At 38.3% G+C, this 66406-nt stretch overlaps 3 protein-coding genes across 4 annotated transcripts; 2 read left to right on the top strand and 1 right to left on the bottom strand.

Annotated features, from left to right (window-relative positions):
- Positions 1 to 8143: 8143 nt before the first annotated feature.
- Positions 8144 to 18681, top strand: LOC139140006 (uncharacterized). 2 transcript variants are annotated; one of them, XM_070708996.1, is made up of 9 exons: positions 8144 to 8586; positions 11173 to 12190; positions 12939 to 13270; positions 13971 to 14294; positions 14450 to 14605; positions 15306 to 15461; positions 15769 to 17178; positions 17334 to 18054; positions 18271 to 18681. In XM_070708996.1, the coding sequence occupies exons 5-7, from the start codon at positions 14588 to 14590 to the stop codon at positions 16996 to 16998; spliced, it is 1404 nt and encodes a 467-aa protein (XP_070565097.1). In that variant the 5' UTR covers positions 8144 to 8586; positions 11173 to 12190; positions 12939 to 13270; positions 13971 to 14294; positions 14450 to 14587; the 3' UTR covers positions 16999 to 17178; positions 17334 to 18054; positions 18271 to 18681. The 2 variants fall into 2 exon arrangements, with proteins under 2 accessions (XP_070565097.1, XP_070565096.1); XM_070708995.1 differs by lacking the exons at positions 14450 to 14605; positions 15306 to 15461; positions 15769 to 17178; positions 17334 to 18054; positions 18271 to 18681 and having other exon boundaries at positions 8199 to 8586; positions 13971 to 14207.
- A 5410-nt stretch (positions 18682 to 24091) lies between these two features.
- LOC139140008 (protein XRP2-like) lies at positions 24092 to 43355 on the bottom strand. Its single transcript, XM_070708997.1, is given in 10 exon segments — positions 24092 to 24446; positions 27633 to 27732; positions 27963 to 28034; positions 28461 to 28589; positions 29375 to 29478; positions 30988 to 31160; positions 32480 to 32571; positions 36082 to 36093; positions 36095 to 36200; positions 43189 to 43355. Coding segments are annotated over 10 exon segments (1029 nt in total). The 5' UTR covers positions 43260 to 43355; the 3' UTR covers positions 24092 to 24276.
- Positions 43356 to 43589: 234 nt separating this feature from the next.
- LOC139140005 (SPRY domain-containing protein 3-like) lies at positions 43590 to 65789 on the top strand. The gene is made up of 9 exons (XM_070708994.1): positions 43590 to 43642; positions 54375 to 54612; positions 57530 to 57654; positions 58289 to 58439; positions 60027 to 60209; positions 60633 to 60840; positions 61455 to 61569; positions 64057 to 64216; positions 65081 to 65789. Exons 4-9 carry the CDS (start codon positions 58350 to 58352, stop codon positions 65213 to 65215), a joined length of 891 nt encoding a protein of 296 aa, XP_070565095.1. The 5' UTR covers positions 43590 to 43642; positions 54375 to 54612; positions 57530 to 57654; positions 58289 to 58349; the 3' UTR covers positions 65216 to 65789.
- Positions 65790 to 66406: the final 617 nt, after the last annotated feature.

Raw genomic sequence — 66406 nt, 5'->3', positions numbered from 1 at the left:
TGAAATATTCCTTGAGGAAAGTTAGAGCAAAAGTTTAAGTCTTTCACTTTCGAGGTGCATATTACCTTAATTCATAGATTTTTCACGGTCACCTGTGTTCTATTCCGTCTGTGTGTACATATACGTATGTACACACGTCTATGGGGCGCATAGGCGCAGAGCGGAATAGGTCACAGGTGACTGTGTATTTTTCTCCGCAAATACCATGGAGCTAGAAACGTTTCTAGCTCCATGCAAATACCAAGACTCTCGCCCTCAATTTAGCTTTAAAAACTTAAAATAAGAAAGGCAAAGGTTACCTCTTATCAAACGCTAAATAACGTCACGATGCATGTTGGAATCACTGACGAAATCAATTATGAAGCAAGGGTAGGAATGGCGGGACCTATAGATACTGTAACTATTGCAGGACATGTGTAGTATTAGGTTACGATTGTTCAAAACGTGCCTGCTTTATTTGTGTTTAATACAAATACAATTACGATTACAGTGTTTCTTTCTGGAGTCGACAAAGTCATAGATTTAGGAGTTTACCTTACGCACGATCTAAGTATATACTCGCATAAATCCCATACCAGCAAACGCCCTCAAACTATTATGTTTCTCTAAAGGATAGCCCAACTACTATTCATTACGATTGTGAGACCCCATGTGGGATACGCCTGTAAAGTCCCCTCCCCGCACGAAAACTCTGTAAGTAACCGATTGAGCGTATTCCACGAAAGTTTTGTTATTTTTTGTGTTAGATTAGTGGCATTGACTACTCAACAATGTCGGTATTCTGTGATCCATGTTTTAGTTTTTGGATGTTTACTTATTTTTAAATGTATACTTTACTTTATGACTGTCCATATTTTCTTCACAGTACCCATTTTAATACCGTGTAACTTCCAAGTAAAACCATTCCAAGTCTTTTTCACAACGCACTAGGAAGTTTTGTGAGTTAGAATAACTTTTACATTTCAATAGCTTGTATTAAAAAAATTTGTTGTTGATTTTCTGGGCTTTCAAAGCACTGTCAGAAAATAGCTGATGATTTCACCATCTTTTTTCTTTCATAACATGATTAGACACCTGTTAGGTGGAAGTATATTGATAGTGAACACCTAGCTGTGGAAACGCAGCTATCTGTTGGCGGGGTAGCGGGGATCGCTATGCGGGTCAAAGGTCAACCCCGCCACGGATAGGGGTTGACCTTTGACCCGCATAGCGATCCCCGCTACCCCGCCAACAGATAGCTGCGTTTCCGCAGCTAGTGAACACCACTCACGAAACGGTTTTGATCTGCTGTTGTTGATTTACGAATAACATTTCACATATCAATATAAAACTTTGCCAATGTACATCATTTGGAACATTAGATTACATGAAATTTGAATAAACATCAATTATGAACACATCTAATGAAAACACAGCGATCAATAGTGGTAATTTTGCGTGTCACTGAACGCTGCACAATTCTCTCGTTCCTGACCACTAGAGGGCGCTTCTGATTTGACCCCACATCAAAAAATTTTCAGAAGTAGTCAAACTAATAATGTGCCAAATTTCATTCTTTTAACCAAAGGGCACAATTCTGACAAAAATCTTTGGTTAGCAGCCTCACTATGAACATAGACTGGTACGCATAGCAAGACAGTAACATTATTACAATCAGGGCACTTTGGAGTTGAATTGACTTCATACATATGGTTTCAAAATCACAAGAGAAGAATACTCAATTTGCGTATTATGAAAGAAGTTTTGCAAACAAACGTTTATACGTCCCCATGAAATAATCTTATGCCCAAAAATCGCTCTTAAGGGAGCGTTCAGTTTTTACGGCTGGGGGGGGGGGGGCCGGCAAAATCTTGTCGCCGGTGTTCAAAAAAATATAGACCCCCCCTGCATTTTTCGTGAAAAAAAGATGACCCCCCTTTGTCAGACGAAAAAAATTGATGACCCCCCCCCCCCTGCTTAAAAATAACTAAAACCCATACGTCAAATTTACCCGCATGGTTTGGATTTGAACTCCGGTATGCCGCGCACTTTATTCGTGTAGCAGAGATGCCAGTGCACAAACTTCTCAGCCACATCCATTGAAACGTCTGTTAAATTAGGACGACTGTAAGGCAATTTTTAACTTCATTTCAATAGACAACTCATGTCCATGGACATTATATAAAGTAAACCTTATTGGAGTGGTTCGCCAAAGGCAGCCCTCCGGTTAAGAGGGTCATGGGCCATTACGTAAAGTCAACTTTATTCTAGTGGGCCACTGGTACCATCGGTAAAGAGGGTCGATCATGGCTATTGCATAAAGTAGACTTTACTGGACAGGGCTGCTGAAGGCGCACGGCCATTAAGATTGCCGTGGGGTATTACATAAAGTCAATTTATTGGAGTGGGCCGCCGCAGGCGGCCCGCCGGTAAAGAGGGTGACATGGCCATTGCATGAAGTAAACCTAATTGGAGTGGGCCGCCAAAGGCGTCTGCCTGTTAAGAGGGTCATGGGTAATACATAATGTATATTTATTGTAGTGGGCCGCCGAAGGCGGCCCGCCGGTAAAGAGGGTCGATCATGGCAATGGCATAAAGTGAACTTTATTGTTGGTATTATGTTTATGAAAATGTGGTGACCCCCCCTTTCTTACCAGTGAAAAAGTGGTGACCCCCCTTTGCGGATTCCAAAATTTTGATGACCCCCCCCCTGGATTTGCCGGCCCCCCCTGCCGTAAAAACTGAACGGTACCTAATGGCCGTGGACGTGTTATGTTCACATCTGTGGCCATATTCTGTTTGATTGATAGTGGGCCAATGTGTGAAATTAACTCTATGGTTTAACCAGTCACAGTCCCTCTACATAGGACGTGGACAGTTGATTTTTAGGGCTTTCCGAACACTGTCAGATATTCAAGTAGGTGTATGAATAAAGCATTAAACACCTGCCCTCATAGTGACAAAGAGACATGGCCCCTATTTGTACATCATCATCATCAGCTTGTTTCAAGGAGAACCATTTCAGGTTTTGTTTACAGTCCGCCATCCCTTCTTTAAAATCCACTCTCTCCAGCTGTGCCCTTACCTGGTGCTAGCTAGGCCTAGCAGTAAAAATGGTCAATCTGGGGTGTCCATCATAAATCATGAATTTTGCGGGTTGCACAAGAATTGTTGGTGAAAATGCCATTGTGAATTCCCCTTATCAAGTTACTCGAATGCATGTGAAAGTGGCGGAAATTTGATTTTGTTGGGTCTATAAGATCTCTGAATGCAAAAATTTACAAAAAGCAGTCTTACAGCCTGTCAATCTCATTTCTTTTCAAGTTTTGTCCAAGAATAAAATAGTGGATAAAAGTTGGTACTATTCCTCTTCCTGGATAAGCTATGCAAATATAGTCTTCCATGAGAAATTTTCTCTGAAGAAGTAACTTTGCAGACTCAAAACTTGTGCAAATAATGTTTACTTATAATGCAAGTCATTCTTTTACATCGGGTCATTTGGATTGCACATAATTACCATAATCCATTGCTGTAAAATCAAAAAGAAGAATTAAAAGTTTTCTTTTCTTATGGTGGCATTGTCTTTTTGTAACATTTTATTTACATCTTATTTGGATGCCAACAGTTATTTGACCCTGGAATTAAATTCAGATTGTGAAAAATTCAGAAAAAAGTGGATGGTTTCAATCTGTTGTGTCTCAACCATTCCAAAACTTTGAGCTCACATGCTCTGAAGGTGTGATCTCTCTGATTGAAATTTTCATGGGATTCTACTAGCAGCATAGCACATGCCTCTTCACTCAGCCACTCTACACTGCAATCCCTACGCTTAATGTCTCCATAACTCCTAAGCTCAGATTACAGGAAGTGCTAGAGACAAATGTTGGATCTTCTGAACGTAAAATTCTATCTGGCCACCGAAATGCAAAAATTCCCCAAAAGTGTTACTCGTTTACTTTTTTCACTTTCTGTGGGTTCCACATGTACCAGGGATGTAGAAAATAGCTGGCAGCTGGCAAATATAACCAGCTGTTAGCTAAAATTTGCCGGCTGTGAAAATTTAGTTTTAGTAAAATATCAGGACATTTTGCACAAATTTTATATTCACATATTAGACTACTTGTAACCGCCTGTACTTTTATTTTTGCCATCTGTAACCATAATTTTCAATATCCCTGCGTATTTGCAAGGTCAAATATGGACTGTGGTGTAAAAATAATGTTCAACATGTTCTGGAAAGGAAATGCCACTTTACAAAATTTGAATGAAAGTCAAGCAATTGTCACACAACTGACAGACTAGGCTATAACTAAAACTTGGCTTCTTGTACCAGTATGAACACAAAGCTAGAGTGGACGGAAGAGGAAAGAGTAATATATACAAATACAATATCAGAGCAAGGGTTTGGCATGGATGATATTAAGTGTAGCACAGTATGTAGAATATCTAAACTGTGTATCCCTAAAATCAGCATATGATGCTCATTTGATTGTGTACCTGCTCTTTCCATTCCTTGGACATATCACTCAACATTATTTCAATAACGATTCATGTGTCATTGTAAATCTCTCTGTTATCAAATGCCCAAGCTTTGCAGTGAAGCAGCCTACTCAATGTACAGAGATTAAATGACAAATATAAAACATTTATTCTTGCAGCTAAACTACTGTAAAACACTTTGAATTAGCTGCATGCTTTTTTTAGCGATTTTGGATTTTCATTGCAATCTGTTTGTCAAAGAAAGAAGTCAGGAATCCAATAATTGGACTGTATTCAGCATAGCTGATTAAGAGAAGGCTGGAAACACTGGAGGAATTAAGCAAAAGATAGTCAGATTGTCTCCGCTGAATATCATAGAAGAAACACAATTGATAATTTGACAAGGAAGAAATTGCGGAAGTCACGTTTGATATCATGAAAGAGATGAATGAATTCGTCAAGTTTTTGTCACGTATTGATATCTGTTGACACGATAGAAAGTAGTTTTTTATAAACGCGGAATGGAAGAAAGTTTCACGTAAAGACGGGCACATTACTTGTATACTCGATGCAACTGCAGAACAAAAAATGAAAATTCATAAAAATTAATGTGATTTGTCTTCCGACACGTAATAACTTGAAAGATAAAGACTGCTTTATGAACATGCGATTTCATGTATCTCCAGCTTGCAATATCATTAGCGACCCTTGAAAAATTTGAACAGAATTAAACGTATGGGGTTCTACACTAAATAGTACGCAATGAGACGGTTATCTGTCAGATTGGCTGACTGGTCTGTCGGTGCATCAAAATGCTACAACGACCAGTGTATAAGAAACGTTATTCCCGAAGGCACAGTCGTGGACATTCTATGTACCTTTGGAAAAGAATGAAGCGTTTTTATTCTATGTTCAAATTGTAATAATGCTGTCAAAGTGTCGTTGTTCGGTACTTACTGCACTAATGTATTGTTTCTCTGATGGCGGTACAGTCTCTGGGTATGAATAACCCTAGGGTTTTCTATAATTGAATGCTTTCTGTATTTTAATGAATTTGCCTCGGGATTGCAGTGCCAATGGTATGTTCATTTGCAATAATAATGTTACTAGTACACCATTCCAAGTTCTTCAACGAAATTTGTGCATATTTACTGTCAGATTACAAAATAGTAACTACGGTCTGTCAGTCAGATCATAAACGCTGATGTGGTTCTCCATTCAAAGTTACAAACAACCTTATAAAAAGTTGACGTATTTTTCAAATGCTGTTGTACGTACCGTAAGCTTATGCTTGATTTTTCCCTTTCCATCTCAGTCTGTGTTCTTGTCTGATAACGTTATCTTGCTTGTCTTTTTCACCAAATCTGTCATTTGTTACATGGATATTGTTATTTCTCTTACACTGGTGCACACTTCCTGAAATAAAGATGATGATGATGATGAAGATGAAGGTGATGATGATGATGATGATGATGATGATGATGATGATGATGATGATGAAGATGTGACGATGATGATGATGATGATGATGATGATGATGATGATGATGATTATTACTATTATTATTATTATTATTATTATTATTATTATTATTATTATTATTATTATTATTATTATTATTATTATTATTATTATTGAGAGAGAGAGAGAGAGAGAAAGAGAGAGAGTGCATGAATATATGTAACAGAGACACATACACACAAAGCGGAAGCTAATAAAGGCTATACACACATATGCAATATCCACCATGTATATCATATTTCAAACATAAATCTACTTGATTAGAGTATGGGGATTGAAAGTGAAAACACCCAAAAGTGTCATGTCACTATACATGGTTGCCATAGCGCCAATCGTTATCAATATTTTCACACACAGAATCAGTGATATCTGTGCTTTATATATGTTTGACAATTGATCAGATGTAAGTTTATTCCACTCGAACTTGCTTAGGTGTAGAAGAAATGACTTTAAATTTCATCCAAATTATCGGTGTGTTATACAATTGAGTCAAAGGAGCTAACAATGGAAAGAGATTTGAATAATCTGTTAGATTAATTAGTTTGCCTGATCGTCTTTTATCTAGCACATTGTCGGCATTTTAGAACCCCTATGATAGTCAACCGTTGTTGTAATTTCTCACGCCCACACCCTAACAGTCAGCATTAGGCAAATAAACGAAGATCGTTTCTGCTTACCACGTGCGTCATTTCAGAACCCCCGCGTCATGTCTTTTTTTTTGTTGCGTACTCATCAGTACAGGCTACCCTTGATATCCCTGTTTGCATGTCCAAAAATGCTAAAAAGAAAACAGAAGTATTATGCAGCCAGTGATAAAAGACAATAACTGTTGCATCAATATTGCCAAACCAGAATTGTTAGGAATAAAAAAACAGAAAGGGAAAAAGAAAATCGCCGCATCACTTTTGCCGAATGTCAAGGATCGTTTAAGGATAAAATCAGAAAACAGGTTTATGCAAGTTTTGTTTTCTGTTCCACCAAGAGTGGTTTATCTGTTCACTTTTCACTGAGTAAAAAGTTGGAAGCCCCCATGGTACTCTGGAATTTCAAGGCCGAACCCCTCCACCTTGAACACAGGGTTTTTTCACGTTGCCCCACCTATGTCGTTACATGTAATTGTGCTGGCTCCCTTAGCGCGTTGACAGGACCAGGAAGTATATACAGTAATTCTACGTAACAGCTGATAGAACGTGCGTTTAGCACTAGCGGCAAAACAGGAAGTCAATAGTACACTAATATTCTAACGGCCACAGGTTGAGCCAGGGAGGAGAACCAGGAAGTATTTATGTAAAATAATGCATCACACATACAGCTTTGTATATAGTTATGGGAGGGGGGTATTATAATGTAGGCGATCATAAAATCCGTGGCTTGTAATTCCACTGTGCCATAATAAAACATGTGAATGGCGTTGAAATAAACGAGTGGTTCGTTACTTAATTCATAGTGTTTGAAGCTTTGGATATACAGTTGCAAGTTAGGAATTTATCGACTTTTGATCCGATAAGGATTTCTGTGTCGGTGTCATTAGGAAGCAAGTTTATATACCCTCGGTGTGTTAAAAATTCAGGTAACATCATAATCGTTGGACAGTACATGGGCGATATTTAAAATGAAACCTCCAGTGCTTTTTGAATAACCTCTGCGTGACGTAATGGCGGAAAAGTGAGAGTCACGGACTTCGCAGAAATGATACAGATAGATTATTCCCCAGAAGCCCAGTTTACACTAAGTCTAAGCGTTTTGTTCCTTTACTTGCCAACAGATAGAAAATGTTGCAATAAAATGGAAATATTCTTTAATTTTGATTCCTGTCGGACTTGTACCAAGTTCATTTGAATTAATTTTAGGTGACACTGAACGAGCATTATTTCCACTATACTAGTAATGTTTCTGGTATTCTGTTCAGTCATGTGCAGACACGAAGTTTTCCTGCTAGCTACATAAGATACAATATGAGTCACTCTGTTTATATTGTTTATTTGGCCAAACGACATACCCCAATTACGCTTCAGGGCCCAAACATCTAGGATCACATGATCCTTCCATTTATACCCGATATTTCTGTGTCCAATCAGATTGGGTTTAACCCGGGGGGCGTAACCCAGTACACAACAACGGTTTCATTTTGAAACATGAGTCACGGGGACTTTTGCGATTCGACGTCATTCGACGTCATTCCCTGGGCTGTACTCTGATACAAGGACAAGTTTTGTAGCATTGTTACGGCAGATTGCGATCAGCTGGGCTATATTTTCACTGTTGTCACGGCTATAGGTCAGTGTGAAGCTTCGGATCGATTACCCCGATCGATAAAATGGATTCTACTTTTGCAACAGACACCGTTCAGTTCTTAACATAATCCCTTCATCATAACATATCGAACAAAAATTGATATTTTTATTCTATCAAACCGTGGAATACCGTCCTCCGACAGCCAGCGTTTAGAGAAGAGAGGGAAAACGAGATTAATTGTATCGCTCGCAAGTAGTGTTAAGAAGTTAGCCAAGGAGACTCGTATGTCAGTCGATACAAACCGTCGAAGAAGGACAAAAACTGGTGAAAATGGGTCGAAAAATGGGTCTATCGAAGTTACTGCGAAGCTGTGTAAGTATTTTATGAGATCATATCAAGTATTTCTGGTGCTGCTCTGTATATGATAAACTTCTTTGCGTTTATATTTACACCCAAACCTAAGTTGCGGTAAGGAGTCACTACGTTGTCTATGTATACAAAACCATTTCATGGAAAAATGATCTGTCGATTGCTGAGCCAGGGTCCCGTGACTTAGTACAGGGGGAAATGACGACCAGCATTGATGGATTCAATTGATGGATTCAAACCAAACATCTTCTTTGCAGGTCACAAAGTAAACGAAACAAACGAAAGAGAACTTTCATACACTGCGGTGATTAGCCGCTGACGAGACGCTTTTTCAGAGCAGGAATTTTCTACTGTGGTAGGATGGGGATGTGTATCGAAACGCGATATATGGAGTGTTTTACTCGAAACTGTATCGAGAGGGAATCTCGAAATGAACAAAACAATGTTGGTCGGGGTTGAACCACTTCGGAAATGTTGAAGCTTATCACAGTTTCCCTGCGTAATATAAAGAATAACCTGTTCGTTGTACCATTCCCAGTTTGCACTGTTTTTTCTGCGACCAAATGATGGCAGTAGGGCGTATAGGTTTTCCCCCATCAAGAACTATCGGATTGCCTGGAAGTCAAAACAGCTCGGCATTGTGATAACCGCAAATATTAGAAAAAAATTACGGTGTCTGTAATTTTCCAAAAATAGCTTCGCAATTGTACAATTTCCTGGAACGAACCCTCAGCATCGCACTGCATTCTGGGCGAGCTGTATACAAATTCCATTGCTGTACACGTATGCGCTATGGCAGTCGGACGGGGGGGGGGGGGGGGGGGGAGGTTTGAAGCTTTTAGGGAAATATTGTCGGTAGTGAAAGGGAAAAATAATTTGATCTCATAACAGAAGGCTGCAATTTTTCCTACTACTGTTTTTTGGGTGATACTTCATCACTGTCCTTTATCATGTGACCGTTTCATTTATTTAATGCATGGAAGGCATCCTTAACAAAAATGGAGTGAATGCGGAGGAACTCGGGGAGAAGGGTGTAAGATTGTTGCACAAAATGTAACTGAATAAACGAAGGGAATAAACTGAATAAAGTTCGGTATACCCTATCGCGTTGATAGTTTAGTGATCGCATACGGGGTTATGTGGACAACCACGGACGCGAACCAGGAACTTCCGCATGCGCCAGATAAGTATATAAATTCAGAGGTTTAGTGGCAAAAGAAATAAAACGGTTCCTTCAATTAGGCTTGAACGATTGATCCAATTCCTGATCCGCAGCGTAGCATGGCCAAACGCCACTCGATTGTGAGATAGACTAAGGGGCTCTCGAAAACTTCAGGGGAGAAGGGTGGGATGTCTGAAAATGTTTAGAAATTATGGACTAAAATTAGATATGAAATTGGCCATCTGCACATAGTTTTTTCACAAAGACTTAGAAAAATTTACAAAAATATACTATGCCTAGGAGCGCATTTTTTATACGTATACTAGAAGTGAAGATCGCGAAAGTGGTGTTCAAGAACCAACACTTGTCTTTGGATGAGAGGTCACTGAATCTGTATCCAAAGTAGGCGAAATTTATGAAGTGTGTTCACAGTACAAACTTTGTAAACACGATGAGTAGAAAGGTTAAGCAGGAGCGCCATCCCACTACTGAATCATGCTAAGTGCAATACAACTTCACCCATAAAAGGGAGCAAGGAGAGGGGAAAAGTCCTGACGAATGGAATGTAATATAGAGATTCAGTCAAATAGAGGCCAACTAGGATAAGGGGATTCGAAAAATAAGGAAAATACGAGTCCAAATTCTTTGATCGATTGTTCGGCTTAAGATACACCACTCTTTCTTCTCTCTCTCTCTCTCTCTCTCTCTCTCTCTCTCTCTCCTCTCTCTCTCTCTCTCTCTCTCTCTCTCTCTCTCTCTCTCTCTCTCTCTCATATATGACAAAAGCATTTAAATATGTTGCCGAATCAATTTTTAATGACTGAAATTCCGATACTGTGTCAAAGAAACGCTTAATAGCCAAGGCCATTCTATCTATAAGGCACTAGACACCATTCTCATTCTACGACATAGACACATTATACATCATGATAGGATGACGTGCACAGAATTTTTATAGCATGCAGGCAATTAACAAAATTTTGAATGAAACTGAGAGGTATTAACCTGGAAAAGTTCTTCAGTTTGAGATCGAAGGAAGTCGCAAAGGAAGCGTTAAGAGACGTTCTGCCGATCACGATTGCATCGTCAGTAGCATTTCTAACGACCGACCCGTGTCTGATCGCGCTAAATCAAATCCAAACTGAGCTCGCATATTCTCAGGTCATCATATCCACATTAAGTTAGTTTACGAGGATTCGAACATGGGGTGATAATATCCAAGGTTAGGTCAACTAGTAAAAGGGGATTCAAAGACGGGTTGATAATAGCTGGCTTGATTCGACGATAAGATATAGTAGGCTATCTGAAGTTAGGTTGTTAGATTCCACTGTTTAGTTGCACAGATTCGGAGGCTGGTTACGCCGGGTGATTTCGAAGTTTCAAATTTGTGATTTCGATACCAATACTTTCGCTTTTATGTATTTCAGATTCCAAAAACCGTAAAATCCAAACCAGATGGCACACAGACTGATTACAGGGAACTGAGCGAGAACAAGGATGCAGCGCACACATACCAGACATTATATCATTCCCATGATACATCGAGTATCAGCAGTGATTATATGAGTATTGGAGACTTAACTTTTGGGAGAAGAGAAGAAGACTTTAAGGATGACATATATGTCGAATCTACGTATCCTGAAAGGGATACTCTTTCTAGTCCGATCTTTTCCCGGGAAAAGAGTTCAGACAGCGGAATTCACTTATGCGAAGATAGAAAACAGTCACAAAGAAACAGAACTGTTTCATTCGATCGTTTCAGTGAGGACCTATACTCGTGCACAGAGAGTGATAGTATTCAGTATATCGATCAAAACTATTCACCATTTCGGGAGAATGTCAGCGATGCCGAAAAGGTAAAACTAAAACACAAGTCAAAGTGTTCTTGTCATGTTGGGCTAGTTTCAGATGTCGAAGTTTTGCAAAACAACACGAACTTCAACAATGTCGGCACTCCTTGCTCGAACGGCTTCAGTTGTACGAACGTCCCTGCTTATATCCCCGCAGAGAATGTCAGAATTGCCAAGGAAAATAGACAGCTCAAGACAACAATTGACCTTGCTGGAGAAGGAAAGTTTAAAGAACGCAGTCACAGTGATTCTGTCTCGCGTCCCTTTTACAACTACCTTCCACACATGTACAAGGTTTGGAATAGTTTCGACCATTTAGGTGGGCAGTTGTTCTTGCCGCCGACTGGTTTAACGCTTTCTGTTCCTGAATACGCATTTCAACCTGAGAAATCACAGGAAATAGTTTTAGCAGTAAGCGGTGAAAAGGACGATGTACCACTTCTCGCACCAACGGAGCAATTAGCAACGTGGATAGTTTGTGTAGGTCCCCACGGTTTACAATTCCAGCAACCTGTCTTCCTACGACTACCACACTGCCATACCGGTCGCCATGGTGTTACCAAGGTTACTGTGTACTGTAGCGAGACTGGGTTTGGTAAGTCTGCGCATGTACCCATGCCCACGCATTGCTCCATGGTTGTGACGTTCACCATAGATATCAGCATTGATAGTTCATATAGATACATGTAAAGGGAGGCTATCTTCGGAACTCTGCTCGAAGGTTGCCAGTGACTCCTACGACCGATGTAAACACTGTATCTAGGGTACGTTGGCGATTGATGAAAGTGAAAATATATACTTGTGTTATGAATATCGCAAAATTTAAATCTTGTAGCTATGTTGACATGATGCATCTAGATATCATGCATAAAATGCATTTTTGTAAACGAGAAAGTCGCACGTACACGCCCTGTTCCAACGACAGCCTCCCTTTAAGCAAACGTCTGCGTTAATTCACACTTGATAGTTACAATTAAACTAAACAACACCACCATCTACAATGTTGCCAACGATGAAATTTAAAGAAGCTATTAATACCGGACGATATGGACTGGTCCAAATCTCGCGGCTTACCCGTCTTCGTTGGGCCGATATACTCAAATGACATCTAAGTTGTACATTAGATCAAAAGTTTACAAACAATGATATTCTGGCGCAAAGCTTGATTTTATCACATCCTATCACGAGTCACGTATCAAACACTAAGAATGTGTGAGGGCTGCCTTCCACTCTCTGTCCCTGTGTGTTCTAGTGTCTTTCATCGTGTGGTCCTCTTTTATATATAAAAGCTATAAAAGGTAGTTATGTTTCTTTCCCTATTTTCCCTTATTTCCGAAACTAAGGCGAGCCGAAATCTTGGAAGAAGATGCCTTTGGTGTCTGAAAATTTACTCTGTGTGATAAAACCCGCGTACACCTTGCTGCTTATGAAGCACTTTACCTGGTATACAGTTACTATGGAAACAACAACTAGTCCAGACAACTCGGAGGATGAAGAATCAACAGAGGAGGCAGAGGATGACCACAGTAGTGGTTATGATGAGAAAGAAGATGCCACTGACGGCGATCAACTGTCCGGTGACACTGGTAGGAACAAGGACGATCTTGGTGAAGAAAACACCATAAAGGTGCGAGTGACGGTGGGAATACTGTTGATGGGTACAGTGGATTCAAAGGTGATGTCACATTTACAGACTATTTAGTAAACATTAGAGGCTATATTTTGTCTCCGCATTATTTAGGTGCAAACTTTACAAAATAATAACCTCAACGTCTTACATGTACATCTTACTAGTATCCATGTCTGTTTTGAGTGCGAGGCACAGTGCCCCGGCACAGTGTTACTGTTTTTTGCGTTACCTCACTAATATATTCCAACTGTGTAGACGTTTTGTTTCATTTTCAAATTTTATAACACACTTCATTTTGCGTGCGAGTAATAGGGATTTCAGTCAGGATGCGCACCGGGGACAGATATTCGGACGTTCAAACTTTAAAATACTACCTTGGGGGCAGTCATTTTAACGCTCTTTAATCTTATGCAGAAAAAAAGTCTTACTCTTTTAAATATCGCAAAATTGCATTATCGCCAGTCGAGTTAAAATAGGGATGGCGGTAATTTTGAATTTCAACCATCTGTAAATGTTAGGTAATCACTTTCTTTAGGAAGCCAAACTAAGCAAGGTGACCCTAGCTGCAATATCGTAGTCCTTCTTGTTGAACAATTACTATGGAAATCAAGTATTGATCTGTCATAGTGCACTGTTATTATTTGCCGATACCTATTTTATGTTTGCCCGTACATATTCTAGATAGATTGGTAGCATCATGAGCTAAATTTTCATAACTTTTCATAACATCATGTTCCCGCCGCAGGAAGCAACAAATGTCTTCGTTCATCGAAAGACTTTTACAGTGAAACTGAACAAGACGATGATCCGTATTATCCATATCCTTATCTCTCGTCGTCAACAAGTGGAATAAGCTCATCAAGTTCAGTGATCTACGGATACGCAGACATAACGCAAAGGAACGACAAGCGCAAATCCGAAAAGTACGAGAAGTGCGCTTTGATGATGGCATTAAACCGAGTAGCTTTGTTGTAACGCATTCACCTACTGCTCTCCGCTCCTATCATCGGCAAAGGAAATAACAGTGAGATTGTACCTGCTACCCAGTGATGCCCAGGACTCTGACGAAGTAAGCAGAGCACGATACTCTATCATCTCTGGAAATATTCGGTCTTTATATGGGAAATCTAGGAACATTCCAGGCTAAAACTCTCATTGCACGAAATGTACAAATTCACTTTTCGTTCACTGACATGTACAGTTCAAACTTCTACTATTTTCCAGCTCATATCCGCAGTGGAAAAGAAAGTTCGACAGCCCGGATCCCGATGCGATGGACCCCGACAGATCATTATAAAAAAGAGTGGCGGTCCGGTCAAGATAAGGCTTGGTAGTTTTGAACCTGTGGAGAAGTGGAAGGTCATGGGAAGTGATGAGAAGGTAACAGCAACTAACGTTATAACGTTGTAACCTATGTGTACTTTCGGTATGGTGAATATCGTTTGATCACTTCTTACACGAAGTGGGCATTGGTTTTGAGAATTTATCGTCCAAAATGTTTCGGAACGTATTGTAAGTATATGTACAACGAAATTCAAAAAGTGGCCATACATTTCATGGACCTCTGTGATCTTGTATGCTATGTTAGAATATAACGTCATCATTTTGAATGGACCCCAGATCATACTCACTGAATTCATTCTGATTTGCCTCGAGAAGACATGATTGAGCAAAATTTGCATTTATTGTAGAAAAATAATGCATTTTGAATGCATTTATTGTAGAAAAATAATACATTTTGAACAACATACAAAAACATAACGAAACGTAAGATAACCAAGAAGGCCCGACGATTCTGCATGAAAGCACAAAGTTGGCGCTTATTGGTATTTTATATTTGCTCAATAAACGTATTTTTCAGAGTTGAAAAGCAGCATGCAGCATGATAATCAGGAAGTATCGACGATGTTCCTGTCTAGTAACAAAATGCACTGAATGACAGTAAAGGATATATGTAGAGACGCTGCTAATTGAATTTCAGGCGATACACAAAATGCATACCGTAATTATTTAATATCTAGGTTAGGGTAGTTTTGTTGCATTCTGAACACATCTAATGCTTATTGTGTTGTCATGCCAGGTTGTTGATCCAGAGGTTCTGTGGGCTGATGGAAACTCCAGCGTACCGAACTGTTGTTTTGTCATCTTGAAAACAGACCAGACGGTTGAAGATATCTGGGCAACAATAGAAGTGAATCAGGAAAATAGCAATCCAATCGAATTGTCTGTCACAATGGTATGTTTCACCGATCGCTCAGACACTCATTTCAGACTTTTACTTCTTTAAACAGTTTAGCGACACAATGCGGATTATCTAAAGTGTGGCCGTACTTGTTGTTTGACATTGACAATGACATAGTAGGCCTACTGTTCCAAAATCCCGAACACTGTAGTCATCTTTGCCTACTTACAAGTTATACTGTGACCTCGATAAATATAATATCGACAAAGGAGAACATACTCAGTTGTGCTAGCAATAATGACAATTATTTATCAGAGTATACAGAGGAGTTCGAAATAGATAATTTTATTTTCCTTTTTAGCACTTGCAGGAAAGTTGCGATAAAATGCTGGTGCCGATGCCAACAGTTGTACCAGATGTTGCCAAGTACATTTGTCATGATCAGCTGATGCGGGAAAGTGTAAATGTACTCTCCACTCAATCGTCTTCCCTACAAACCTCCTGGAACCAAATGTTGGAGAATGAAGGCGCCAGTCTGGCTTTGAGGGGCTGTACTGCAGTCTTACCACGTCAGGCAGAATTTGAAACACCAGCAAGATACTGCAGTGATGAACTGACGTACGGTGCTCTAACCGCTGTTCAAATGCTCCTGGATGTACCGCATGCAATGTCAAATGACTGGCAGCAAGTTGCAGCGGAACTGGACTTGAAACCTAGTCAAATGGACTGGATTCGACATCACACTCAACAAAACAACGGCAGCCCGACGAAAATCGTCATACAGCTTTGGAAAGAAGATGGGCGATCACTTCAAGACCTTGCCACGTTGTTAAGAAAGAAGAGTAGAGATGATGCTGCTACCATTATTGAAGATGATCTCAAGAAGCAGGCTGATCCGCAGAGACGGAGACGAGAAAGGACACCACGTGATTTATTAGCAGCAACTGAAGACTCAAGGCTTTTAAGATCGCACTTTCGTCAAAGTCAAAGAGAAACTTTCGAAGATGCGGAGGAAGAAATATACCAGTTACCATGGCATCCGCCAATGAACTCTCAGCTCTCCCTGCAGTGCGTTCAGGAAAACCGGGGTTTGCTTAGCGACAACATTTACGGATGGTTTAACATTCAACAAGGATTCGACGTTTCCAAAAACAGACGTGGAAAGATGATTGTTTTCCCAGGCAGTGACAACGATTCACGGTCTACTCAACAACGATCACCAAACGGTCAAGTAGGAAGCCAGTGGCAAGAGGTACAGGGTCTTCAGGGAGCCATACCAAAACGAAGAAATATAAACGCCACACACACATCACAGCAAGCGTATCCCGGGTCTGAAATCAGAAGTGGCCAATGTGTGGAAAAGCAAGAAGGGAGTTCGCTTCAGAATGTTTGTGGAGAGGAAAATTCACAAGTTGCATGGCAAAGCTTACGCAACCCGGAGCAACCAGAGTTTTCTTGGAGTAAACAAACAAGACGGCAAACAACTTTCCATAAGCAACGCGGACGAAAGTCAACAATGTCAGGCAGCCAATTTCAGTTACACAGCCTTCACTTGACTAACGGTCGGAGTACGAACGAAATTTGTGAATAGCGATGGAGATCTTCGATCAAAAATTTTCTTCGCTTGTTACCAAGACACCGCACTCAACCTTTAACTTTAAAACTTGAAATAAGAAAGGCAAAGGTATAACTCTTATCAAAGGCTAAGTGACGTCACAACACATGTTGGAAACGCTGACAAAAAATCAATTATGAATCAAGGATAGGAATGGCGCGACCTATAGATACTGTAACCACAGTCACTTGTGATCGGTCTATTCCGCTCGGCGTCTATGCCCCCATAGACGTGTGTACATATGTACACACGTCTAGACGTGTGTACATATGTACACACGTCTATGGGGCATAGACTTTGCTGTAACATAGACTTTGCTGTAACTATTGCATGTATAGTCAATTGAGTTATTATTGTTCAAAACGTATCTTCTTTGTGTTACATATACAATTATGATAGTGCTTTTTTCTGGGGTTGACAAATTCAGAGTTTTAGGTGTTTACCTTACGCACGATCTAAAGTATATACTCGCATAAATCCCATACCAGTAAAGGCCTCTGGAGGATATCCAAAGTGTTTCTCCGTACTACTACTGTACTCGTTACGATTTTGGAGACATCATCCGGAATACCGCCAACAAAATCCACTCCCCACATCATAACTCTACATGTAAGTGACCGATGGAGTGTGTTTCACGAACGTCCTTTTTTCATGATTGTGTTTGATTAGGGGCATTGACTATTTAAATAAGTATCCCATGATCCATATTTTACTTGCCAAGCCTTGGACATCGTAGATTTGTTTATAGATGTTTTCCTTATTTTTCAAATGTATACTCTCCTTTCATAGCTGTCCGTACGTCCGTATATTCTCCATAGTTACTAGTTTGCTGTACTCCAACGTTTTAAAACATTTTTTAAACCAAATGCTTCCAAATATTAAAACACATTTCAGGTCTTTTTTACAATACAGTATGAAATATTTTAAAATTTTGTAAGTTAGAATAACTTGAACATGACATTTCAATAGTTTGTATGATGAGTTCATTCTCATATTCTGTATGCCCTAAACGGTCAATTTATTTTCATCCGTGTAAAACACGATTGGAACTAATTTGGGATAATTGGATCTTCATATTTTTCAAATTTCTCAAAAATGTTAGGTGCCCTATTGTTTAATGTTGCAATATTACAAATTACTTATTAAACAAATGTGTAACGTAAAAGAAAAGCAGATGAGGTTACATTTGTAGATGAAATTGACATTTCTTCACCATCCAATTATCCCAAATTAGTTCCAATCGTGTAGCTAATGCGATAGGTTTTAAAGTTGGGAAAGAAAGTCATTCTTCCCCCGGCAAGAAATACATACATAAAAGCCAACGATTGCTAAAAAAAACTTGATCTGCTCGTTCCAAATACTTTGTAAACACTGCACAGTCACCATCGATGGCATTGGACGAAATCATTATAGTAAAAGGGTTAAACGGACATTCTAATTGGCATTGTTTTTTTTTTTCTATTGCTCTAAGTGTACACCCAGCTCCTTTGCTTTTACAATATTTCAAATTATTTGAAACAAGTTACTTGGTTTCAAGTTTGTAATTTAAACAGAAATAGTTGGCGTACAGAACACAGAAATGTTGTTCCTTGGTTCTTGTTAGGAGATGTTTTGGTACTTAAAAATCATCAAACATTGAGAAACAAGCAACTTTGTTCTGCTAAAATCCTTCCTTCCTTAATTTTTGTGCAAAGCATACATGCACATGGTGCAGGTAGCCGCGAAAACCGACAAACGGTTTTGTGGCTTCATGGTTGGCATGTTAACACTAAAGTATCACGAATCTACTGTCCGTTATCTGCCAAAATAGTGATTCATTATTCAATGCGGACGCTTCCCGCTAGAGGGCGCTCACTACCTTGTAAAGTTTAGTTAACTGGCACGGCAATATCTTTGTGGGAAATATGCTATATTCTTTCGTTTGAGTTTGAATATCACATTTAAAGTTACAGATATAAGCTTACTTTTTCCTAACTTCTATTTACGAAGGGAAAGTCAAGTCTCTCCGCAAATTTTTGACAGTATTTAAATTGTCCTCTCGACCACAGTAAACGAAGACGATTTTTTTTAACTTCATGTAGGCCTACCACACGCTGATATAGGAATAGCAAGACACTAATATCATTTCAACCAATCACTTACTTACTTACTTACCTACTTACTAACTTACTTACTCATTACTTACTTGTATTAGGAGTATCAACCTGTGAGTGATAAATTTTATAACATGTAGTTTTAAAATCACAAGAGAAGAATACTGAATTCGTGTACCTGGTGGGAGGATTTGCAAGAAAAGTTTTGAAGCTTTTTAGTGCCCACGAAATGATCTTACGCATAAAAATCGCCCCTATGACCGCGGACGTGTTGCGTTCATTTCTGTTGTCGTTCAGATTGTTTGCTGGATAGTGGGCCAACGGATGAAATTGGCACTATGGTTTTGGCCCGTTAGGGTCGTTCTAGCTAAGTCTGGGCATGTAAGTATCAAAACATATACATCGCGCTAATCGTAGGCTGTTGCGTAGATCGTGGGTTGAACGCCTTGGCAAGCCAGTAACTCAGCTGACCAGAAAAGCCTACAGGCGACTAGGGGCCAGTCTAGGTCCTTCCACATATTAAAGACCGTGGACCAGTTGACTTTTTTCCTGGCTTTCCGAACACTGTCCGATATTCAAGTACCTATGTCAATGAAGTATTTCACACTTTCCCTGATAGTGCAAAGAGACAGAGCCCCATTTTGTACATCATCATCAGCTTGTTTCAATGAGAGCCATTCCAGTTTTGTTTACTGTCCGCTATCCCTACTTCAGGGTCCATTCCCAGTACTTGTGTCTTTACCTGGTGCTAACTTGACTTAGCAGCAAAAACAGTCAATCTGAAGGGCCCATCATAAATCAAGGATTTTGCGGGCTGCACAAGAATTGTTGGTCAAAATGCCATTGTGAATCCCTCTTATCAAGTTAAATAAATGGCAGAATTCGATTTCATTGGCTCTTTAAGATCTGTGAATGCAAATATTTACAAAAAGCTTTCTCACAGCCTGTCTGTTTCATTTCTTTCAAGTTTTGTCCAACAATGACACTGTGCAAAAAAGTTGGCTTCCCCCCCCCCCCCCCCATCCAGGAAAGCTATCCAACAAATATAGCCCCCCGTAAGAAATTTTTCTCTGAAGAAGTAACTTTGCAGACTCAAAACTTGTGCAAATAATGTTTTACTTATAATGCAAGTCATTCTTTTACATCGGGTCATTTGGATTGCACATAATTACCATAATCCATTACTGTAAAATCAAAAGGAGAATTAAGTTTTCTTTTCTTATGGTGGCATTGTCTTTTTGAAACATTTTATTTACATCTTCTGTGAATGCTAACAGTTCATATTTGACCCTGGAATTAAATGCGGATTGTGAAAAATTCAGAAAAAAGTGGATGGTTTCAATCTGTTGTGTCTCAACCATTTCAAACTTTGAGCTCACATGCTCTGAAGGTGTGATCTCTCTGATTGAAATTTTCATGGTATTCTACAAGCAGCATAACACATGCCTCTTCACTCAGCTGTTCTACACTGCACTCCCTACGCTCAGATTACAGGGAGCTCCAGAGACAAATGTTTGATCTTCAAAACGTAAAATTCTATTGAGATACCTCGATGCAAAAATTCTCCATAAGTGTCTTTTGTTTTCTTTTTTTCAATTTTTGTAGGTTCCACACGTACTTGCAAGGTCAAATATGGACAGAGGTGTCAAATAACGCTAAAAACATGTTCTGGAAAGGAAATGCCACTTTACAAAATTTGAATAAAAGTCAAGCAGTTGTCACAACTGACAGACTAGGCTATCACTAAAACTTGGCTTCTAGTATTACCATGAACACAAAGCTGGAGTTGATGGAAGAGAAAAGAGCAATATATACAAATACAATATCAGAGCAAGGGTTTGGCATGGATGATATTAAGTGTAGCACAGTATGTAGAATATCTAAACTGTGTATCCCTAAAATCAGCATATGATGCTCATTTGATTGTGTACCTGCTCTTTCCATTCCTTGGACATATCACTCAACATTATTTCAATAACGATTCATGTGTCATTGTAAATCTCTCTGTTATCAAATGCCCAAGCTTTGCAGTGAAGCAGCCTACTCAATGTACAGAGATTAAATCACAAATATAAAACATTTATTTCTGCAGCTAAACTATGTACCCTAAACATATGTGCCACTTTGGAGTGATGTACTTTGGGATGGAAATGAATATTCAAATTTGGTACCTTTTCTGTCACACCAAAAAACTCTGTAAACCCTACTGTTCTTGACCCTGAAGGATACCAACGGTGGCCACCATAGGTTAAAGGTCAAGGCAAACGCTAAATACAGCTCTGTTTTGTCAACTTGTGCTCTCCACTGCTTGGAAAGAGATTGAATACATATCAGTGACCTGATATTTCATTCAGCTAAAAGAAACATTGAAATACAGACATTAGAACATGGTTTGAAATCAATGAAGTATTAATTTGAAAGCACTGACATAAAATTATCAAAAGAACACTTTTACAAATATCAAATTGATAAACCACTGTTCAAGCATGATCAAATATTACATTAAGAAGACTGAGTGAATCAATTTTCTGAAGTTGTGAATTTGTATTCAAATGCTTACTTGCTTCTGTGGTCGATTTCTTTAAGTAGAAGATAAAGAACAAAAGTTATCAATATATATAGTCTTGGAAATTCCACACTTTCAGCTGTTTTATTATAATTTGCTATTTTCATATTAAAGGAATCTCCACCATAGTGACAAAGAAACCTTTACTTCTGCAGAGAGCTAGCATGTAAGTATCAACAATTAAAAATTGCTACGTTGAAAAGTGTAGATCCATTACATGGTAATAAGAAGTAAAATTTAAAATTACAATCATATCACAGTAAGTACCTGACAGTAAAAATGTAAAATTGAAGACAAATATTAATTGAAAGATGCGTTCATTCATGTTGACAATAAATATGGAGGGAATGTCTTTTTTGAAGTTGGGTTTCATTGGACGGCTAATATACAGTTATTCTTGGACAAGAATCTAAAAGTTAATGTGATGCTATGAGTAAATGACTATAATATATTCTTGAAAGATCACAGAAGTACCTGTCATTGGTTTAACACATCAAAGCCAACCTGTTCATAACATTTGTTGTAGCATTACAAAACAATTATTTTGATTTCCAATAATGTGAGTGCATTCATAGCCTAGTATCAATGTCTGACAACTCTGGAAATGTTAAAACCAACTGAGTTTGGGGTAGATAATTTCTGCAAAAAATTTAAAAGTGCACCTTCTTGAAGAAGATGGGGGCTCTACTCTGTGTTGACATGGCAACAGCATTGTACTCTTAGGAAAAACCCTTCCTGGCATTATTAAACTAACACTTTAGGTTGACTGCCCTCTGGAGGCCAAATTCATTTGATACATTTGTCATATTTGTTCATGCTCTACATGGAAAATTTGATCAGAATAATTTCTCATGGTTTACTTAACCTAAAGCATACTATATCATTGGTTAGTTTACATAATTTATAATTCTTTGATGGTTTTTGATATAGGTGGAAGTTTTCCCTATTAAAATACAACAGTTTTACAACTTCATAGTTTATTGGAAAGCTGGTCTGGTCATGATTCAAAAGGTGACTGCGTACAGTGGAATGATATTCCCTTTACAACACTGACTGAACTTGTGATTTCTCATTTCATACAGGGAATATTGGTATATTTCATACACATAATACAGAACATACAATAACTGGTCTGTAACCGTAATGTTGTATGGATACAAGTTGAAGTTCTACACTGCAGTTGCTAGGCAACAGCACCTGCAAACACACTGCCACAGAGTTTGTACAAGAGCCGAGTATGTATTCATTCAGGCATCTATCCAGGCAAGGAAGAGGGTAAAATTCAGATAAAGATGCATTAATTACAGGGCAAAAGCTTGCACTTCATAAAACAGTTCTAGTATTATGTATATGGAAGGAAAGAAGATGTGCAACCAAACAGTCTGACAAGGTGTATTTGAAAACCTTTTGTTCACATAAAATTACTGAGATGCAGGTTTCAGAAGGAACATCTTTCAAATGACAATATTCATAGAACTATTGGCAAGGGTCTTTCCAAGTGATACAACACAAAGAAGATCCCATTGCAGGAGAACTTACATTGGAACAGATATTGGACATACCAGTTGTGTAGCAAAATCTACCAACATTCTCTCAGTCTTTGTCACCCTCTGTAGAATTATTTCAAGTTATTTCAACCTACAGAATAATTTTAAACCATAATAAGTTTTGTACTGAAGACCTGATGATGTTGATTAAGTAGTGCACGCTGTAAGTGTGATATTAATTGTGTTTTCACCCCTCTAAGTATGTACATGGAAAGTGCCTACAGCTGAAAACAATGGGGGAAAAACACTGTTCATTAATAATGTTGGTCTCTTTCTCTTCTGTCATATTACCACAGCAGTCTTGGACTGATTTACCTTATCAAAGTTTTTCTTCTCTTTTTAAAATAGTAATCTTATAATGTGCACAGATTTCAAGTTTATAACAGCCTACACTTTGCAGCTGAATTAAAATACATGAGAATACTTGGTGTATTTTGGAAAGTTGTCTGGTAACTTACTCCTTATAAAAATACAAAACAAACACATCAGTTTACAAGATTGGACGTCATAGGATTTTTGTTAGGGAAAAGGAAGAACATATGTAAAGAAAACTGGAATCTGTGCAGAGCATGAGTAATAATAATGTAGTGTATCTAGCCCCCATTGTCCCATGATTGAGTAGTAACATTTGAACAATCAGTGATCACATTATACATAGCTGCTGCATTTCATAGTATTCCTGGCTCATGTACACACAGCAAATTAGTATTTCTCTACTCATTTTAAGTATATCTTGCGCTGGGAATCTTGAAAGATGGAAGTTTTCCACAAGCTGCACACAGAAAATGGCAAGGTACTACATGATGTTGTCACTAAGTTGATAAGACAAGGCAACAGTCTTTGAAGGAATTGTCATGGGAGTTTGCCCTGACTAGAGAACACTTGGTCCATACGGCAGGGCAATTTTAACATTATCTTAGGGGGTATGTTTGTATCTGATCATCATGGAAAGCACCCCAAGCGAGCACTGATTACTACTGCCAGGAGATGTAACCCAGTGTTCTCCAGGTGTACCAGGGTGGTTCTTGATTTGAGAATGGGATATGTTCTACATTGACATCTGCATGTCAGCATAGCTGTAGAAATCATCAATGTTCTTCTGGGCACTCTCAGCATCACGCGATATGAAGTAAGTGGAGTCGCCCATGACAGATTGAAGGACAGATGAACACTTTTCAATAACTTTATCACCGTTGTACTGTAAACCTATCACAGGGCCTGTAAATAACAAAACATATATGTGTTGCCGATCATATTTCCATTGTATGCAGATGTGTGTTAATTACAGTCTGTTCCATTTTCCATTGTTCATTGCATTATTTGCAATTTTATTGATATTTCCATTGCACCCCATGTATAGTGTATATAAATGCTAATTTTTCATCACAATTTCCTCCTGTCTTCTTCTTTTCACCTTTGTAACCCCCTATGCCCCTTTGCAACGACAGTTTAGGGGTTATCTGCAGAGCATCTTGGAGTGGAAATACTGCTCTGAATTACAAAAATGCTTCTCTTGTAGACAAAAATTATTACTATCATACTCAATTTGTTTGTTTTCGCAGGCAGGCAAAATTTGTAGGGATCAAGATGAGGCCATAATTCAAAGAACCAGCTGCTTGAAGCTACCAGTCACAAGATCAAATGAGTGAGATATTCCATTTGATATCAACAGTTCTGACAATCATCTTATATCAAAACAAAACATTAAAACTTGATGAAATTAAATTTTTGATCCCGAAATTCATATACCTCAAAACAATCTTTGGAATAAACCACTTAAAAAACAAGTCATCGTTGATGACACAGTCCCCACTTGTTAATGGGTACTTTGATTACAGGTCCTCAGAGAGGATAGAGTCCTCTTCATTAAATCTGTGATAAAAATACTTTTGAAAAAATTCGCTGGATACATGTCTGAGTTATCGTTCAGGACATAAAAAAATCGTAATAAAATGGCCACACGGCGACCATATTGGATTGTATCACAAAACAAATTAACGTGCATATGTATGACATTAATCAATCTCCTAGCTTGTACCAACTTTTAATAAATTTGGTTGATACATGTCTGAGTTATGGTTCCAGACATGAAAAAAACGTAACAAAATGGCCACACCGCAGCCATATTGGATCGTATCACAAAACAAATTGATGTGCATGTGTATGACCAAGGTCAATGTCCTTGTACCAACTTTGAATAAAGTCGGTTGAGATATGGCAGAGTTATGGCCCTGTACATGAAAAAATCATGACAAAATGGACGCACGGCGGCCATATTGGATCGTATCATAAAACAAATTGATGTGCATAGCTATGATATTGGTCAATGTCCTTGTACCAAATTTGAATAAAATCGGTTGAAACATGCCTGAGTAATGGCTCTGTGTACATGAAAAAATCGTAATGAAATGGCCGCTTGGCGGCCATATTGGATCATATCACAAAACAAATTGATGTGCATATGTATGACATAGGTCAATGTCCTTGTACCAACTTTGAATAAAATCGGTTGAGATATGCCTGAGTTATGGCTCTGTACATGAAAAAAATCGTAACAAAATGGCCGCACGGCGGCTATATTGGATTGTATCACAAAACAAATTGACGTGCATATCAATGACATTGGTCAATGTCCTTGTACCAACTTTGAATAAAATCGGTTGAAACATGCCTGAGTAATGGCTCTGTACATGAAAAAAATCGTAATAAAATGGCCGCCTGGCGGCCATATTGGATCGTATCACAAAACAAATTGACGTGCATATGTATGACATAGGTCAATGTCCTTGCACCAACTTTGAATAAAATCAGTTGAAACATGCCTGAGTTACGGCTCTGTACATGAAAAAATCATAATAAAATGGCCGCCTGGCAGCCATATTGGATCGTATCACAAAACAAATCAACGTGCATCTGTATGACATATGAAGTAATCCTTGTACCAAGTTTGAATGAAATCGCTCCAGGCATCTCTGAGATATCTGCGTGAACGGACGGACGGACGCACGCACGGACGCACACACGGACGCACGGACACACGCACGGACATGACCAAACCTATAAGTCCCCCCGGACGGTGTCCGTGGGGACTAACAATCATCGTTGATGACACAGTCCCCACTTGTTAATGGGTACTTTGATTACAAGTCCTCAGAGAGGATAGAGTCCTCTTCATTAATTAGGTCTGTGATAAAAATACTTTGATACAGATGGCGCTCAATGGCCAAGAATGAGTTCCATGGTGATGAAAACATAAAACCAATGTAGGCCACCATCCTAAAGGTCATTAAATGACTCAACTAGGAATTAATCAACAGGATGTTGCAAAACATTTTTGCATCCTATCATAACACTGATAGATTATCACTGGTACCATATTTTATAAAGTTTGATGCAGTGCTTCTGGACATTCACCCTAAAAACAAAAGTTCATCATGTAAATGCAAATTGGCAATTAATTTATTGGATCGTATCACAAAACAAATCGACGTGCATATGTATGACATAGGTCAATATCCTTGTACCAACTTTGAATAAAATCGGTTGAGATATGCCTGAGTTATGGCTTCGTACATAAAAAAATCGTAACAAAATGGCCGCACGGCAGCCATATTGGATCGTATCACAAAACCAATTGACGTGCATATCTATGACATTGGTCAATGTCCTTGTACCAACTTTGAATAAAATCGGTTGAAACATGCCTGAGTTAGGTCTCTGTACATGAAAAAATCGTAATAAAATGGCCGCCTGGCAGCCATATTGGATCGTATCAGAAAACAAATCGACATGCATATGTATGACATAGGTCGATGTCCTTGTACCAACTTTGTATAAAATCAGTTGAGATATGCCCGAGTTATGGCTTTGTACATGAAAAAATCGTAACAAAATGGCTGCCTGGCGGCCATATTGGATCGTATCACAAAACAAATCAGCATGCATATGTATGACATAGGTCAATGTCCTTGTACCAACTTTGAATAAAATCGGTTGAAACATGTCTGAGTTATGGCTCTGTACATGAAAAAATCGTAATAACATGGCCGCCTGGCGGCCATATTGGATCGTATCACAAATCAAATCGACGTGCATATGTATGACATATGAAGTAATCCTTGTACCAAGTTTGAATGAAATCGCTCCAGGCATCTCTGAGATATCTGCGTGAACGGACGGACGCACGGACGGACGGACGGACGCACGCACGGACATGACCAAACCTATAAGTCCCCCCGGACGGTGTCCGTGGGGACTAAAAATTGAGAAAATAACCATCACCATAAAATTACTGATATTATATACATCCCAGACAAACATTAGACAAAACGCTAATGGTCTGGGAAAAAACATGAACAGTGGGCTTTTTAACTATATTATTTTTATTTAACTGTCAAAACTCACCACTTTGAACAAGTTGTGAATACCTAGGGTCACCCAGTATAACATTGGCTTCTTCAGGTCTCATAGTTACTTCCTTGGTCTGTACCAGAATACATGAACCCTGTGAACAATCCAAACATTAAGTCAACTGTTTTTTTCTCTCATAATGTCAAAAGAAAAAAAAAATCTTATACATGCATAAAACTGATAGCCAATTCTAGTAGGTTTGGTGATAATTCATTGAGTGTGCCAGTCACAAGTGTAGTATATCACCCTCATTAGCAGTCAACATGGAGGTATTGCCTTCTGAATAGGTCAATATGTGTTGCATATTAGTATAAGCTGTCTTACCTCTTCTCTGAGTTTATCTGTGAACATTTGTACTTTATCTTCAGCTTCCTTGGAACAAATGACCAGACAACACTGTGGCGGAAAAATGAAGATTACATCTCAAATGATGATAATTATAGTAATTTGAGGCTTCTCAAAATATCCTGATTCCGAGTATTGGGTTCTGTAAATCTGTACATTTGACCCAGCTGTCCAGTATTTTCCGCACAGTTTGCCCATTGCCCGAAAAATACCCCGGCATTTTCATTGCAAAACAAGTTAAAAAGTTTGTCGGTAGGTTTTTGATGAATTTGATTTGAAGGAGAGGCTTCCTTGCCCTTTGTAATAATTTACACAAAATGCAGTAATGAGTATTATTTGGGCAAGCAAATCAAATGATGATTACTTATTAACAACGGAGATTGTACATCGGTGTCAAAATCATGCAATAAATGCTGGTAGAGACTGGACACAAATGTTTATCAAATTATGACTTTTAGGGTGGTACTAAATACTCACTTCATCTGAACCTATCCTCCTAGAACCTGTTGTGAGAGGTACAACACTTTTCTCTGAGTCTGTTGATAAGTCCATCTGAGCAAACTGTTCAGTTGTTGGTTTTGGCACAAGGTCTTCCAACTTCAAATCCTTTCAAAAGCAATGAAAGAAAAGGTATTGCGCAATTGTTATCCAAGAGTTTGGAATCGTAGATTAAAAATCATTTAGTCATACAGAAATGGTTTCTCAGAAATAACAAACATCTTTGATCAAATAATTGTCACAGAGAAAATTGCCACAAATTGTGTTGGCAATCAGCAATTCAGTATCACTCATAAGATTTCTTCTCTTTCATCATATAATCACCTAAACTGATCTGCCTTTCAGAGTTTACAACAGCTAACTAATGTAGACCAACACATGGGAACATAAGGTCAATAGGGGCTACAAAAAATTCTGTGATAAGGAAATTTATGATGCATTTTGCAACTCCTTTTTCTTTAACTCAGTGAATGAATAAGTTTTGCCTTATACTGGTACATGTATTATGTAAAACACTTTCAAAAGTGGGCAAAGGGTCTTTTTCTTCAACAGCTTCCCCCAAATAGAGATTTTTGTTGTCTGATGAAGAGGTGTCACTGTCAGAAAGAGCTCTTTGCTAGTCTATGCATGTATACTGTGACAGTCCTGATTTCGGCAGTTAACTCATCTGTGAACGGCATGTACCACATGTATGTTATGTGAGGACTTTGGACTGCAAGAGGTTCATATCCCAGCAGCTTCATTAGAAACTTTCAAGTACCTAGCATCCTTTTTATGGGAGTCAGACAGGGCAATGCTGACTGTAGTATAAACCTATTCATGGTTACTCCAGAGTAACTGTGACATATTGTACAAATGTAAAACTATGCAGTATTGACTTAGAAATTACTTACAGCTGGTAAAAGTGACCAATTTGTTTCACCGGGCACTGGCGTGAAATCATGTATACTACTCCAGTTGTTGTTGTACACACTGAGATCTGACTTCTTGAAATGTTCTGGTGAAAGTAAACAAAGAATTAGCCTGTTGGTATGCAGACTTTTTCATTGGTATTCTGATTGTCAGGAAAGAGAATAGTTCACAGAGACCTTTTATCCAACTTAAGATGTGGCAAACAGTGGAAGTAATTTGATTTTTGATTCATAAAAACAATCAAGGTGTACATGTATGCTGAGAGATCCAATTATATATAGGTCGTGTATCTTACCCTATCCCTGACCGAACTCAATGAAATCAAGTACCACCCACAACTGACACAGCAGGCTTCTCAAACATGCAAAATGAAAGCTAGCCTAACGTAAATAATTACCAAATTCATTTACAAGATAACAAGTTTTTGTTATCATCCACTCTATGGGTCATGTGAGTGATCTTTTTGTCCAAATATGCTGTCAAAGAACTCAACATATAATATGATTGGTTGCAACTAGAATTTGTTGGAGGGAATTCAACAATGGTGCCTTATGTCACAGTCAGTGTTGGAGATGGTCATGTACCCATATATGACTGAATATTTCAGTCTGAAACAAGATGGTGAAAACTTCATTCACTTTACAGGCTTCAAAATAGAGCTACACGAGCAATAGACCAGAAAAGTGTTGAAAATTTTTTGTTGTTGAAGGGGCTATTCTAGACACATTTTCCATTAACCTGTTCATGCTGTATTGTTATACTCTGGAATGAAAAAGGACACATGGAGTGCTACAGACTCAGTACAAACATACCCACATGTACAATTGTGTCTGATAATGCACATTTCTGTGTGCGTTTGTGCAAGTGGGTTTGTTTGTAATATGGTTCATTCAAATTAGGGGTTTCACATATTCTCTGTAAACAGGTCTGCAATCACCATCTATAACAATTGTGTTATATTGGTCAAACCATTGTGGCGAAAAGGTTGGAGGTACACTGCTCATCTTTCATCTGCTCATGCTGCAAGTTTTGATTACTGAAGATCTTTTCTCATACACACTTAAAACCATGAAATATCATGAATGATGTACAAATATTACAGGAAATTCTAATTTTACTCTAAGTGATACTTTTGTCTTTGTACAAATGTATATCAAAGACAAATCACAACATTTTTGAAAGTAAGAAATTATGTAGAAATGATGAGAAATGGAAAGCTGTCTAATGCAATTTGTTTAAATCAGGGTACTTATCTTAGGTTTGGATCAATATACTTCTCCAATAATTTCAAAATGACTGAATATACATGTCAGTATGAATATGAAAAAGAATGACAATTCTGTTTTAGTTGGAAGTTTGTCTAAAAGGAGCCTTTTAAAACACTGTAACTTGATAGCCAAAAAGCTGTTGTGTGCTCTCACAAGTACCAGTATATCCTTAACACAGAAAAAAATAAAACGGCTTGAAGGCTTTTGTGACGTTTCTGCATTGAACAGATTTTGCCCTTTGTGAACACCGATGTCAACTGTGACCTTATTCTGAAGGAGACAAGACCTCAATAAAGTAGACAAGGCCTCAATAAATGTAAATTTACCTTTCAATTCTGGATAATAGTACTGAAAGCATCCAAATTTCATACCAGTCGATGATTCGATGATTGGCTGCGTCTGACAGCATAGGAACACGTCCATCTTTTTGCAATCCCTCGTCCTGAACTGTTGGCATGCTACTACGCACTTGCAGTCTTTGCAGTCCCGGAAATAAACACTACAGTAAAATGCCAATATGTACACAATGGTTACATTTGAACATCAATGCCACAGTAGATCATCAGTATGATAATGTATCTGACATAGCAAACGACTTGATCGTTGATGTAATAAATTATTTATAAAGCCAAGATTAAATTACCTTGTTTTCTAACAAAAGTAATTTCATACATATGTGTGTGTGTGTATGTGTGTCCATATATTATGCTTCTTCATTTACATTTATAGTGAAAATTTTAACTAAATAGACAATATTATTGTCTCCATCGTCATACCATAAAAAGACCTATCATTGAAATTTTAATGTACATGCACGTTTTCCAGCACAAATAGCAGTCACTTAAGACTGATGTTTAGCAATGTCAAATATTGGCTAGGCATGTTTTAACATTTGGAATATTCACTCTGTTCTATACCCTAATTTTGGAAAAATAATGGTAAATTTTTGCCATTTCAAATCACAAAGGATGTTCTACAATTTATACATGATGTCAAATGATTTCAATTCAACAAAATCACCAGATATACTGTAGCATTGCATATTAATTTACACACACACACACACACCCTAACACACAGCTTCACCATGTCTACTGCGGTATGATAAAACTGCCATTAAAATTTGATATTTTCCTAATCAAAGGTACCGGTATATATAGTAAAGTCTCATGTTTGATCTAAGGAAGATTGATCTAACCGCAGCACATGGAAGGAACTACTAATGCTCCACGCAGATATTGAATAGAACATGATGCAGTACCTATTCATACCTTGCTCGTTTATTTTTGCCGAAAGCTGATTTTATTTAATGGTTTTTATCTCCAGGATATATGCAGATAGAGTTGGAAAACCAGCTTCATTACCACAACATGAAGTCCCAACATGCCACAATGGCAGTAATAATTTGTTCCACATATTATGACAAACATCTCATGAAAAAAAATATTAGAAGACAGGCACTTTTTCCTCTAGTTGAATAATTTGATATATCACAATTGATTGCAGTGTGTACACAGTAATAATTGATTCCTTGCCATCAAAGACTCAGGAGCAAATTTTACAAATGCAATTTTGAGATACAATTTCTGAACATAAATATCTAAATTATTTATGATTATTTCTTTTTGAAGTTTGATTCTTTCTAACCTTCTTGAAAATGAATTAGAAATTTCATAGCCCAGTTTCGATTTCAATTTTTAATGACATGTATATAAGCTTGACCTGCTATTGGTATGACTCCATAACAAGCTTTGGGGTCACCAAGAATGGGTTTGCTTCTAATCACACACCTAGAAATATATTTAAGAAATGACATACCTTCCTTTAATTGGAGCAATAAATATCCTACAATTTATACAGTCATCCACTGTGATTGTTGCTGAATGGTCATAAATGTAGATGTTACAATCCTGTGGGATAACAATGTGTACATGCATTTGTTGAACTAGAAGTGTCCACTTCAACTGATGCACTAAGTCAATGTATGCTCACAATATTTGAAATGATACAATTTGTCCACAGTAAAAGAGTTAAGTCTTCTAGAAATTCATACACTATTGACATAAGAGATTTATACAAACTGAAATAATATTTTCTCGAGATACGACTGTTGAAGCGATTATTAAACTTCATTCTGGTTTGAAAGTGCATTGTGAATTTATGTAATTATTTTCATTCACATAATCTAGTTTTGTTTCCAATATTCTTTAGAAGTTGTTGTCAATTTTGGATAAACTTCACAAACAGATTTTTCTATTGAACTGATACGCCTTCCATTTTTGTTGGTCAATATTTTACTGAATGAACTGGAAGTCATGGTATCTACTACTGCATTATTAATTATCAAGATTTATGAAAAGATATGTTTGATTATCCTTGTATTCATCTACAGGTTTCAATTTGGAAATTATGTCTGTACACATGACATTCATGACCATATTATTTATACAAAGATTTACAACAGTGAGTCCAGTAAAAAGGGGGGGGGGGGGGGTCGTCGTAACTGCCCTCAAAGGTTGCATGTATATGGGAACCATACAACCAATGTTAACATTGTATCACAGATGTATGTACACTGGTGATTGATGAAAGTTAAACATGTTTGTCATAACGTATATTGTAACATTAAATGTTGCACCCTTATTGACGCAATGCATCCAGATATCACGCATGAAATAAATTGTTTGTAAATAAAAAATTCAAACAGGTACAGTGCCGACAAGTCCCTCCCTTTAAATAATGAGAGAATTATAAAAGTCATAGACTGGCTATGCTTGTTTGAAACTCAAAACAGAAAAATAAAGCTTAAAGCTGAAAAAGCTATGCATTTTATTCAATTCTGCTATCTCTTTCAGTTGCCTCTGATTCTACTTTACAAAGCACTTTATTCAATTCTCCTATCAGTTGTCACTAGTTCTACTTTGAAATGACCTTTTCTATAATATCGGGGTATGTAAACATTCAATAGATGTAAATTCATATTGACCTTAAATACAAAGGAAAACTAATTTGTTCAATATCTATTGTAGATGACACATTATCTTTCACAATACATGTACATGTACATGGACATCTATCACACCGTTGTCATAGCACTGAGCTTATTGACGCTTTGCTTATCAATATCAGAGGATGTTGCTCTACTGTTTTGTACTGATGCTGTGCTAGCTTAATGCAAGTGCTAGACTCATACAAATGTATAGTTTTCCTATGAACAATACACATTTTTTAGTTGGATTTATTTGGCAATATGGTAAAAAAATTTTGCAAAGTGCAGACAATTTTAGTGTTGAACTGTACAGTTGGATGATTGGCAAGCTTTTAATTCAATATGAAATGCCAAAATAAACATCTTGCCAAAGAGTCTCTGTTTTTTATGAAATTCTAGTAGACACACATGTAATTGGACATGTTAACGTATCAGCAGTATGATCAAGCCATGATCATGAACTTCCTGCTCAGGGCACACACAAAGATGACTTTTGATATATTAAACTGATCCTTTGCTATGTATTGTCTTAAATTGATTGCTGAGATAATTTACCTTGAATGGAAATTTGAAAAAACCTCCACGAGTGGTTCAAAGACAAATGAGAAAAAAAACACTGCTCATTCTTTATATTTGGAAATGCTGCCTAAGGATAAAATTATCCATTCTTTTGATTTGCTGTATGGATGTGTGTATCCTGGCATTGTAACAATGAACATCTAGTAACTGCTTGAATTTGTTTTTCCCTGAACTTGCATGTGAATCAGGTAAAATGAAAATTTTGATTTTCACTTCAAACTTAGCTTGCATGTAAATCAAGTATAACGAAATTCAAAACACATCAAAAAGTAAAATGCACTCCATTTCCCTGTATACAGGTCCACACTCCCCATTGAGAAACACTGGGTTGGACTAAACCATGGTGGTTAAAGGGTGAAGTGTCCACATACATGGAGTTCACTGTTTTCACATATTATTTTCATTGTTTTATAAATATATGTATCACCACTCATATATTAACATTTGACATACTGAGACTGAAAAAGATACAGATTTACAGAAACAACTTGTAGTTTCTGTGAACCACATTTCCTTTTTATCATTAAATTCTATGAAAATTTTCCAAAGTACATACAGTAGCTTTGAGACAGAAAAGCAAGGGAAGCGTATGATTACATCGGCTTATTTTCATATCAACACAGTCAGTATACCACTGCAATGTTTCTACTACTGTAACAGTAAAACACAGTTGTCTAACTTGATGAGATTGAATCCTATAGTGCCATGCATGAATTTAATGCAGAGAAAATCTGGTCACAAATTTTTACCTCATTACAAGAAAAGAACTTACATCCTTACAATGATTAAAGTAAAATGCAAATTAATGCTGTTAACCTCTTTATCTGGTGGCAAATTTCAATTCACTGTTATCACCATGTTTGTATTCGCTGACGCAGGAATGTATAAAGAGGTATTTAGCAGGCATTGAAAGGTATCCATTGTATTGTACATGACGTACACAAGTGTAAAAGGAAATTTATGTATGCTGCCACTTTATAGCTGTAATATTGCAATGTGACATGATTGATCACATCCATAATCTATAATACATATGTACGCCTTGTTATTAAAGTAAATCAAACCATATAAAAATGCATGCTGACATTGCTAAAGCTATATCTATTCCATATATTGTCTTTAAAATTTCAATTTTTGTGTTTCCATTTAGTGAACACATCCAGTTTGTTCAGTTACTCTCTGGGGATTTTCGCATTCCATTGACTCGTCATGATTTATCGGACCAAAATAAAATTTTTAATCAAAGGCAAACTGCCGTGGCTTATTTTATGGACATTTGATTTACACAATTTAATGTCAATGTGATAATGAAATACATGTTCTGGTCATATGAGTCAAATTTTGATGAAATATCAGTGTACAAAGAACACTTTCATCTCCCAGTACATGTACATGCTGATGGAATTGCCACCTCATTAGAATTTCTGGTTTGCATTTCTTCTTGAAGGCAAATCACACACGTCTAATGTGGCCTTTCTATAAACATGAGTGCATTGCAAACAACAAAATCCTCACTGCCAATATAAAAACCCACCGAAAGCTAGTTCGGCTAAGCTGTGATTAATTAACGTAAACCTCTTTCAATTTTCCCTAGCCGTGAGTACTTTAACTGCAGATATTCAAATTCTAAGGAATGTCTGTCTGAAAGCTTTTTTTGTCCATGAGAAACTGAAATCACCTCAAATGGCACATTTATGAATCGAGGACAATACTCAATGTATCAAGTAAGGAATGCATTATCTGCGTGGTATATTAAGCGAACATTCCACAGTAAGGTAAAATACAGGTGTTGTGTTACCTGTACATTGTAAAAGATGGCAGATTGACCTTGGAGAAGAGAGTATCTACTCACCTCGCAATTATTGAAGAATGAACTGTTGTCCGTTAATTGTACCAGGTACTCTGCCGACCGTTTCACCTTTCAGGTTTTCAATGGTGAAATCCTTAGGGTCTGGTCTGTCTTTGCGTTCCCTATCCAGTGTAGAAAATGGATGGAAGAGGCAGTTAAAGAGACTGGAGTTGTCGGAACTGCTGTGATACTCAACTGCGTTACTCATAGAGACGTTTTTAATTACATGCGCTATCCAACCGTAACATCAAGTCAGTGAAGCCATGAATTGCATAATGTCAGACACAATAGCCCAATGACGAGTGATCATCTTTATCGTTCTACTGGGACAATGGACTCGTAAGGTGTAAATTTCCCATCGGCGGGTACGTTTTCCTCGTGACAGCAGCGTCAGACACACACGTCATCCGACAACTAACACTTTCAGTTTACTGCTTTCGCGAAATGCCTAGTCAGAACACTCAGTAGCAACATTTCAGATGGAGCAAATCTCAAGTCAATTCTCCTGCATGATAGGTACACAATGTGACATGAACACACAACCTGGTTTGGTCAGAGTAGCTCCTTGTCAATGCATGTTTACATTTGTTGACAAGTTGTTGAACACATGCACGGTTAATAATACCGAGATGCCCCGGGAGATTTAGTCAGCTTGGCATTCCACTGTGACACAACAATACCTCTTGACAGTGCGGTGAATAAATTAACCTGTTGATTCGCTAGCAACAGTTCCAAGGAGTTAAAACTATAAAATACAGATCTATTCAAGTATATATCTAGCTCCTATTTGACTGTTCCCTTAGGTCTCCTTATGTGTGACACACAACATTCTATCTCCCTTGCCTTCTGCTTGGAACAACCAAGTGAAGAGTTGTCGATGATGGGTAATTCTTCTATGTACAAATTTCTTTCATGCTCCAAAGAGTCACACCTATGAGTATGGCCTACTTGAGGTGGAAATTAATTCACAGGTATACAATGATGGCTGTTGTCAGACAGAATCATCCACCGATGGGTTGCTCCTATGTTCCAGACGAGTTACCATCCATGAATGTAAACACTCACCACTCTCTCACTGCCAATGGCTTACTGCTAGGGAACACAGACCCCTCAGCTTTTTGGAAAATTTTACTTGATTTGGATCTAATACAGGGGCACCCTTGGCTTACAGACTATTTGTGTGATTGCCACTGCACTCCAGTACATTGACTCATTTGTTGTTTCATGATGGCTGTGTCATATGCCAAATTTATGAAGCAAAGACTAAGCATATTTTAATTTCTAGAATTTGTAAAATTACAGGTTTAATATTTTAGAATGCATGAACAATCAATGGGGATAACCTTCCATGGCATAGCTGCAAACCTTTATTCAATCATTCCCACGTTCATTACCAAAAACTTAGATGGTACAAGGGGCATTTCAGCCATATTCACTCAGACCACATCAGAAGCACCATGCAATATTCATAATACATTTCATTTTTGTGTGGCTACCACTGAAAATATGTGATAGGCTATGACAAGTACAATGTACAGATGACCGAATTCTTTCAAGCTCCGCTGACTGTACAAATTCCTTCACAAATCTGTGTTGCATGCATTTCAGTATATCTTCTAACTGACATAACTTTTCTTGAATTTTTCCTTCTTATTGTGCGAGAGTATATCACAAAGATATCGATAGGAATTGCCTTATCTAGTCACCTCCCTGAAGTTGTTATGAATATGATCCGCGACACGTGTACTATACTTGTACCAGGTATTGTGGTATACTGTACAGGTAGACAACCTGAAGTAAACTGGTTGGCAGTAAATTGGCAAATGTCCAACTTCATCATCATAAAGGAGTACAAATTGCAGCATAGAGTGGGCCAGTATTGGAAAAGGATATTAGGTGTACATGCTTTACTTCTGGGGAATTCAAGTCAATAATGAGTGCAGAGTTTGAACTGCAGAATGAAAATGCTACAGGACAGCAGGACAGTCACAATCTTTTGGGTTAACAGCTGTTTTATTTTCTGAAAGTACTGTTATTTTGTTGCGTAATATAGATGGCAAATTGGGAGACTTCATGGTTAAAAGGAAATAGGGAGGAGTACATGTAGATGAAATAGAAAGCGGGTGGGGTGGCTCAAAAAGAATCTACAGAAATGGATCATCCATTTCTCTAGATTCTTTTCCAGTTACCCAGGATGTACATGCAGCTGATGCTTAGAGGGTCAGATGATTGGCATGTACAATAGAATGCTATTGGAAAGGCAGTTATTATGAAGAGATTGAGTGGTCTGCACAACATGAACTTTCAACCAACTTTGAAAATATTTTAACTCAGAGGAATCATTGTGGAGAACACACTTGTAATTTACATGCTAAATTTTAGATAGACTAGATAATTTTGCCTTGACTTTTGTCAGTTTATCCATATCTAATACCTTGCTATTGAGATATTTGAAGTAACATGTTGGAGTTGCATAGTGCTGCAAGTGATTGTAGGTTTGTTGCTGAAATTACCTAAGTATACAACATGACATGGCATAACACACTCAAAATTGGTAGCTGTTGATAAGCATTTTGGACATAGTTTGTCTGTTTTGCACTTGGATGTGTTTGTTGCAGCAGCTGAAATCAGGTCAATTGATATTATCTTACATTTACAAACATCACTACTACCAAGTATGTTTGCCTCATATGTGTATTACTGGCACCCATCAATGTGTACACAACATTCTGGTAAGAATTGAAGGGCGCCCTCACACAGATTTCTTGAGACTGGAATGGAAGGTACATGTTGATTGAAGCTAAGCTCAGGGGTGGGAAAACTTCAACTTTTGTGTTGCAGCAATGCTAAGTGAAAATGACTGCTACATTTACGACACACTGCACAAAATGTATACACAATTAAAGCTTTCATTTCCTTTTTAAGTTATGCCCTCGAATAAGTTTCATTGTTAATTCCTGCCGAGCGCCCTTGTCCGTTATTCTCCCAAGTCAGTAGAAAACCGCCCCATAATATGTGCCTGCAAAAGATTGGCTCTCCTGCATGTTATCCTGCCAGGCATTTTGGCTGAAATCGCCCATTTTCAGGGTAGTTTAGCCGTACTTATACGTGTTAGACTTCGATAATTTCTACATGCCCGTAGACAGGGGAAGGAGCTCAAGGGTTGCTGCAGAAAAAAATTGAGGTCACCGGCTTTGTTTGCCCCTGGGAGTGCGTCATTTTATTGCCGTTTCATGTTTATTTTTTCGGAAATAAACTCCTTCAGTATTACGTACGTCCGCTAGGCACAAACATCACCTCACTCGTCTGTTAGTCAGAGACCCTGAGGGTCGTGCTAGGGTGCAGAAGCACCGTCAAACCTGTCCTGTTTCCCCAGGGTAGGGTCATTGAATACGTACCTCCAACGACTTGGCAGTGTAGCACAAAAACTACGTTTTTGCCGTTGTATTAACGACATGGCTGAGCCATTGAAGCACAGCTTTACGTAGTTTTGCCAGCTCAGTTGGGAGTTGGCTTACGAGTGTTACCGTTCATTACTGACTTAATCGAGTGGTCCTCAGTCAGGTACGGGTTTGTACCGACATGGCTTGGGCTGCAGCTAACCAGTGATAACCAGTCACTACCCCCAAGTCTTCAGTTCACTTTTGCGATGCACGGGTGCAACGCAATATGCTTCCATTGTTCTAGCCATCGACGTGTCCACATGCTGGCAGCCATATTGTACTGCTAGCTGGTTTGCATAACAAAAGCAGTCCCTGCAAATGCAGGCGGTATCCCCGTACATGTAGCATATTGACCTCATGTCACCTTTTGAATTCTCTGTACGCAAACAGCGTACGTAGTTACCAATGCGTCGGCAAGAGGATACGTTTGCCTGCAAACCAGAGCCAATACTTCGGACGATGGAATAAATAAAAATCCAAAGCTACGTCCATTGAATGGCATGGCCAAGGCGGTGAAGGACGTTGCCTGGCTTGAACTTGCAGAGCTGAAGCCCAGCTTAGTACGTCGGACACCAGTTTGTAATGGTATTTCCGAGTCGTTCATATCCGTTCCATGGGAGGAACAAGTCGAGCCGTCCCGTCAAAAATACGTTCTCATTTTCAGTCACGCACAACTGAATAAGTGACTTTCGTCTCGCACCATCGGCATATCTGCCAAGTCGTTTGCAAGAGGTAGCCTTCTAGATTAGCATTGCCGAGTTGGTCAAGTTCGGCAGCAATCTCTATAGTGCCAGGCAGCCAAGTACGTCCAACTCCGCCAGAAAACGTCACCATGCTATCCTGCCAAGTCCGCTAAAAAGCGGTAAAAAAAAACCAGCCCCCCTCGGGTGTGGGGGACTGGCGGACAGGTTTCTGCACCTTTCCCTGTCTATCGACTCCCTGCGAACCCATTTCGAGGGAAAAGGCGTTCCTTGTCAGAAAACCTGTCCTCGGATGACCCCTAAACGCACAGGGGTTTGCTACACGTAGTTCCGTCGACTAGGCAGGAAAGGGGGTACCAAAAAGTAGCCCGATTTCCACCGCCTTAGGAGAATAACGGCCGTGGCTGCTCAGCTTCTAGCTACACCGAATTTCAAGCGGATTTTCACCGACTTGGCAGGAAAAGGGTTAATCTAATCCGGAGATAAAAATATGTTCCCCTTACTTCTTTGCACAGTGGTAGAGGTAAGAACATATCTATCTTTTCATAACCAGTGCAATACCCTATGTAATTTTATGACATTGAAAACAAACTCACTGGAAGATATTATAGGTGTGTGCAAGTAAACACTGAATAGTTCTTTGAAAAACGACAAATATATTCACAATACAATGACACTATAAAAATTGGTAACAAAACACAAAAGATTGCAATCAGGAAGTAATTGCAGTTGCAACATAGACGCAGCTTCAAATTGGAAAGAAGAAACTAGTCATTCCTTGGAACAAATCGTCCATTTCACAGGCCTTATCAAAGGTAGCATGGTAACTTTCTGTCATTCAATGGAACTGTCAAGCTTCTGTGTGTCCCCCCTAAAAAATTTCTTTTTTGTAACTGGTCAAAACATATCAGTACACTGTCACCGGGTCAATCAGGACATTACAAAATTGCAATAAAAGGACAGCAACCTGTTGAACATTAATACTATTGGTGCTGCCCAGCTTCTAAAATGATGTTGAAATCCCAATTTTCAACTTGAGTTAAAAAAGCTTTTTGTGTACTGTCCAATGTTATTCACTTTCAACAATAATATTGCATAAAATTGTATGGGCTACGTTTGCAAAGCTACAATACACTTAAAGGAGGAGAATAATAAAAATGTTTTCTATTGTTTCATAGAACAAACACTATGAATGTTTCAACAAAAGTTACAGTTGTTATCTCTTAAAGAGATAACAACTGTAACTTTTGTTACACTAAGAGTCTTTGATGATTTGTGAGAAGTGCAAGAACCATCAACGGCAATAAAGTATACCAACTTTCTAATGAGATTCTCAACATTTTTCCATGATCTCACTTGTGCAAAAAACTAAAGGTAGCATGACATCAACATACAAGCATATTTGTCGCTGACCAAAAAAGACAAGTCCTAATGACATGTTCATGATATTCCCTCAGATAAGTGGGTTGTACAGAGGGTTGCCAGACACTTCGCACCAAAACCACTTTGCACCATACCATTTTGTCCCATACCATTTCGTACCAAAACCACTTCGAACCATTAAAGCCTTTACCAAAACCTCTTTGCTCTAGGATTTTGGTCGCCATAAAACCATTTCGCTCCAAAAACAAAGCCGCTTCGCCCCAAAGTATCATCAACCAGTAAAGCTGAAAATAATCAACCACTGCCATCAAAGTTTTCATCACCTATCTATCATCCAAGGACAGTCCGACTAAAGTCTTGAAAGTGTACATGTTTTGAGAAGATGACATCACACAATTCTGCACAAGACACCGGAGTTTAGCATTCAGTAGTTTTTTTTTCTAATTCTACCGTTTACGGTTTTATTCCAGAATAAATGGTCCATGGTAGCCAAAATGTCCTGATACAGTAATGCTTCCAAGTGGCAGGTAAAAACAACGCTGTGATACATCTTGGCATCGTTGTTTTAGGACGAGTTGGTTGTATTATAAAGGTACTATATACTGAGGGCATAGTGGTTTTAATTAGCTGTGGAAATGCAGCTATAGATCTGTTGGCGGGGTAGTGTGCGTCTATGCGGGTCATCAAAAGGTCACGCCCGTGGCAGGCTTGACCTTTTGATGACCCTACCCCGCCAACAGATAGCTGCGTTTCCACAGCTAGGTTTTAGTATGAGGTGGCATTTGGGGCGACCTGGCATGGGATGAGGTAGTACTTGGGGCACGGTTACCCTACCCCAGTAACCATACTTGGGAAGATGTGGTTTTGGTATGATATGGTTTTGGGACGAAGTTGTGTGGAGCAACATCGTTTTGGTGTGAAGTGTCTGGACCCGTGCAGAAGTATCTAATGCGATGCACAACCAGAAAAAAAACATTAAATAAATAACCACATTGTTGGCACCATGGTGCATACTCTCGTTGCCCTCAGCACGTGTTTTTGCCTAGCCTGGTAAGGATAATAGTACCAACAACACTTGTTTACTGCACTATGAGTGCGATTCCGTCCGTCGAGATTATTCTGACAACGGGTGCAACTCTGCGACAACCATGTTTGAGATGTCACACGAGAAATAATACACCTGTATAATTACACTTTTAATTTACGACACAGTTACTCCAGCCGTACATGCAGTTACACCGTGTTTTGTGTACCCACGGTGGACGTGGAATAATTTGAAGCGAGATCTACCGGGGTCCATGGTTTACCGTAACGATGGAGGTAGCACACTGGCTTTCAATGACCGCGCGTAGTAATTAATAACTGTGTGAATCCATTGTCGTGCGATCAGATTCATGCTTATAATATCTATCTATTAGCATCAAAACAACTGTGCCACGACATATGTTAACCTATCTGACCGGTGGAATGTCAGATAGGGTCAGCCTTGGCTTTCGCTGACTTACAGTGTGGTTTGACATGTTTGAGCCTATTTCAACGAACGCTAATATATAGGGCGAAATATATTTCCAAGTTGACCTTACCAGCTATAAACTTTCGGTGCTTCATCTTGCTGCCCTGACTCGTCTCCCGGTTTTGGCCAAAGACAACCCATTGTTGCGGTCCAAGAGCAATTTACAAAAAATTTACTGGACAGCAAATATTTCTATGCAGACAACACCGCAATTCTTGTCAGACGTCTCCTTGTTTAAAGTCTCGTTTAACGTCACGTGATAAAATTAATGTGGCGAAAGAATTGAACCATTTCCGATATATCTGGGCTAAAACATATATATAACTCAACACTGTGCTTATTTGTTTTAATTTATCCTCAACAGCCGCTTTGGAGAGTTCACGTGTTATGGAAGGTCTAAAATTAGAACCCCCGTTTGCTTCTCGCAAATTACGAGACAGCAAATTTTATTCGCGCATGCCCATTTAGGACGTTGACGATACCACGAAGAACAACATTTGCTCCGCCGTCCATGTGAGACTCAGGTAAATATGAGCATACACTTCTAGAAAACGACCACGATCGATATTGCTAACCCTGATGTTGAAAAGCTGGTCTAGGTCGTTAGATATGACAAGTTCACCTGACACTCAACCGATTGCCCAAAGTATTGCGACTGTTGGAACCCGGAAGTTAAACTGCTCCGTAAATGCTATTTTTATACTGTACGTACGTTGATATGTATGTACACATGCTACGGCTAAGTAGCCCCGGTAATTGCATTGCGTTCACTCATAACATCTGTTTTATAGTAATCACAAGGTGTATGTTTAATACGGCATGTGGTATGCTTGAGTTGCTGTCTCCAAGGTACAGAATTGGTTCCGGATAGATGCCAAAACGAAAAGACACAACCAGAAGTTGAACGATTTATGTGTTCACGTCACTGTACTGCAGCAATTAGAGCTCAGTTTACGCCACTTCACTGTTAAAGTACAAAAAATGACTGATCTAAACTGTTGTATTGAATACCAGCTCTCCTATTGTGACTTTCTAAAATATGACATTGAATGACGCCATAGTAGGTAAATTTAAATGCTGACATGTTTACAAATTCGAACAGCACCCACTGTATTCTGAGTCTGACTCAGTGACTGGTTAACATCTAATCGAGATCACGTGTTATGTGTACGTGCTCTGCATAGTCTGATTGCGAATGCGTGCTAATAGTTCAATTGAGGATAAAATCACCATAAACGTAGGCTCAATCAAAGTCTTTTATTTATCATATGACCACAACTGGGCTGTTTGTACACAATCATCACAAGAGAAGCTATCAGGCAATGTAGACAGTGTGTACTTATGTTATACACAGACAGTTTATTGGAAAGCAAGATGTCAGTGTGTTTCCTCATGCATTCCCCTAATTAACAAGAAGTTATAGGCTTGAATCAAAGTTTTGACAGTCGTGATTTCCTGCATGGTTGGGGAACCTGCATAAATTAGCAAAAAAAATTCATGTGTGAGGCCTGCTGGATTTCCATTACAATTTTGAACTTGTAAAATTGCATGAGAAAGCAATAAATACTAAATGTAACATCCTTTTTAGCATAGCATCAGTGTGTCAAACAAATGTCTAATTACAAAAGTTTTGCAAAAACGTTGTTTAGCATCATTGTGATTTGGTCAAAATCCTTTCATATTCTTGAATCTTAAAGATTGTTCAGCTTTCTTTATTCTGTCTGCCTGTATAGCAAATGTGTTAATGTAACCTGTGGTGGTAGGCAGAGCTATGGCCAGTAGTTGGTAAAAATGCACGTTTCACATTGTTGAAGCTATCGTGCTATTGGGAGTTGTATGCCATTGTACATTATAGAACCCAAACGTGTAAGGCAAACGTGCATGACTAAACACTGTAAAAGTCTGCACGTTAGACATTTTAGACACGTTAGGTCCGTACACGTTGGGTTTGCACGATACACGATAGGTTTGCATGATTGGCATGATAGAAATTGGAGTCATGTGGAGAACCTAAAATGACGTACACGTTAGACATTTTAGACACGTTAGGTCCGTACACGTTAGGTTTGCACGATACACGATAGGTTTGCACGATTGGCATGATAGATTTTGACTCATGTGGAGAACCTAAAATGACATACACGTTAGACATTTTAGACACGTTAGGTGCGTACACGTTAGGTTTGCACGATACACGATAGGTTTGCACGATTGGCATGATAGATTTTGACTCATGATAAAAACCTAAAATGACATGCACGTTAGACATTTTAGACACGTTAGGTCCGTACACGTTAGGTTTGCACGATACACGATAGGTTTGCACGATTGGCATGATAGATTTTGACTCATGATGAAAACCTAAAATGACATGCACGTTAGACATTTTAGACACGTTAGGTCCGTACACGTTAGGTCTGCACGATACAAGATAGGTTTGCACGATTGGCATGATAGAGTTAGACCTTACCGTGTTTGTAGGCCATCAAGTGAATCTTGAGACATATCGTATAACGTGCCGACCTAAGATTTACGGAGCTAACGTGTCTAAAATGTCTAACGTGTATGTCATTTTAGGTTGTCCACGAGTCAAAGTCTATCATGCCAATCGTGCAAACTTATCGTGTATCGTACATATACCTAACGAGTACGTATCTAACGTGTCTAAAATGTCTAACGTGTATGTCATTTTAGGGTCTCCAGGTAAGTTGAATGGTAGAGTCATATACACGTTAGACATTAGGTTTGCACGATACACGATGAGTTTGCACGATACACGATAGGTTTGCACGATTGGCATGATAGATTTTGACTCATGATGAAAACCTAAAATGACATGCACGTTAGACATTTTAGACACGTTAGGTCCGTACACGTTAGGTTTGCACGATACACGATAGGTTTGCACGATTGGCATGATAGATTTTGACTCATGATGAAAACCTAAAATGACATAGGCCTACACGTTAGACATTTTAGACACGTTAGGTCCGTACACGTTAGGTTTGCACGATACACGATAGGTTTGCACGATTGGCATGATAGATTTTGACTCATGATAAAACCTAAAATGACATACACGTTAGACATTTTAGACACGTTAGGTCCGTACACGTTAGGTTTGCACGATACAAGATAGGTTTGCACGATTGGCATGATAGAGTTAGAGACATATCGTATAACGTGCCGACCTAAGATTTACGGAGCTAACGTGTCTAAAATGTCTAACGTGTATGTAATTTTAGGTTGTCCACGAGTCAAAGTCTATCATGCCAATCGTGCAAACTTATCGTGTATCGTATATATACCTAACGAGTACGGATCTAATGTGTCTAAAATGTCTAACGTGTATGTCATTTTAGGGTCTCCAGATAAGTTGAATGGTACAGTCATGATATACACGTTAGACATTTTAGACACGTTAGGTCCGTACACGTTAGGTTTGCACCATACACGATAGGTTTGCACGATTGGCATGATAGATTTTGACTCATGATGAAAAACTAAAATGACATGCACGTTAGACATATTAGACACGTTTAATAGGTCCGTCCACGTTAGGCGTGCACGATACACGATAGGTTTGCACGATTGGCTTTTTTGGTCACGTTAGTTCCGACCTAACATGTCAAACATGCACTACTAAAATGTAAAAATGTCTAAAATGAATAAATCCCGACTTCTGGCCATGGATGGGTAGGCATATAGGCTGTGCGTATTTGCATAACTATTTTTTGTGCTATGCAAATACCCATGACCTGGCATGAACTTGCGTGGACAATGCCATACCCATCAGAAGCTGGTCCCTGCCATATCAAGTGATGAAAGCGCCAAGCTTGTTGCTTTTTCCCATGATTCAAATACAGTAAGTTGATAAAGCCCTAAACTGCAACTTCTGCCACTATTTTTTGTCTGTTTTTGTAAATATTCGCAAGAGTCATGAAGGGCAAAATGGCTTTTCCGTAAGAAGTGACCCATAATTAGCACACATTAAAAAATTCGCCTCGGTAAACTTCTCTTCAACTGTTGATGCTCAGCTATCAGATTAGTTCTTCTTTACAGAATAGTACAATGTCACAAAGATACTCAAAGTGGGATGGTAATGATTAGTAGACAATATTGTCATGATCAAGTTCCTGCGAAGTTCATATTTCACCATCATCTCCACAACCACCTCCATGGTTAAAACTAGTGAAGTACAGCACGTCCCATATGGTACATTTTAATAATAAATTGAACATTTGAAGGCCCCTGAAAACATGGATAACTTTACACATGATTTGTACAGACTAAAGCTGCTATAACATATTACCTAGCCAAATGGGTGAAAATACAAATGGTTTTTGGCCAATACCACATTTCACTGACTTGGCAGATGAGGAAATGCTACTCTCTGACAGGTAAAGAGTAAAAAGGCATTTGTAGCTACATCTTGTTGTAGTGTGTAAACTTCAATATTATTGCACATCATGTTTGCATAACTATTACCCTGGTAATGTATGAAGCCCTGTGAAATCATTGAAGTTGTAATTTTTTCCACTATTATTTTGATATCTTTTTTGTGATGAAATATTGGAGTCTGTACATTAGCAAATGCACATGTACATTGCATGTTGAGACAAACACTGTATAGCTACAAACAGCTACTTCATTGTACCTGGTCTTTTCACAGATATATTACATGTACCTGTCTTCAAGAGCCACAGCTACGTCATACACATGTACCCACTTGACATCTGTCACGTGCCATGAGTGATCAGATACAAACATCCTAAGAATTTCAATCACATTGCATGGCCCCCTCAAGTCAAAGCTTAAAGGAAGTATGCCTTTAGAAGGTGAAAGACTTAACTTTTGCTCAAACTTTCCATATGGAATCTTTCAATCTTTCGAAATCAAGAATAAAACTGTAGGGTCACCTGCAAATTTTGCTATCTCTCAAACAAATTACTCAAATTCACCAAATATTTAAGATTCAAATGGCCGCCATCCCAATGTTAACTCTCTGAAGAAAAATTTAATTTTCGATTTTTACATATTATCCAAGGTGATAAAAATTCTAATTACTCCAGAAGCTTCAAAATTAGACTGTGGCAGATCAGAAAGGTATTGTAAAAACTTTAAAATCCGAACATCTGTCCCTGAAGTTTTTCTTAAAGTTAAACTCAATGAATGAAATATTTCAAAATATCTGAAAGATTAGGTAGTGCACGGTCCCTCCACCGTGGGTAGTGGCATTGGATTTTACCCTCTTTCAGTCTACAAATTAAAAAGTTTATGCCATTTCCTAACTGTTTGCCACAGGCCAACTCCTAAGAATTATTTTATTACATTTGTAATGCAATATAGATGTACATACATGTACATACATGCTCATGATCATTTCAAAATTAATTTTGTAAGCCATGAAATAAAAATGTTACTTATGTCAGTGAGATTTAATACTGTGCCAAACATCAAATGTCCAAAGTACACAGACTTTAAAGTTAAATGTTGCATACTTGTCAAAATGGAAAAGATAATGTAAGACAAACTCATAAAAGCAGTCTAAAATAAAATAAAATTGTAAAAATAAAAGACATAAACTAAAAAGTGTTCATGAAATAATAATATTGTATATTCTGCACCAGTTGTTTCCTATAAAGTCACTGACAATAATTTTATGGTATACAAGGAGATCTCTGAAATAGTTTGTACTGTATTCAAGTAGGTATTGCTTGCACAATGAATTTCCATATAGGTATAAAAATGTAGCAAAGGTCAACATTCCCTTGCCAACTGCATATTTAGTTCTCTTTAGAGGAGCAATGAATTTTAGCTCACAGTTTGATGTCGTAAATCATTGACAAACCACAGCCATTTGTTGCAAGTTACATCAGGAATAAATGTGTGTGCCTAGAACAGTGAAGATATACTTTCACTTTGCATATATTTGTCGTCATTACTTTAGGCTACAAAACTTTCTATCGCACAATGTATAAAAGACGATAATTTGCTGTGGTTGATACAAAAATTTATCCTTGACCACTATAAATAATGATTCATTTACCGTTTTTAGTCCCCACGGACACCGTCCGGGGGGACTTATAGGTTTGGTCATGTCCGTGCGTCCGTGCGTCCGTCCGTCCGTCCGTCCGTCCGTCCGTCCGTCCGTTCACGCAGATATCTCAGAGACGCCTGGAGCGATTTCGTTCAAACTTGGTACAAGGATAGTACCATACCTCATACAGATGCACGTCGATTTGTTTCACAATGCGATCAAATTTGGCGGTGTTAGAGGACTTTTTAGTTTTCAGCTCCATAGACTCCCATGTATAAGGCAGTCAATCCATAGACTCCCATGTATAAGGCCGTCCATAGACTCCCATGTATAAGGCCGTCCATAGACTCCCATGTATAAGGCCGTCCATAGACTCCCATGTATAAGGCGGTCCATAGACTCCCATGTATAAGGCGGTCCATAGACTCCCATGTATAAGGAAGTCCATAGACTCCATGTATAAGGCAGTCCATAGACTCCCATGTATAAGGCAGTCCATAGACTCCCATGTATAAGGCGGTCTATAGACTCCCATGTATAAGGCAGTCCATAGACTCCCATGTATAAGGAAGTCCATAGACTCCCATGTATAAGGCAGTCCATAGACTCCCATGTATAAGGCCAAGAAAAATAAAAATTTAGTTTCTCATAGTATTCATATTGCAAAAAGGATGCAGTGACACAGTTTTTAGTCCCCACAGATAAAGTCCAGGGGGCTCATAGATTGGGTCATGTCAGTCCGTGAGTCCATCCATGTGAGTCCATCCGTTCACGCAGATATCTCAGACACTTTTGACAAATGTCACGTGACCTTGGTGACCTTTGACCTCAAATATACATATTTGTCCATAACTCAGTAATCACTAATGCTACACCCTTCATATTTGGTATGATGGGACAGCTTATGACGCCACATATTGTTCCTCATTAATTATGTGCATATCTAATTTTGAGCGAGCCAATAGAGCCAGAGGTCTGATTTTTGGTTTGTAGGGATAACTTAGCAATACAATTTTTTGACAAAATGTCACGTGACCTTGGTGACCTTTGACCTCAAATATACATATTTGTGCATAACTCAGTAACCACAAGTGCTACACTCTTCATATTTGGTATGAAGGGACACCTTATGACGCCACATATTGTACCTCATTAATTATGCGCATATCTAATTTTGAGCGAGCCGATAGAGCTAGAGTCTGATTTTTGGTTATATATGGATAACTGAGCAATACAATTTTTTTGACAAAATGTCACGTGACCTTTGTGACCTTTGACCTCAAATATACATATTTGTCCAAACTCAGTAACCACAAGTGCTAGACCCTTCATATTTGGTATGATGGGACACCTTATGACGCCACATATTGTTCCTCATTAATTATGCGCATATCTAACTTTGAGCGAGCCAATAGAGCTAGAGGTCTGATTTTGGTATGTAGGGATAACTTAGCAATACAATTTTTTTGACAAAATGTCGTGACCTCGGTGACCTTTGACCTCAAATATACATATTTGTCCATAACTCAGGAACCATTAATGCTACACCCTTCATATGTGGTATGATGGGACACCTTATGACGCCACATATTGTACCTCATTAATTATGTGCATATCTAATTTTGAGCAAGCCAATAGAGGTAAATGTACGATTTTTAGTATATAGGGATAGACTATAGGATAGACATTTTTTGACAAATGTCATGTGACCTCTATAACCTTTTACCTACAATACATGATAATGTCAACAAATAAGTAACCACAAGTGCTATGTCCTTTATATTGAGTAGGATGGAAGACCTTATGACAACACATGCTTAACCTCGTTAACCCTTTTTCCTGCCAGACAGTAATTAAGACTATTGCTTCCCCATCAGCCAAGTCAGTCAAAAGCGGTATTGAGCCCAAACATGACGTATTTTCACATGCTTGGCTTGGTATGTTATAGCATCATAAGTCCAAAAAAATCAAGTTTACAGTATTTATGTTTTTCAACACCCTTCAAATGTACAGTATTATGTTAAAGTACATCATATGGAATATGTTGTGTTTCATTAATTTTAACCATCTTGACTGGTGGTGAAATATGGACTTGGCAGGAAAAGGGTTAATTATGCCCATATATAATTGTGGCCAAGCCAATAGAGCTGGAGGTCTGAATTTTGGCATATATGGATTAATTAGCAATACAATGTTTTGTTTTTTTCCAAATGTCACGTGTCCTTGATGACCTTTGACCTTCAATATGCATATATGCATATCTCAGTAACCACAAGTTCTTTACGCTTTGATTTTGATAGCATAATAGACCTTAAGAGTGTCACATCTTGTACCTCATTTATTATGCACATATGTATTTCTTGGCTGGCCAATACAGCTAGAGGTTGTGATCTTTTTTCCTGATTTAGAACCATAACTTATACATGCCTCTTGTTTCAAATTGGGAACAATGACATAGACCTATGTGTCCATAGATCTGAACATATACACTCCAGTGATACTTCTTAATGACCTCATTTCCCTGCCCCATCAAGACTAATACTCCTATTACAAGTGGGGACTATGTCATTGACAATGACTTGTTAATTTTACATCAAAACCAAAATATTAGAAGAGCAGGTTTTTCTGTGTATTTCAACAAGTGAAACTGGCTATGATTTCAATGATATCAATGTATTTTGCTCTTGTTCAAATGCCAACGTTAGCTTCTCCCATCTTTCACTGACATATTAAGATCAACTGTTACATATCACAGGGAATTAAAGCACTCAAAATATTCACACCGTTTTTTCGAAGGAGTATTTCAATGATCATGTCTGTGGAAAGAGCGAAGCTTTTTCATATGGCTCCTAGTGTGTAGAAATTCATGGTTCATAATTTTTTTGAACCACTCTTGCCTTTTGAAGGGCAGGCTCTTAACAATGAGGTAGGGGATAATATCCGGTAATCCTCTAAATTGGATATGCAGTTCCCTTATCGCTCATGACTTTATCTCTGTTTTGATCGATACTATATAACATTATTGAATCTGCAACGTGCATAGGAAGATGTAATTGTATTGCCGTCTGGGTAATGCGGCCTCGCCACATTGTCTGTCTGGTAATGGAAATTTAAATGGATTAAATTGGTTCAAGGAAACCAGCTGGAGAATAGGTTGTGGTTTCATATTGTCAGTCATTGTAGCTGCAGTGTTTTCAGATGATTTCATGGCATGGAGAGGAAGTTGATGCAGAAAAAATCAGTTCAGCATGATGCCAAGATGAGAAATACACGTATACGTACATGTAGGTTTTGTTAAAGCTGGCAACATACTGAATGCATGCTGTTTAATATTGAAATAATCATATTGTAGTGTCTTTTGGGACAATTGAAATAGTCATAATTGTGTTACAACTTTAGACTCCAACAAGAAATCTTAGACTGAAGATGAGTTTTGAAAGTCATGATGAGTTGTTGATCACGTGTGAAATGTACATGTATGCGCAGCAAGCACCCTATGCGTGAAATCCCAGACTGCATCTTTGTTTATTTCAGAAATGACACATGTTACTTCAAAACAGTGGTTTGCTTTTGTAGGTAACCAAGTCCAACTGTCTAAAGAAAGTTGTGTACTGTGAAGGCATTAATTTTCACTGGGATTTAATTTCACTGTTTTGGGATTCTAGTAAATTGACTTACTTGTCATTAAAATGATTGAATCTATCGATAATTAACATTTTCGCTGGGATTTAAATTCACAGATTCGTAAGTGAAACAATATACTATAATCTATTGCTGCATAGACCCTACATGTAAAAAAAGTCTACAATTGCTATTAAGTACGTTCATTGGGATTTAATTTAGCGGAATTCATCTATCAGGGAAATTGTGAAATTAAATCCCGGTGAATAATCAATACTTTCACTGTATATTATTCATGTACCGACGCCGTACCTACTGTACCGAGTACTGAAAGGGATTTTTTAAAGTAAATTTTTAGTAGCTTATTAGAGAAGACATACTTGTCTTTGTCATTATCAGAAGTGTGATACCAGACAGTGTGTGGTGCCTGTACTTATTTGCAACTTTACTTTTATATTTATTTTATTCACCAGTTCAATTTTTAGTCCACTTTTCAATTTATTAGAAAAATATTCTCGCGGGGAATTGTTGCCCAGCAATTTGAATCCAGCATCTCTGTAGTGATATTTCAGGTGTACTAAAGCATTAGAATTGATGGGGCGTCATGAAACCAGCTTGAACAGATTTGTGCATCATTACTCAACTTACTCCCTTGTATCCATGGAGTTAACATTCAGAGATGACATGCCAGTGCAGGGTTGCCAGGGGAAACCATCATTCACATCTGTTGGCATGGTAACCACTTTGAAATTAACAAAGGGCTGTGGTTTGCATCCGTACAAGTGTAAATTAGGTTATTTTTTTTTCTTAAAAGGATGAAGGCCACATTTTCCCCTTTGTCTCCATCACTGAGTATGAACGATGTTTCATCTGCATTACATGTATTTTGGTTTCCATAACAACTCACGTTGATCATGCACAACTCTGCACTTAATTTGACTGATCCTTATGCACTGTGGCACAGAAAATCTTCCGTTTTGCATAGCTGGATTCAGAAGTACATGACGGGCATAAAGACACATCAAAAGCTTAATAGGACTTGCCGTACCTGACCAACTGCCAATATCTAGAGCGTGTATACAAATAGATGCACCTATTCAGCATAACAACGTTCATTATCATCCCTGGTTACACGTACTTGTCATTCATCCCACATATGTGTTACATTTAGGTATTCTTGAATCACACATTAAGTGTCTGACGGTATATGAATACGTTTATCAGTGGAAACAAGTCCCTTGATGAGTGGCTCTGCTCTTGCAGAGGGAGTGAAAAAAAAAAATGATGGACGCTAATTGAGATTGAATGATACATGATTGTGTAACCATAATGCAATATTTGGTTGTAAATGGAGTCGCCCGAACACCGCATATGAAACATTAGATTACAAATACACCCTGTGTGTGAATTGCTGTCTGCCCTGGGGAAATCTTTAATGTATTGTGGAGACGTACGGCCTTAAATGTAATCTTGTGTAACGGGGAATACCACTGGTGTTAACAGCTTTTACAGATGAGATAACCCCCCCCTTGCAAGACTTTAAAAAGAACCCCCTCAGATTGTAACTCTGCATTTGTGTGGTTATCTCTGCAAAGGCATGGAGCTGGGTAATGGACTCGTACTTCAAGTCAGGAACGGCGGGATTCGGCGAATTCACGTCGGCGGCCGTCTGAGGAGGGCCGAACCCGTGGACTACGAAATCCACAGGGATCGAGTCAGAAGTGATAGACTCAATATCGAGGTGATGTACTCAGCTACCAACCGGATCATTTACAAAGGGTGGGTCTATACATTGCTGCTGAAGCCCTCACTCCAGATCACAGCTATTTTGAGGTAAGATTCGTCAGTGTTTCTCTATGATATGTATGAGATGTGTTGTATGGGTTTGTTCATGTAAAACTTAACAATGGACAAGAAAAGTTAAAATCCCGTTTTACAGATGCAGTTTTTTGTGTATCTCCCAAAACTTTTCGATGTGTTTGTGCAATTCTCGTTTTGCTCCCAAACTGTTTTCATATTGCCCAGTGCTCAAACTGTCAACACGGCCTGAACAAGAGAGGGGCCAATGTTACTGTTGACAAGTGAATTTTACCCTTAAATTCACATACTGACAAAAAGATTGCACATTGTACATGAAGATGATTACTTTGATCGGCAAGGCTAAGACTTTGTATTGAAATACACATTTTATTGTGACAAATGGAAATTATAACTTAGTTAATCGAACATAAAAATTAAAACATTACCAAATGTTACAGCAATTTGTCCGTTTATCATCACTGTATGAAAAATATAAGCCTGGACTATTACTAGTATGATTTGATGTCCACTTTCTCACATCATATATGCTAGATGTTCTATTGTCTGTTCACTACTTTGAAGTATAAACACATATTCAAATGGGGAAAAAAATGTACGTGAATCACTCCGGATGATTTTAGTTTGAATTTTCAGTTCTGATATTATCAGCTATAGAAATTTTAACTTCTAGAGTCATGTGGATGTTTTATGTTCATGTTCATTTCTGTATTCAGGAAGGAAAATAAACTTTCAAAGTAAATGGGGCACCTTGATCATGCTACGCTATGTCAATGCAACTGAAACAGATAGTAATATGTGTAGATAATGGTTGTGAATATTTTGAACAATATATTTGAATACTGTCTTTTTTTTGTATAATCTTACAGCACAGGCATGTAAACCTGAAAAGAGAAAAGTAACTCTAAGCCATGGTTTAATATGTGGTAAATTCAAATTGAAAAGTCCACAGAGCCTTGTCGTCTGTATGATAATTCCTTCTCAATGATGATTGATAGTATGATGTAGCTTGAAATCGATAAATGTGTTGACCATATCTGTTTTAAACACATACAGGAAGACCTGTCTTTGCATGTTTTGAAATATCCTGCAGTTTTGACGGTAACTAAACCACATCTGTTCAGTCTATGGGGAGTTATGGTATGATCAGGAAATCTAGCCAGATTATTTTATCATTGATCGGTAAAGTTTTCAAAATTCACCGTGAACTGTCCATGAAAAGTAGGCCCACTTCATCATAGGGTACAATGCTGCACACTGCTGTACAGTATACTTGAAACTCTTGTATCTTGTAGAAAACACTGAGCAACACAAGCATACTTTGCCATATTTTTATGGTAGCTTTACTGAACCTCAAAAAAGGTAGTTTTGTGATTTTTGATGAATTTTAAAGTATATCCAGTGCTCCTGGAGGAATGAGAAGTGATTTTATAGGGACAGCAAACATGCATGTAATTCTTTCAATGACAAAGACAATTTTTGTCTCCTCTATAAAATATAATCCAGCCAGTATATTTCAGATTCTCAGACAATTCTTACTTAGCTTTCCCAAAGCTTTTGATAAAAAGCTGTTGCCATGAAAATTGATGTCAATGTGATCAGAAATTATCAAAAAGTATAGGAAAATTCATAAAATTTGTAAAATGTTGCACTAAACTTTTGGCGGAAAAATGACGGCACTCAAACTGTTAAACCTTTCAATAATTTGCAGTATTTCTTTGTAATACAGTAGTCGTACATTATTGTTGTATTGTAAACATCTACATGTAGCACTTCTGTGTGATTATCAGGGGCTCCAGTTAACTGATGAGTGAAAAGCTGTGAATTTTGACATGCTGTCAGGCAAGTTGTGGATAAAGAGGACAAAATATACTGAAAAATTATCAATTACTGTCCCTCGAAACTGTGACCCGCTAGATACTAGTTGTCAATGTTTCTGCTTGATTGCCAATTGTTCTGCAATAAGTGAATTAAAACCAAGACAAGGTACATGCTTGTATTGACTGGACGAGTAATCTCAATGCAGATACAATTTCATTTTACTGAGATGTCAGGTAGAAAGAAATTCAAATTGTACAAATTGCCTTCCTCCAAGCTACAAATGGAAATTCAACACAATCAGTCTCAGCTGCTGGCGTTCAGTGATTCAATCTGTGAGAAAACGCCCAGTGGGCTATTTCGTCGAGGGGCAATGCCACCTCTCGGTGATGGGGGAACTGCACTGTGTGAAAGTGAATAATGCTGCATTGATTCAATTTGATGGGCAAAATGCAGCCACTTGGAATAAAAATCTGTATTTCAGAACGGTAAATACCGACACAAATTGTGACACTGTTCTCGTTTCGGTATTACCTCTTGTATTATACCAGTCATGTGAAAAATCCGTACAAATTGAATGTGCATTTTATATTCTATAGCTGATGACTCAGTGTTTGACTGGTAGAAAACTTCAACATAGAATGCCGTTATTTGGTAAATTATTACCACCGGTCTTCACACAAGCTAGGTAATGCGGCAATAACTTTCCTTTTTTCCTCACATGCCGTGCTAGAGTGAAGTACATATATATACACAGCTGTAATACTCGGATTGCGTGTCTTATGGTGATCACTTTTTAGCTGCAGTTAATTAGAGCTGTGCTGCATAGGATTATCATGGATTATGGTAGAATAGTGTTTTGGATTCTGACTACTAGTAAAACACACAAAGCCCATGGATGTATAAAAACAATCTACACTCTTGTGTGATTGTTTAATGAGATTGTACCGTATTTTCAAATGAAAATCTGGTTATCAGAAGACGCCATTCAGTATAAGCAGATCTTGAGTTAAAAAGAAAGTGAAATTACACAGTAAGAATCTCATTCTGAGTCTTCTTATTTCAGAAAGTGACATCATGCATTGATTTATAGTTTTGGACTACTATATTACAGATTGAAATTGTGGACACAGGCGAATTAGGGACCATCGGCGTGGGCTTGGTACCCAAAGATTACAAACTGGAAAGACAGCCAGGGTGGTTTTCTGATTCTATCGGCTACCATGCAGATGATGGCAAGTAAGTGTAGTATGGTAGTGGTGTGCATGCTGCAGAATGGATTAAACTGATCACATTATGAAGTCCACAGGCAGACAGTCGCTTGACAACAATAGTGGATGATAATTATCATTAAAAATATAGACATCTACTGGTTCCAGATTTATACTGTTTTTGAAGCAGTTACTTTTTTTCAAAGGTCTATAATGATTATCAGGTGGTAGCAACTCAAAAAATCCCATGAAGGGTGATTAAAATCCCAGTGCCAAGAATTTTCTGTCATTTTCTTTCATCACACAGCGATGAGCAGCCTTTGTAGACATCTCAATGATCCAGTTACGAGTGTGTCCACTCTCGCGATGACCAAGTCTTTCACTGTGATTCATTCAGACTCATTTTTTTTATCATCAAAACTTCATTAATGAAGCAAGTGACTTTACTCTGCGAAGGCTTGCCCTGCCCCGGAGTCAGTGCAATTCAAATCTCATCATGGAAAGACTCTGACGTGACCATAGAGAGATGCCCGATGGACGGATGAGTCACCGTGTTCAACTGAAAGTCAGGTAGTGAACAGTGTGTTCATTCATCGTAGCTGTATCACCATGTATCAGTCACTCCTGCTCAAATCTCAGGTATTTCTCTTCTGTTTCTGCAGATTGTTCAAGGCCAACGGCCACGGACGGCCGTTCGGTCCGAAGTGCCACAACGGGGACAGAATGGGTTGCGGCATCAAGTTTGATGAGCTAGATTACGAAGAAGGTGTCAGACAAAACGTGCCGGTGTTTTTCACACGGAATGGGAAAGAAGTGAGTAATCTATGCAGTCACAGACAGTAATACGTATTATTCTAAAAGCAAACCGCTGTACACTATTTGCGCTGCCTCGTAAATTTGCTCATCTGCTGTACAAAATTATTTATCTTACTGTATCAAATGTTGCAGTGCCAAGGCAAAGCTGTGATGATACTCAACCCTCACACCCCCATTTCCTGTATATGGATCCCCCTTACCTATATAAAACAATGGGGATATACCAATGTCAATGTCAGTGTAAGGATTAAATCTACAGCAAGAGAATCAAATATAAGCTAAAAACTCAGAAAATAGGTCAATATGAACTGACAAGCCTCCGTCGTGACATCGAATGAAAAATTGCCATTTTCAGATGTAGACATTAAGTGCTGACTCATGATACACTCTCTTAGGATATGTCATACTCGGTAAACCCATGTTTCTCAATTTTGTTCATCATTTGTCTTGTCAGTGAAATTGTTTGATTTTGAATCAATGTATTTATAGAAAACATTCCTTGTTTGTTTGTCAAAAAGCTAGAAAAAGAATGATACTCCTATATATCTACGGTAACATGAACAAAAGGATTGTCAACATGGCAAGTGTTAAACGTAACCAATCTGCCCTTGACACTGAGGTCACAGTTTGGAGAAAAGCTAGCAGCTCATTAACATTTAATTAACACAACAATTAAATCAGCCATTTACTTGAAGAAGTATTGAAAATTATGTGTACTGGCCAGAAAGAGTTATAAATGTGGTTGAACTTGCTTTATAATTACATTTCCTGCACTAGGGAGTGATTAGAATCTTGTGCAAATTTTCCTTTAATGTCGCCATAAATGAAGATGAACAATACAACTCCAGTGTTCAAATGTTCATAATGTATGTGAACAAGGTTTACTCTTTCTAGATCAGCCGTCTGCTACTATTTTATCATCATAAGTAAAAGCATTTTGTATGAAAATTGCAGTATCATTCACATTATTTGAATAATTGATCCCTTTCTGAAAGGGAGCTCAGTATATTTTTAGTGATTCATATTCTGATATTCATAGCATAGATATGGCATTGGAGTGTACACCCTTCAACATGGGCATCACATTGTATGTGTGACAGTAAATACATATATTTACAGTGTAGCTGTATTTATCGTGTCATGAGTCACATAGTAGATATGTGTGTATCTTTGTGGAGTGATTCATCATCGGTTTAGAATTTCTTTGAAATGAATATCACTATGGCTGAAAATAACAAATGAAGTGAGAGATGCTACGTAAGCTGTGCTGAGAGAGGTTTGTTCATGCAATGATACAAGTATCAGATTGGTTATAAAATATCAAATTTACAAGCAATTAATGTAAATGAAATGGAGTTTCAAAGTTTGAAAGGAGTGCATATTTGAAAATAACGTTTCCATGCATGTTCAACATAAATGGCAAAAAGATAAATAACGGTAATATATGCAGTCATGTTGTACAGTATATCTATATATCGTTCCAGCAAAACCATTTCCTAGTGAAGTAGCGTTTGATGTACATTGGAGTAATTTTCTAGTTCATTCATGTGTGTAATTGGGTGTTCTGTTTGGTTTTGATCGCAGATCGGCACAGTGATGGCCCCGATGCCAGCCGGTGGGCTGTTCCCTGGTGTGGGTATGCATTCAGTCGGGGAGGAGGTCAAACTCCACATGGATGCTGATTGGGTGAACCTTGAGGAGGACATGCTGATTGACAGCTGTGAAGATGATTGGGCAAGGTTACATGATGTCAGGGTCAATGGACTGGTGAGGATTTGATTGGTTGATTTATATTCAATAATAAATGCTCTGATTTGGTCTGATCTGCTGATCCTATTAGGAAACGCTCTATGCAGTGGTAAAGAGTAGGCCTGAAAAATAGCATAGAATATGTCTGTACCTTTAATGTGCTTTATGTATAGTTGAATTTTCAGTATAGCTAATGTATGTATGTCTAGTGGTTGTAATATGTGCGTGCATATGTTTATGTACATGTGTGTATGTCTTTGTGTCAGTTCAGTGTGTATGTTACACGAGTGTCTGTTACGGTATATGTACTTTTAAAATGCCTGATATTGCTGATCTGTATGCATGTGCACGTTTCTTATGGTAATGTATGTATTTATGACTATGTTTCGTTCACATTTTGATGTTCTGATTAATAAACCCTGTCACATTTCCTCTCATCAGATGTTAGAGTATGTTGGCAGGGGTCGCAGTATCGCCGATGTCGGCCTGGCACAAGCCCGGAAACCCCTGACCCCAACGAGTCACTATTTTGAAATAGAAATCGTTGACCCAGGGAAGAACTGTTACATAGCCATAGGACTGGCACACAGAGACTATCCAAAACACAGACACCCTGGCTGGAACAAGGGATCAATCGCCTATCATGCAGGTACAGTGCTGTATGATTGGTATCTTTCGAACAAAACAAAATTTCCAGATGAAAGTTGGAAATTAAAAAGTGTAAGCTTCAGTAGTCACTCTCTCATTCAATGAAACTCTGATGAAACAGGAACTAATGTATGCATATCATGAGCAATGGCTAAAACACAAAAAACAGAAGTTTGTCAATATAGATTGACAAGGTCCATTGAATCAAGTTAACTAGTACCTCTTCTTGTCAATGTAGACAGACATACAGACAGACAGACCGACCTACTCACATGTATGATCTGCAGTTAACAGTCCTATTTGTAAACATTTAGGGTTACAAGTGTCTGTGTGTCAGCACAGGCTCTTCCTAATACTTGTGATATTCCTGTCATATCAAAAATGTGTTGTCTTTGCCGAATACCCAAAGAAACTGAAAAAAGTCTTTGTGTGCAGAAAGTATTTATGTAAATGTTTTATGATCACACTTTGTGACACATGCAAATTTCACAATTGAACTAGCAAAGTGCACCAACATCTGATGCAGAGCATCAATAAAACTTGATGCTAAATACCAACTTGATGAAAGTTTTATATGAATTCTTCTAACAATTCTGGTTTTGTTATCTTCATCAGACGATGGCAAAATATTCAAAGGCAGCGGCATTGGTGATCCATTTGGACCTAGGTGTTACAAAGGTGATCTCATGGGCTGTGGTATCATGTTTCCAAGAGACTATCTAGCTGAAAGGTAAACAATTTGTTTCCCACCAATTAGAGTTACTCCATCAGTGCTAATTTGCATATATCCATATATGGTAAAACAGGCATCTCAGCCATGTTTTCTGATGCCGTATCTGTAGTTGCTATGCAGTGCTTTTTGCTCGATCCCAAATGAAAATCAATGATTGGCTTCTAGAAATGCACGTTACTGATTTCACTCTTTCACCAACATGGTTTGGCCGGAATCCAACTTTATCAATGGTGATTTGTAGCCCTGTGGACAGGAAATTTAGGTGAGCACATAAAACGGTCAGTTGTTGTGAACATTCCTCAACATTCCTTGTGAGCAGCTTCTCTAAATGTCTGCTGGTAATTATTTTGTGTACATGTAAATTGAACTATTGGAAAGACAAGGTTATGTCTTGTTTCTAGGAAACTTCAAGCAGTAGGGAAGTTGCTTTGGCTGAGAGGATGTGTGGTCGAAACAAGTTTTTGTAAAACAAGATGTTTCTAGGAGGTGATTCAATAAGTCCAAATAAAAATATGTGTGTGTTTCTGGTAACATGCCTCCTATATTATGGTAGGTAGGTAGTTCTGAGGAAATTTTTGTTTTGTTGAAAATGCAAAAAATGTCTAGGGTTGTGGGTTTTTCTAGGTCGGGTGGGTTCTAGGAAAACACACATGTGTTTTGTTTAGTCCCCACGGACACCGTCCGGGGGGACTTATAGGTTTGGTCATGTCCATGCGTGCGTCCGTGCGTGCGTGCGTGCGTGCGTGCGTGCGTGCGTGTGTGCGTGCGTCCGTCCGTTCACACAGATATCTCAGAGATGCAAGAAGCGATTTCATTCAAACTTGGTACAAGGATTACTTCATATGTCATACAGATGCACGTCGATTTGTTTTGGGATACGATCCAATATGGCCGCCAGGCGGCCATTTTATTACGATTTTTTCATGTACAGAGCCATAACTCAGACATGTTTCAACCAATTTTATTCAAAGTTGGTACAAGGACATTGACCAATGTCATAGATATGCAGTCAATTTTTTTTGTGATACGATCCAATATGGCCGCCAGGCGGCCATTTTATTACGATTTTTTCATGTACAGAGCCATAACTCAGACATGTTTCAACCAATTTTATTCAAAGTTGGTACAAGGACATTGACCAATGTCATAGATATGCACGTCAATTTGTTTTGTGATACGATCCAATATGGCCGCCAGGCGGCCATTTTATTACGATTTTTTCATGTACAGAGCCACAACTCAGACATGTTTCAACCGATTTTATTCAACATTGGTACAAGGACATTGACCAATTTCATAGATATGCACGTCGATTTGTTTTGTGATACAATCCAATATGGCCGCTAGGCGGCCATTTTATTACAATTTTTTCATATACAGAGGCATAACTCAGGCATATCTCAACAGATTTATTCAAAGTTGGTACAAGGACATTGACCAATGTCATAGATATGCACGTCAATTTGTTTTGTGATACGATCCAATATGGCTGCTGTGTGGCCATTTTGTTACGATTTTTTCATATACAGAGGCATAACTCAGGCATATCTCAACCGATTTTATTCAAAGTTGGTACAAGGACATTGACCTATGTCATACATATGTACGTCGATTTTTTATGTGATACGATCCAATATGGTCTCTAGGCAGCCATTTTATTACGATGTTTTCATGTACAGAGCCATAACTCAGACATATTTCCACCAGTATCATTCAAAGTTGACATTGACCTATTTCATACATATGCTCGTCAATTTGTTTCACGTCATGTAGCAGTAACATGTCAATTATTGAAGTTTCGTAAGTAGGCTGATATGTCAAGAAATATGTACTGCATCAAATTCATGAAACTTTATACAGATGTACCGATGTTAAGCTCACATGCTTTTAAGCTCACATTGCTTTAACATTGAAAAAGACATTTATCAGTGTCATTTTAATTAATTTGTAATTGCATAAGTAATAACTTTCCTAATTAGGGTGATATAGCCACAAATTAATACAATGTCAAATGTGATGAAACTTGATACAGATGTTGATCTCATAGTGTTGTAAATACTGCATCAAACTTTATGAAATATGGTACCAGTGATAATCTGTTAAGTGTTAGAATTGTATGCAAAAATGTTTTGCAACATCCTGTTGATTAATTCCTAGTTGACTCATTTATGAACTTTAGGATGGTGGCCTACATTGGTTTTATGTTTTCATCACCATGGAACTCATTCTTGGCCATTGAGCGCCATCTGTATCAAAGTATTTTATCACAGACCTAATTAATGAAGAGGACTCTTTCCTCTCTGAGGACATGTAATCAAAGTACCCATTATTAACAAGTGGGGACTGTGTCATCAACGATGACTTGTTTCAATTGATTTTGATATCATCCCAAGTTGAAGTACTTTTCTTTGTACATGGATTTGTTTGTAGCATGTACCCTGTGTGAATATGTGACATAAACTTGTATCAATAATGATTCTTCAGCGACGTTGAAAGTGACGACGACAAAGCTGAAGAGCCAGAGCGCCATCGTCATGAAGACGACCATGTCAATGATTTCTATGAATTGGAAGATTACTTAGACAGCAGCTCAGAAGATGAAGAGTGGTATCAAGACGGCAAAGAAGATGGTGTCAAAGTACAGGTGAGTAGAATTTATAGCTAATTTAAATATTGGAAGAAATCTCTTTATGATAGTCTGTGTGTGTGTTTGATAGTTGACAACAGCAGCTTGCTGAAGTTACCAACATTTGGTATTAAATCTCAGTACTGAGTTATTGAATATACTTGGTGTGTGTCAGTGGGTGGGGGGGGGGGGAGAAGAGAGAGAGAGAGAGAGAGAGAGAGAGAGAGGAGAGAGAGAGAGAGAGAGAATTGTTCTTGTGGAGATTGTCACCATTAGCATGGCTGATATGACATTGTAGTAGCTCACTCAACTCTGCCTTTCATGAGACGTGTATGATCTATTTAATTCTGTGAATATGAGGCATCGTGGGCCAGTGGCTAGAGCAGTGGACTCACGATCAAAGGATGGTGAGTTCGAGCCCCGGCATGGCTGTGGTGTTGTGTCCTTGAGCAAGGCACTTTATTCCTCATTGTTTCTCCCCACCCAGGAGTGATGGGTACCTGGTAGGACAGTGGTTGTTATGTGTGCGTTTAGCTCTGCTGCGCTTATTGGCTGCACATGTGAGCTGTTGTCTGCTCCCCAGGGAGTTGAGTGGTATCATATTAGGTCCAGTGACCAGGGGTAATAATAATTGTAAAGCGCCTTGATCACATCTACTTGTGGATATGTGCGCTATATAAGAACCAAATATTATTATTATTATTATTAAATACAAAAATGAAGGAATATGTGAGATACAATTATGCTTTTCAGAAGAAAAAAGAAGAGGCCTTTGCAAAGAAAAGACTTATAACACCATATCCCAGTTTACCTTGTATCATAGTATCCAGATATGGTTTTGCTTTAAAACCATACATTGACCATGCATCTCTTTCTCACCAGATTTTCTTCACTCGTAACGGCAAAACTGTCGGCCGACGCGAAGTGAGGATACCACAGGGTGGCTTCTTCCCTACCATCGGGATGCTCAGCTGTGACGAAAAAGTGCGAGTGGATCTGAAACCCCTGACAGGCTGAAACTCATCCTTGTATGCCATTGGCTGAAATGGGTCATGTGACAAGACTAAGCAAGTGATGTCATCACATGTTTCTTTGACTTAAACTTGTTACGAGCCATTCCATTGGATGTTCACTACTGTCATGAACATTGCCATGTTCACTGAAAATTTATGCAACTGTAAGTCTTTTCTGTGACAAGGACAGATATTTTACTATATTTTATCGCTTGGAAGGAGCAGAAATACTCAAAATTGAGAAGAACTTTTAGTTCTTACATTTACATGTAAAATATATTATGCCTAGTACTATTTTGTCTTTAAATTTGTGTTCCTGGGATTTTATATAAGTTAATTATATCTATGAAGTGAAAATAATTATATTACTTTAGAGGGAAAATACCTGATAAATTCATGTACATTTGCGGTGTATTATCTTAGCTGTACAGAACAGAAATGGTCGTCTAGCTTTTCTTCTAAGAATTATTTTATTTGTTCATGCTGAGACAGAAGCGGTTCTATCCTACTTATGGCTTTCTGCAGTTTTGAAGTTATATCTCTTTCAAAAGTTAACATTTTGAAGTCTTTGTTTTGTTTCTGTTCTTGTTTTATTTTTGTCATCAATAGCAATTCTTTTCTTGATGTTGCCGTGTTTTCAAAGATAGTCCCTGTCTGAGCAGCTTGGAAACAATTTGCCTCCCTCATGTGGTATTTGCAGAGTTTTTGTCAAAAGGGCCAGCGCAGGTGTAAACGGAAACTTGTAGTACAGTATCATTTGACAGCTTGAACTCAGAGGGGTCACTCAGTTCATGAAAAGTACGCCACTTTCATAAGTGAGATTTCACTTATCAGAAAATGCCAATTATACAGTGATGATACAGTAACATTTGTGAGAAGTTCTCTTGGGTAACAGATATGGGAAAAACACTCCTGTCTGTGTAAAAATTAGGGGGGGGGGTATTTGGTGGGAAATTTGGCTCAAGTGACATTCAGAGATGCAATTGCAAATGAAAAGACAAAGGGAGTTTATTTAAAATTCTTTTGTCATTTTCAGACTGTAGGGAATGGGTACAAGTGAATATTAGTGGGTGTGCTCAATCACGGGACTGAGATATTGACCTCTGACCTTTTCACCACAATGTATTGTGGACTAGGGGTGTGAACAGGGTAATGCTGTACCACTGGGAAGTTCCCGGAATCCATAATCAGGGAG

This window comes from Ptychodera flava, chromosome 9 (genome assembly GCF_041260155.1).
Source record: "Ptychodera flava strain L36383 chromosome 9, AS_Pfla_20210202, whole genome shotgun sequence".
Lineage (NCBI taxonomy): Eukaryota > Metazoa > Hemichordata > Enteropneusta > Ptychoderidae > Ptychodera > Ptychodera flava.
This window is presented reverse-complemented; position numbering and strand designations above follow the sequence as displayed.

Bases quoted from the DNA above. Each gene is read 5' to 3' on its own strand.
- LOC139140005 (XM_070708994.1), top strand. From the start codon at position 58,350: ATGGGTTGCGGCATCAAGTTTGATGAGCTAGATTACGAAGAAGGTGTC. The intron at 60,841-61,454 runs GTACAGTGCTGT...TATCTTCATCAG, and splicing joins ATCAATCGCCTATCATGCAG to ACGATGGCAAAATATTCAAA. The intron at 64,217-65,080 runs GTGAGTAGAATT...CTTTCTCACCAG, and splicing joins AAGATGGTGTCAAAGTACAG to ATTTTCTTCACTCGTAACGG.
- LOC139140006 (XM_070708995.1), top strand. From the start codon at position 8,545: ATGGGTCGAAAAATGGGTCTATCGAAGTTACTGCGAAGCTGT. The intron at 8,587-11,172 runs GTAAGTATTTTA...TATGTATTTCAG, and splicing joins CGAAGTTACTGCGAAGCTGT to ATTCCAAAAACCGTAAAATC. The intron at 13,271-13,970 runs GTGATGTCACAT...TTCCCGCCGCAG, and splicing joins TGGGTACAGTGGATTCAAAG to GAAGCAACAAATGTCTTCGT.